Genomic DNA, 72,089 nt, shown 5'->3' with positions numbered 1-72,089 from the left:
GAGTTATAAATAACGGTTGATTGGCCTTAGTATCGTTTTTTAAACTCTTATTCCTCTGTTTAAATAACAATTCCTCTCGGGTAATGTTGTTGACCTCATCTAATGATTTTTTTTAGATCCGTAGGTGAGTAGCCCCTTTCTTGGAACCTGGTCAATAGTTCAAATGACTGTTTGTCAAAATTGTCATTGCTGGAACAAATCCTTTTTAATCTAATCAATTGCCCCTTCGGGATATTCCTAAAAAGGGATTTGGGATGGCAGCTGTCAGCTCTAAGAAAAGTGTTGCGTGAGTTAGGTTTTCTGAAAACATCTGAACTGATAAGCATATTAATGTCAATAAATAATAATACGTCCAAATAATGTATGTGGTGAAAATTATATGTGTGAGTAAAATGTAAATTTAAATTATTATTGTTAAGATGTTCTATAAATAATAAAAGTGAATCCACCCCCCCGTGCAAAATAAAAATAAGGTCATCTATGTAACGTTTATAAAAAGTGATAAAGTGTCGATAGGGTTTTTTATCACCTAACATGTGGTCTGCCTCCCACAAACCTAAAAATAGGTTTGCGTATGAGGGGGCAAAACTAGTGCCCATTGCAGTACCACGTGTTTGGAGATAGAACCCCCCATCAAACATAAAATAATCGTGAGTGAGTAAAAAGTGAATACAATCTAAAATAAAAGAAATTTGTACAAGTGATAATGTGGAGTGTTCTAGAAAATGTCTGCCATTCCTTGATGATGGTCTATAACTGTATATAGAGATGTTATGTCCAAAGTTACCCACATAAAGTTCTTTTGCCAAACTATGGAATCCAAATGTTCCAAGAGGTCGCTACTGTCCCTAATGTAAGATGGGAGTTCTCTTACAAAGCTCTGCAGGTAATGATCCACATATCTTGATACACCATCTCTCAAAGATCCAATACTAGAGACAATTGGCCTCCCAGGCGGGGAGACCAATGTCTTATGGATCTTTGGGAGATGGTGGAAAATGGGGACCGTGGGGTATGGTTGAAACAAAAATTCTAGCATTAGGGAACATATGAGACTAATAAGGAATGGTGATCTCACTCATCCAGTGGCACAACACTTCACCAATTGCAGATTGGGAAGTATTGATACATTTTCATATATGCGTATAGAGCAGTTGCCAGATCCAGTCAGAGGGGGCAATAGGATGGAACTCCTAGATAAACGAGAATTGTTTTGGATTTTCACACTCAAAACAAGAATAATAGATGGCCTCAACTCTGACTGGGATCTGGCGCCTTACTTACACTAATTAATGAATTGATTAATGTTTACAGTTAATGTTTAAATTTTGTACCACTGCTTAAACTCTTTATATCTTTAGAAAATATCTCTTATTATATATGTAGCATTCTTAGAGGGATTGTTCATGATTATGAATTATATTTATATTATTTTTAGGTTATCGTTTTGAACTCCCTACCATGCAAAATACTTCTGTTTTCACAAATATATATATATTTGTTGTGTGTTATTAATAATTAATATTTTGGATTCATTTGATTTTCAACTTTAAATAAATTTAATATTTTTAAGTTTATAGGGGATTTTCTCAATTAATAACGACCAATTAACAACTGAGAATGATTAATTAATTATTTATTAATTATCATTATAATGGTGTATATACATCTTCTATATTATATTATTATTTATATTAATGAATTAATTCAGTTTTCATTTCCCTGTTATACAGCTCATTATACAGTTTCTTTCTCTCAAGTGGATATTCATGCTTATTATTATGTTATAAAGGTTTACATATGTGTTTATAAACATTGCCACAAGATAACCCACTTGATAGATAATTCTTTCCTTTTACTAGAGACTATCATATATTTATGATGTTTCTTTTTAATTTGATATTTGTTTTCTTGTGATTTTCTAGTGCTGAAAGCGATATCTAGTGCTTATATGTCTGTTCTCATATGAACACCATGGTTTTAAGTTTGAATGTTTTTTGTCAATAACGTTGTGTTAGTTTGTACAAAACGTGCTGACGTCACTACGTATGCGTCGCGCCTGAGGTGTTTCAGGAAGTGAACTGCGAATGGACGACAGCACGTTTTAAGGGTATTTAAGCAGACTGGTGAGTACTTTAGTTAGTCACCATGATAAAGAGCTCATGCTCGAAACGCGTTGGTGGGGGTTCCTGTACCCCGTAATGTAGCTGTATTTTTCTTGCTGGTTCCATTAAATAATTTTTTTTAAGGGCAAACGCTCTCCTTGACTTTATTGAATTTTTTTGTTTTTCCTTGAGGAATAGTGCCTGCTATTTCTTTGTTTCACGCCAAAACAATAATAGGGCTCAAAATTCGTGAGACAATAATAAGGATCTATGACCTAGGGTAGGGATATAGCCCGCAGGATTAATTGGTTAGTGTAGGTCACAAAAATGGAGCGCTTGCCCTCAATAGTATCCCCGGCAAGCACTGCAGTAGGAAGTTAGTTACTTCAGCACTGAGACTCCACAACAAAGTTACTGTTCTCTGAGTGCTGCTGTCAAAAAGAAGACAGTCTGTGCGTGCATGTGGAGGGTTTGCTGACGCGCGCGTTTCTTGTGGAATGCTTCTTCAGGGCAAATAAGTCAAGGGGGGAGGATTAGCTGGCTACTGTTTTTATTTAGTGAAGTATGTTTTTTTGGATTTATGTTTTATTTTTGTGTGTCTGGTGCATTAATGTATTGTAATTAGGGTGCCCGTTGAGTGCTATAGAGGCTTATCCTGCCCATATTATTATTATATGGGTATGATGTACCACTATACTACTCAATGGGTACAGGGTGGGTATAGTCAGTCCGGGGTGGGTGCTTAGGCCTCCCGGGTGGGTGAAGGGAGTATTAGCCCTAAGAATGGGTGTCTACACCTTGCGGGTGGGTAGCGGTTGGGTTAACCCCTTTATTACCTTAGCGATATTAATCGCTAAGGTAATGAAGGGGGTAAGTCCTCCCGCAACTCCCCCGGAAGGCCTAAACAGCCAATAAGGGCCAAATTCCCCCTTCACCCACCCTCGCTAGCCACAGTAAGCCTGGCACGGGTGTTTAACCCCTTCATTGCCTTAGTGGTTAGCCGCTAAGTTAATGAAGTTGCTGTAAATTCATTTTTCCTACATCGGATGCATGCCGGGGGGCTCCGGTGCTGGTATTAATGACTATCAGCTCCGGAGACCCCCGGCATCAATCCGAGGCAGGAAAAGGGCCCGATTTTTTAAGTCCCCACTTATCGCACCTCATCGACGTATCTCCCCACCAATCTGCCAAAATTTTGAGGCGTATTGGATTGGGGAGAAGATTGTCTGTTAGGGCTGCGATAGGCTGCTATTGGTGCGATAGGCGTATCGCGGCTACTAGAATCGCGCGAGTTTATAATCATTCCGAAAATGGTCGATAAGTGGCTGATCGCCACTCAATCGGCGATTTTATTTTGGTCATAAGATTTTGCGGCGATACAGGCCATTATCGGCCACTTATCGAGGCTTACTGAATACGAGTAGGCATTTTGGCCGATAAGTGGTCGATAAGTGCCTTATCGACAAGTACAGAATGAGGCCCTAAGTGTCTTCAGAGACAGGTGACCTATATGTACTTTAGCAATATGATTTGTATACCAAGAGGATAATTTGTTTACCTATGGGAATTTTGTACCATTGGTCTTTAGTATGTGCGCTATATATACCATTTGCGTAGGAGATTATGTTTATATATTGTATATATAAATAATATTTTGTGAGTTGACCATTACACTCATGATCAGCATAGTCTGACCTCCTAGCCCCTTTCCCCATAATAGGAAATCTATCCTAAGTAGAATTATATACATCTGCTATATTCTACCTCTATGCTGTCTCTCCCACTGGGGATTTTAACCTTTCACTGTAAATAAATTTATTCACGTCTTTCGTCATTTACATAGTTATTAATACTTAAAAAAAAATATTTAACATTAGATTGTTATTAGTCCGTCTCTAGGTGGCCTTTGGACCTTTTCCTCCTTTGTCTTACAATTTCGACATAAGAGAATATTATATCAATACATATACCTATGGTGTTTTGACTTTGTGAGTGCAACTATAGGGCTCTAGTGACCCCTGGTGGTCATCTGTTTAAGTGTATTTCATTATTTGTTTCCCTTTTGCACCAAGTCTTATGTTTGTATTATTAGGTGAGTGGTTTGTCACTATGTTCATGTGATATAGTGTCAGGGGTACTTGGTATCCCTTTTCCTGACAAACCAGCTCACAGGGAGACTCCCTTTTACGTTTTTTGTATACATTACCAATGCTCAATTGTGGGACATATCTCTGTACTCCTGACTACTTTATCTATGTAAGATATATACCCTCTTAGTGACAGGTTTTCCTGAGTTTTTTAAATATGTCTGGGTTTTTGATATCCAAGCCTGATTTTGAAGTTTGGAAGGATGAAGCTACACACCTCTTTTCTATTCTGACACCCCCTAATCCAACTAATGTAACTCCAGATGACATTAAAAAATACTTTTCTGACTTAGAGAGAACCTATAGTTTGAGGATTAAAATTTGGTGGGAAGTGGTCAGTTTGGATAATTACGTAAAATCAGACTTGGGTACCTGGCCTACAATACGTCACCCGAGGACCAGAAAGACAAGGAGAGGGGCGGGGAGACTATCTCAGAGACAGAACAGTCTGGGCATACAAGGAACAGGGTATAAGGAGACCATACAGGAGGGGCCGAAGACCACGTCACATGTAAATATTTTGTCATTAAATATTCTTGATAACGACCATCTGACGGTTCTATCGAAAGGCCTTACTTTTTGTCCGACAAATAAACTCAATACTTTTGAATGCATCAAAGATCTCAATCTTTTCTCACGTAAGCTCTCCTTACATAAGTTCTTTAGGAGACGTCAAGTTATGAATAATTTGAATACTTCAATTGAAAATTTTGACCATAGAGATCATGCTTTTCTGGCCACTAAGAATAGCTTACTTCAAGAAAAGGAAAGACCACCTGGAGAGGGCCCCTACACGGACCTACGATGCAAATCAAAGTACACTCCACCTTTAGAGACATGCACTAATGTCGATATTTTTTCTAAACTAGTGACACAAGATATTATGAATCTTCCACCCAAACAAACTGATTACAATTTCAACTATAAGGAATATAAAGCCTTATTAGATCTTGAGAAAGACAACTCAATCGTCATTAAACCATCAGACAAAGTTGGGAATGTCGTAGTTTTGGAAAAAGATTCATATGTCACTGAGAGCCTTAGGCTCCTGTTTGATAAGAATTGTTATAAAGTTCTCCATTCTGATCCTACCAGTACTTTTCAAAATGAACTTCTTAAAATTCTCAAAGATGGTATCGACAACAAAATCATATCAAAAGACGAGTATAATTTTATTCTGGTAAAAAAAACACAATAGCTACATTTTACCATTTACCAAAAATCCATAAGGACAAGAATCCCCCGCCAGGTAGACGATCGTTTCTGGTATCGATAATATCACCTCCAATGCGAATGTCTATCTCAACCAATTTTTGAGACCATTTGTCAGCTCACTTCCTTGGTATCTTAAAGATACAAAGGATGTGCTTCTAAGAATTTGTAACGCGTAGCTCACCACAAATGAAGCGCGACCGCGGTGCTGAGGTAGGAAATTGGTTAATGTCAACCCAAAGCCATGCGTTGTTCAAGCCAGTTCAGGGTTATAGATTTGAGAGTAGTGTAAGTACTTGCCAGGTGTGGAGTGGAGAGAGGCAGATCGTCTGCATGCGTAGCCAAGTTCAGGATTGGAGAGTAGTGGATAGTCGGGGTACGTAGCCAGGTTGAAGATAAGAGAATATCGGATCGTTGGAGTACTTAGCCAAGGTCAGGACTGGAGAACGGAGAATGGTCGTTCATAGCCGGATCAGGAGAGGAGAGGTGCGGAATCCAAGAGACAAGCAGGGTCAGGCAACAAGAGGTTAATCAGCAAGGCAAGGTCACAGGAACTGGAATGCAGCAAGGCACGGCGTCACACTAGACTTTGATCAGCAAGGAATGAGAGCAGACTGAAGGTATATAAAGGCAGAGCCTCCAATAGCCAGCCAGGGCGGAACCAGGAAGTAAGCCCCGACAGGCTGCTGGTGCACACAGGTGTGCCCTATGATGGAGCCTAATCAGGGATGTGGGCGGAACTGCTCGCGCGCCGACCCGTGCGAGTCACGGAGGACAGGTGGTGGAGCCTGGAGCGAGCGTCACTCCCACGCCGATTCTGAATGTCCTTAGAGCAATAGGGGGTGGTAACAATCGCGCGCCGACCCGCGCATGTCACGGAGGTCAGGGGTTGGAGCCGAGAACGCACGTCACTCCCATGCCGGTCCTGTCCATCACCAGAGTGGGGGCGGGGCTTGGACCACGCATCAGCAGGGAGGCTGGATGAACGCACCCATTGTGCATCAGAGTGGGGGTGGGGACTAAATCCGCGGATGGGGAATCAGACCGCGCAAGATCTGCGCGTGCTTTCTGGGACCACGAGACAGCACATCCTGAGTGTCCATCACGGAAGGTTTGTTGAGGTGAGGAGACGGTCTGCGACTGCCAGGATGGCAAATCCTCACAGAATTGAAGACGTTACAGTAGACTCAGACACCCTGTTAGTAGGCATTGATGTTGAAAGCCTATATACAAGCATTCCCCACCAAGCAGGCATCAATGCAATAGAATTTTTCCAAAGGGTACGTGATGAGAATTCTCATGTACACAATAGTTTTATTCTTCAACTCCTTGACCTAGTCCTTACCAAAAACTATTTTCTCTTTGATCACAAACAATATCATCAAATACAGGGTACCGTCATGGGCACCACATGTGCACCCACCTACGTAAACCTCTATTTGGGATGGTGGGAGGAGGGTGTGGTGTTCATGGAGGACAACGACATATATACGGGCCACATTGACCTGTGGTCAAGATACATAGATGACATACTGCTACTATGGAGTGGGACACTAGAATTACTACAACAATTCATTCACAAACTAAATCAAAACAACCACAATTTGAAGCCTACGTACAAGGCACACAGAGAAAAAATGTATTTTTTCGATCTAACTATATCGAAGGGTGATAACGGTAGGTTGGAATCGACCATATATAGGAAAGCCACATCAACTAATAGTTTACTCATGGCAGATATCCATCATCTACCACACATGATAAATATTATTCCTACAGGACACATCCTCCGTCTCAGGAGGAATTGTTCCAATACTAACGAATATAAACCACAATCAGGTGATGTGGCTAATCGAGGGAAAAGGGGGAGAAGGATGCTCCACCGTTGAATAACTTCATCCAATGATAAATCAATCTTAAAGGGCCCCAAATAGACTATGACGGAGTGGGTATATATAAATGGCCTGTGAGTCACTCATGGGATCAATAATCATAAAGAAGCATACTTGAATAAACGATCCAGGTAGGAGTACTCAGCTATAAAGGTCATAAAGAAGAAGCTTCTTACCCACTCCTGTAGTCTCTGGTGGTCCACTGTGGCGTGCCAGCCATTGAGAGAGATCCAGAACAAGAGAAAACAAGAAGCAAACAGCGCACTGCCAGGGAGTCAGGTGGTGAAAAAAAGTGTAGATCCTATTTATTTCAGTACATCACCGATAAAAACATCACCCCAGGAGGGGAACAAAAAGCCTCCTACGTGTTTCGGACGGGTCGGTCCTTTATCAAGGAGTATTGCAAGATAACTTTGTGTCAATTTATTAAAAACGGTATTAACCATTTGTTAAAAAAACTTCTAAAAAAATTCCCTTTTTCATTGCTAGGATAAAAGGTGGACCTAGGTTTCAGCTTAGCATGTACAAATTCTTCATTAGCTCTATTTAGCGTCAATTTATTATCCGTTTCTATTACTGTATATCCCTTCTCTCTGATACTTGGTTCACAAAATGTCTTTGAATAGTTCATTTTCTTAAAAATGTATTTGCGTCAATGAATAATTTTAAATTATTTGGGCCTATAGTAGGAACAAATGTTAAACCTTTAGCTATAACATTTTGCTAAAATTCAGTAAGTGTAACCTTACTCAAATGTAATATATTGCTACTGTTTGTGTTACTATTTCTGTTTCCCTGTTTTAATAACTTCTTCCTTCTGCCTCGCTTCCCTCTAACCTTTTTTTTTTCTGACCAGCTGTGGATTCTATTTCTATTCCGTTTCAATAACATCTTCCCTCTGCCTCGCTTGTGTCTAGCCTTCTTTCTTTTGACCAGTATGTTACTGAAACATTCAGCGAAACGTGTAAAGTCCGGCATTTGGAAGCAGCACTTACAGAGCAGAGAAGAGGCAAGTGCTGGGAGGAGCGCGAGTGACGTCATCCGCATCATTGGGATTCCGGAAACCGGAAGCAGCCGAGGCATGGAGTGGGTGAGAACGCGACTCACCCAACTCCTAGGAATCACGGCGGCACTTTAAATTTCGTACATTGATCTTATTCACTGCCCTTATGCATGCATTCATAAGGAGGGGAGGGGGGGTTGCCTTTTTATAAACTTTTTATAGAGCCATCTGTATGATTTTCGGTCTCTCTTTTTGTTCTCTTGAGTTCTGCTGTACCAAGCCTATCACCACCCACGCTTGCCACAGTTTGGGATATGTCCTTTATTTTCCTGCCATTTTCCTGCCATTCATGAGTATAACCATTGGAGGTTATTGATTGACTGAAGTCTTACTGTGTTCTGCAATACTGCTCTATGTTGTTTTTGTTCTTTTCCTCTTTCTCCATTGGTGATACGTCCCCCGCTCCCCTGATTTTTTTTTAATGTTAATGCAGTTGATGTGGTCTACTTAGATTTTGAAAAGGCTTTTTATATAGTTCCACACAAGAGGTTCGTGTACAAAACAAAGCAAATAGGACTTGGTAAAAATATTTGCACCTGGATTGAAAACTGGTTGAAGGATAAACAGAGAGTTGTAATAAATGGAACTTTATCAGGTTGGGCTAAAGTTGTGAGTGGCGTACCTCAGGGATCGGTACTGGGACCCCTGCAGTTTAACTTGTTTATTAATGACCTTGAGGTTGCCATAGAGAGCAAAGTCTCAATCTTTGGTGATGACCCTAAATTGTTTAAGGTAGTAGAATCAGAGCAGGGTATAATTTCTCTCCAGAAGGACTTGCAGAATACTCCTCTGCAGTTTTTTAGTGAACACCCGAGCCGAATCTTTGCCAATCGATCACAGGAGAACAGATCGATTGGCAACTTAGCTAATAACTTATCATTGTATTGATGCATATATTAAAGGGAAAATAAATAAATAAATAAAAACGGCAACTTGGACTACTGCTTTAAGGTTTAGATATATTATCTCTTTTGGTGGTAAAGATCTATGCTTAGATTTAATTGAGTGTCCATTGTGCCACGGAACTCAAAATCTATGCTGCCATTTCATTCAGGCACATCCACATGAAATTTATTATGAAATCTAGAGATTTACAAGTGAGAAATAGAGTAGCTTAATATTAGAGAGATCCTTATTTAATAATCCCCTCAGAATAGGGCATTACTGACCAATAATGCCCTGTTCTGAGGGGATTATTACTATTATAGGCTAAATGTAGGTTTTTTCCCCCATAAATAATAGACACTTTTGTATAGTTATATAGATTTTTTAAATTAAAATAAAATGGTAAATACATTAAAGCTCCTCTATATAAGCGTACACTGCAGCTATCTATATCCACACACTGCCACCCCCTCTGTGTACACACACACACACACACCACACACACACACTGCAGACACACACACACACGCACACGCACACGCACACACACACACGCACACACACACACAGAGAAACTGCAGCTGCAAAGAAACTGCAGACAGTCACTTACTTTGCAGCTACACAAAAACTCTCTCCCTCAACTCAAAATGGAGCTGTGTTCAAGAGGGAGGGGGAGGAGTCACTGCCTGGCTGCTGCTTTCTGGCCAATCCCCTGCCCTGTCTGAGAGCTGTTCCTGTCTCCTGACCAATCCCCTGCCCTGTCTAAGAGCTATTCTGACAAAATGAAAAGCTGATTGTCTGGAAATAAACACATTGAAGCTGTCAAAAATTCTGGGCATTACTGAAGGAATAATGCCTGGAATTTTAACCAATCAGAGAGCAGGGATTCCAATATAGCCTGGAATTTACTGCTTTAGCCTATAATAGAAATGAAGGAATCGCAAAAACACAGTAAAATATTTATATGATTAAATCTTATTCAAATACTTATCAACTAAAATATCTTAAAAATTCATAGACAATTCATATAAAAAAAGTTTTTACATAAAGAAATCCAAATAGTGGGAGCAATAAAGTAGAGGCACTTAGGTGAGGAACGAGTTAAGGTTTTTTTTCCAAATTTAAACCCTGCTGACTAAGAGTCCCTAATTTAAAAATACAGTAAGTTTCTTGTTGGTATAAATCTTTTAGTCTATTTCCTCCCCTGCAATTTTTAGCAATAAAATCATGATTACCCATGCCTCGAGCTGGACCCCTCTTCTATTCCCAATGAACATGCTGTACAACTCCTTGGGAGAAATTAAATTAATTTCTTGGGAGAAATTAAATTAAAATTAAAAAATTTATTATTTTTTGGTTTTATTAGCATTTTAAGTCTGTTGTCTTAGAGTGATTAGACCCTTTATTGGTCCTAGTTATTATACTTATTTCCATCTCCTACTATGTACATATATGTATATGGTGACTTTGAGTGCTACTGTTAGGGCTTATAGTGACCCCTCGTGGTCACTTGTTCAAGTGTTGGTTATTGAGAAATTAACGGCCACAGTTTTGTTTATTACAACAGTTTTCAATAGATCTCATATTTATCCCCAACTAGATACCCAGCCAGATTGCTCCACACATGTACGGGAGCTCGAGGGATACCCTCAGCTCGTGCTCATCTAGCCATTCAGTACCTAAGTCTGAATGCACAAAGTCCCCATCAGAAGGTCACTACCACACCAACTGAGCCTAGTCTGGAAAGATACAACCTTCCACAAATTCCATTACCACCATTCTGGCCGCCCTAACCTTAAATGGTACCGCCTTCCCCAACTAAAATACTTCCGAGGTCTGAAACCTCCATTAATATATAGTTGAAACAGGTTTTCCCCCATCCTCTGGGAGATCTGCCTATTACCAGGTTCCGCCGTTGTTAGTGGGGATGACAGGACAAGCTTTTGGGGTGATGGCTGGTTCTCTCTCAGTGGTTATTCAGCGTCTCTATCTTTTGCAGGCTCCAGGAGTGCTGGAGGCAATCCCTACAGAAGAACTCACTTGCTACCCTCCTGATTAATTGCACTCCAGGGCAGGGTATATAAAAGAACTGGTTTATTCTCTAACAGCAGGGTATCAGCATACAACTGACAAAACTCAGAATACAGCCTTCCAACTGATTCAACTATCTTCCTCACTTCAGGATGGTCCTGGACTCAACCCTGGGGCTTGAGGCCTCTAGAGTCTATTCTGATTACCTCCCTCACCCCCCCGGTTGGATGAGGGGTGTAGTCCTCACTCCCACTCCCCTAAGGGAGGGGATGGAAGGTGGTCAGATCCCTTTACACACATTTCCTGGAACAGTCTCTCTCAGGGGAGAGAACAACTGACTAAATTTGGATGTGCAGCCCTTTACGTACCATGAGGGAGGGTCCCAGGTCTGAGCCTCTGATTGGGCAGAACACCTCTCTCCTGTCACTCAAGGAGCTGTTTACTGCAGGGGAAACCCGGGATTGGGCCTAACACTGCCTGCACTGATAGCAGGGCTTCAGGTCCGTCTTAATGAATGGGCACGCTGGGCAGCTGCCCAGGGGCCCCACAGCATAGGGGGGCCCCACGCACCCGGCCCATGCTTGCCCACCAATGCTTAAAGCTTTCCCCCCTGCCCGGCACCCGGCTCGCTCTTACTTCGGGTTGCCAGGTGTCTGGTATATGAGAGATAATACCGGACATGGGATAGAGCAGTGCTGCTTCTGCTAGGGGGCTGGGCAGCTTCTGATTGGTTGCTGCAGTGTAATTCAGCCAATCGGAAGGTGGCAGGAGCCTGGGGGGTGGGGCCAAAGAGCGGAGGAAAAAGCATGCAGCAGAGAGGTGAGGCTGTGTGTGTGTCTCAGTGTGTGTCTCAGTGTCCTGCCTGTGTGTCTCAGTGTGTCTGTCTATCTGTGTCCTGTCTGTGTGTGCCCTGTCTGTGTGTGTCTCAGTGTGTGTCTGTTTATCTGTGTCCTGTCTGTATATGTGAGTGTGTGTGTATCTGTGTGTGAGTGTATGTGGGTGTATCAGTGTGTGTCTGTGTGTGTGTGTGTGTGTGTGTGTGTGTGTGTGTGTGTGTGTGTCTGAGTGTGTGTGTGTATCTCAGTGGGTCTCAGTGTCCTGCCTGTGTGTGTGTCTAAGAGTGTGTCTGTCTATCTGGGTCCTGCCTGTATATATGTGTGTGTGTGTGTGTCTGTCTATCTGTGTGTGTATGTATGTGTTTATCTGTGTGTGTGTGTGTATGTGTGTGTCTCAGTGGGTCTGTCTTTCTGTCTGTGTCCTGTGTCCTGCCTATATATGTGTGTGCCTCAGTGTGTGTGTGTTTGAGTGAGTGTGTGTGATTGAATGTCTCCAGTGTGTGTGTGTGTGTGTATGTCTTAGTGTGTGTGTGTGTGTATATATATGTCACAGTGTGTGTGTATATATGTCTCAGTGTGTGTATATATGTCTCAGTGTGTGTGTGTGTCCTGTCTGTGTGTGTCTCAGTGTGCGTCTGTTTATCTGTGTCCTGTCTGTATATGTGAGTGTGTGTGTATCTGTGTGTGAGTGTATGTGGATGTCTCAGTGTGTGTCTGAGTGTGTGTGTGTGTGTCTGAGTGTGTATGTGTATCTCAGTGGGTCTCAGTGTCCTGCCTGTGTGTGTGTCTAAGTGTGTGTCTGTCTATCTGGGTCCGGCCTGTATATATGTGTGTGTGTCTGTCTATCTGTGTGTGTATGTGTGTGTATATCTGTGTGTGAGTGTATGTGTGTGTCTCAGTGTGTCTGTCTTTCTGTCTGCTCACTCACCCTTACTTTTCTTTTACTATACTAACAATCATCCCATTTTCAAGATCCATTAAAAATAACCACCATTGTAAATTCTCAGAAAGGCTCCATAACTCAGATCTCATCACTGCAGCATTGCAATCTCTGCAGCACCCTTCTTACTTACAGATCATCCCCAAGAAGGCAGAGCAGGTTACTTATTCAATGGCATGATTTAATATGCAAGTTAAAGCTGGATTTTGAAGTCTAAATTTGAAAGCTACTGTACTGATAATGACAGGTGGGGGGGGGGGGGGTGAGAGGATGAAGGGATGGGGGTAACAGAGGATGAAGGGCAGGGGTGAGAGAGGATGAAGGGAGGGGGGATGGGAGATGAGAGAGGATGAAGGGAGGGGGTGAGAGGACAAGAGGGGAGTGAGAGGACAAAGGGGGGGAGGGTGAGAGGACAAGGGGGGGGGGTGAGGACAAGGGTGGAGAGAGAGGATGAGGAGGGGGTGCAACAATCTTGGAATTTGTGGGAGGAGCAGTAAGATCAGTATTGCTTGCCATGTACAGTGTGACTGCAGGTCAGTTATATATTAATGATCTGACCATTACGTAATTTGTTCTAAATTTAACTCCAAGCATGTACCAATTTGCATCAATTTGCACTATTTCATATTCTATTTCCTAAAACAATCCTCGGAAGGGTGCTCCCTCCCAAGACTCCTCCCCAGATTTTTTACGAAATAGAATATAAATTTGTGCAAATTGGTGAATACTTGGAGTGAAATTTAGAACAAATGACATGTCAGGTCATTTATAAATAATATTCTTCCCCACCAACGATTCTCGCGTGCGTCGCACCTTTCTCCATTGTGTCCAGTATTTTTGGACAAGGCACCTGGCAACCCTACTCGCTCTCCCCCCACCCCGGCACCCCGGCTCCGCTCGCTCTCTGCCCGCCCGGCACCCGACTCGCGTCACAACCGCTCGCAGCCTAGCAGTGCAGCACTTCCGGTGCCTGCTGCTGCTAGTGAGCTCGTGGGAGGCTGGGAGCGACAGTGTAGGCAGAGCCCCGTGCACTGCTTTGCCCGGGGGGCCCTAATGTTGTTAAGATGGCCCTGCAGGGCTTACATGTTAGTCAGGGCAGATTAGTAGCCAAAAAGGATACCTGGCTACAGAGTTTTACACTTTTTTCCTATACGTATTTACTATGATATCATCCTTCATAGATTGCAAGGATTTATTGTCACTAGTTTGTTTAATGTCACTTATATACATGGACCACCGAGCAAAGGGAGCACCTACTGAACAACTTTTATGGAGTCCATTGTAACTCTGTAAAGAACTGCGTGCATTAGTGTCACTTTATAAATAAACATATACAGTACATTTAAACATACACATACAGTATCTATTTAATGTATCCCTTTGTCACACATCATAATTTGCTATTCACCAGAAACCACTTCCTAATGAGTCTTTGTGGAATTCTCCATAACATTCCAACTCCACAAAGACTCATTTCCCTATTGCGAGCAAGTATAAGAGGTCAGAGAAGCACCATAGTTTTAATACAGAGGCTCATAATGAGAGAGGCTGCACTGCAATTGATTAGAAAAACCATTTTACCTACAAACTTCTCTTCCTACATTCGTCTTTCAGTTCTGTAAGTTTGCTGCTGAGAAATATTATTTCCATGACTTAAAGCAAACTAAAACTCTCTTTGAAAGGGGAATAAAAGACATACAGTATAGTAAGTAAAGAAGACTTTTCTCTTTCAAAGCTGGGTGTTAAATACTCGCATCTACGAATGAGTAACAATGCTACTGTACATAGCTGGTTAACGGTTGATGGATCAGTCAGGTTCATCATTTTAATTAATAGTAATGCTTTTATTTTTGCATCTTTGTGAGTAGCACCGGATAAATATTACCGAGATTGCAAGATGCAGGAAATTTAGGATTGGTTGAATAATAGTATTCTATTGTGGGGTAGTCAAAATGGAGCGGTATTAATTTTTTCACCTTGTTTTGTAGCCGGAAATTATTCTCTTGGATATGAATTGCTTATCGGGGTTACAAAACTAGAGAAAAACTTGTGCAAAACTGCAACAGATTTGGCAAAGGAAAGATCCCATTGCGTTCTGAAGATTCCCAGTTTTGCAGCTGGGAAACTTTGTGATGCCCCCTTGTCACAAAGTATTTATCTAAATAATATTGAAGTACTTTAAGAACTAATCTCCGCAATAAAATGAATAAACCATCACATTAAATTGCAGCAGAAAAAAAGACAATGGAATAAAAAGTTCCAGTAAAAATGAATTTGAGCATAAGTAATGTTGTAGTCAGCTTTATAAAATGTTATTTAATTCAATGTTTTCTTCATACCAAAAGGTATCAATGCTTTAAGATTAAATAACCAAAAGTTTTTATCCAGCAAACGGTTATTAATGAGGATTATTGTGCTGTATTTTTTATACTGTTATTTTTAGCAGGCGATTGGAAAAATTATCCATAAAGATGGCAACGTATAATTACACTAAGAATTTTTTTTCCAGCACTGACATTTGTTCTGAGAGTTACAGATGTAGTACTGTACATGGCACTGATAACACAGAAAACACAACACATCTCTTTCTAATGCAAAATATCATAGTTTCCGTAGGATTCAGTGGCAGTGTTAAGGCAGAATAGTATTTAAAGAGTATATAAAATAGGAACATCTACAACAAAAGGGATTGTACACCTTGCAAAACCAAAAATGTAACTTACTTTACTTGTTAAAAACTAGGACTGTACAAAGTCCCGCCAATGCCTGTGTTACGTTATTCCATAGATTAGTGCATGCAGTTCATTTTTTTCATTGTCAGATTAGACCAAACTGGGTGGTAAACCCTTTTTCCATTTGGCTGCTACTGTACACTTGTAACCAGCCTCATTGTACTTAGTGATAACAATTTATTCTGAACAATACTCAGAATATTTGATAGTTTCATTAGTTTTCAGTGGCAGTGATTGAGCAGAATATCGCAACAAATCCAATATTTCCCACCAGTGGAAACAATGATATTGGTTATATCTTTAAAGCTGCAGTTAAAGCAATATCTTACATGTGTGTGTTTTTTTAATAAATCAGTTCTGTATTATGAGAAAATATTTGTAGCATTAAAAAAATTATTAAATAAACCATTTTAAAGACATTTTTAATGTATTCGACTTAAACAAGAATTTTTATTCCTATAGCAACCATTTACAAAGTCACATCCCATTCCCCTTCTGAAACAGTATCACCTTTTTGAGCCCTGCCCTCTCGAGCAGTGAACCAATTGAATATAGTGCCTGCCTGGTCACATGATCTTCCTCACAGAAGTTTGGCTGTCAGTGCAGCAGACGATTACCCAAGATGCATTTAGTGAACACCGAGCCAAATCTTCAGCGATTGATTGCAGGAGAACGAATCGATCAGAAACTTGTGCGTGGAATTAATTTTTTTTTAAACAACAGCTTGAACTGCAGCTTTAAATCTCACTGCAGTTATCACTTCTACTGTATGTTAATATAATGTTTAAGTTGAAACCTACATTATTTATATCGTTTGGACCCATTGACCAAAGGAAGTTTTACCTCAAGTACTTTTTCAATATATTTTATTATTTTCCTCCAAAATAATTTGATTATTGGACAGGGCCACTATACGTGCACGTGCATTACTTGTTTTACACTTGTCAGCACAGGGGAGAGAAGAAGGGAATATTTGGTGTACACAAAATAGGGCAATTACAGTACCACTAGAGCTTTATTTTATAACTATTTTCTTGAAGCGTTGTACAGATACAGACAGACTTACCATCCTCGGAGCCATGAGAAAAGGAAGGTGACAGCCGCAGGCAGTCTCAGTGAATCATTGTTTTCTTACTGGCTGTCCATAATGTTTCCCCCCATGACTAAGGATTGCTGCAGTCACTTCCCCCTGTCATTCTCTGGCCATGGGGACAGTTACCGGGTATTGAGCTGAAAATGATATTTCTCTAACCTCTGGACATTCTTCTTGTTGTCAGCATACTTCCCTTTCCAATTCCTTCATTATTTATTTTCTAAATCTGTGTAATCTGATGTTAGTTGCTGATAAAGAAGGGAAATCAGGAATTTTCCCCCATCCTCTGTGCAAAGTTTATCAAGGAGGAGATGGGTTGAGGTGGGAATCCTCCTGGAGGTGAATGTACTTTTTGTGTATTTGTCTTCAACACCAACATGTATGCAGATATACTATACTGTACTGGACATAATACAGGGAAAATACAAGTAGGGAAACAGTAAGTGTATAATAAATCAAAATGAAAATGAGGAGGATGAGTCTATGCTTCAAGAAGTTGACTCAATAATTATGACTCTTTACAGAAGAAATCTTGATATGCAAGTTATGGGTTATATTAATGCCCACTGGAAATTATTCAGTGTTAAGGTGACTGTTCAGACTGGTCTTGAAGTTGGATTCCTAACCATTTAGTTTACATTATCTCTAATCTTTTAAAGCAACATGTTTTCAGGTTTTGTTGTTCCTTAACCCCTGTCCCTAATTGTTTTTTTTTTAACCAATGAAATATATTTAATATAAAAATATATAACAATGCAATGAAAAATAGGGTACTTTATGTACAATGAATAGATATGGGGTTATTATGTCTCACATTTATTATTTCTCAATAAATTCTTTCTTCTTGCAGCACGAGAACTGATATTTATTATGAAGATCTGCTTTTCCTCTAACATCCAACAATGCTTCGGGAGAATCAGACCACAGTTACAGAATTCCTGCTTTTGGGATTCCCAGACATAAACTTCAAGAGCTTACTCTTTTTTGTCTTCCTTCTGTTTTACATTTTCACCTTAGCTGGAAATTTCCTGATCATTGTCTTAGTGTCAACCAGTCACCAGCTCCGTACCCCCATGTACTTCTTTCTCAGTCATCTGTCTCTTTCTGACATCTTGCTAACCACAGATATTGTGCCTAACATGCTATACGTAATAATGGCAGATGGGGCAGTTATCTCTCTTGTTGGCTGTATCTCTCAATATTTCTTCCTTTCTGTCTCAGCAAGTACTGAATCTTTCCTCCTTACAGTGATGTCCTATGACAGATACTTGGCCATCTGCAACTCACTGCGTTACTCTGCTATTATGGATCTCAAGCTTTGCTACCAAATGATTTTCTGGTGTTGGTTCTTTGGTTTTATAGGAACACTAAGTATGGTTATTTTAATTTGTGTATTTCAGTTATGTAACCCCAATGTCATTGATCATTTCTTCTGCGATTTTACTCCTATCCTAGAACATTCTTGCTCAGACAGATTCATTGTGGATACAGTAGTTTTTGTTCTAGGCGTCCCCATCATTATCTTCCCATTCGTTTTCATCATTGTGACTTATGTCTGTATCTTCCACAACATCCTCAGGATCTCCTCCACCATTGGGAGACAGAAAGCCTTCTCCACCTGCAGCTCCCACCTGGCCGTTGTGTGCACATATTATGGGACACTGATTGCTAAATATGTGGTTCCATCCAACGGACAGTCATTGACTGTAATGAAAATCACTTCTCTTCTGTACACAGTCATCACCCCATTATTCAATCCCATCATCTATACTCTAAGGAACAAGGATATCCAAGCAGCCCTGTGGAAATGTATCAGTATAAGGACACAAAACGTATTTTGAGGAGCATAAGATAAACATCAGTAGGTCAATTCTATCAGGCTGTGTTAAAAGCTGTAAATATAACATAATTCATGTATGATAGAATAGATGCAGTAAAAATTATTTTTTTAAACTTTAGTTTTGTGGTTACAGTATGTAGACATTAAGGAAAACATGCATCAACAGAGGTATTTCAATACTCTTATGCTCTTATAGCATTAGTTATAGTTTTGGACAGTGGTTATATGGAGACAAAGAACTGGAAGTATAACAAGAAGTATAAACATAATTAGAATTAGAAGATTACAAGTACAGCTTTAAGAAATTCAGAAAACTTTCTTGATTTAGAGAGCCATCCTCTATATTCAAAACATCACCTGAACTCTAATTGAAAGACCTTTGGTTACTGAAATATAACTCATTTTTAATTCTGTGTTTATATCAGGATTCTAATTTTATCAAACTTTTGTAATATTTGTTGGATTATAATTCCCGTTGCCACTTCCTCCACTCAACAACTCACTGCAGCCCGGTAATTTCTTATCCGCCTTCCACTCAACAAACTCTCTTCCTATTCAACAGTTCACCATGTCCAGGTAATGTTTTAGTACTGAGTCCTGATATCATTGTCAGTGGGTCTGCTCCTGGGTCTAATGTTGGTCTCAAACTTAGGTCGAGTCAGACCCCAATCTAATTAAACACAATCACCCCCAAGTCACCCAGCCTGATAGGCCTGCCAACACCCATGTGCGCACTGTTGGTGTTAAATTCAAACCCCATCCACCTCAAATCTGCAGGGAGATTTAACCGAGGCGGGGACACACTGAACCAGAACAATGGTCTTCAAACTATGGAGAAACTACAAATGACTTAAATTCCCTGCTGCTGGGGAAATCTGCAGGAAAGTGACTACGGCTTTGCCTGGCAGTGGAGGTTTAGTGTCGCTTGTGATCCAATCCGGAAGCACAATCTCAATTCATTGTTGCAGTGACGTGTACTTTCTCCAGAGCTGCAGCTTGTAATGAACATCTGCAAGTGCTATATTTAAGTGTGGAGTTATAGCTTGTGTTATTACATATGTTATGACATTTAGAACTAATATCACTGCTTCATTTCTGGGATATGTAAATGGCTACCATGAGTTTCCATTTGCTCATATATGGAGTAACAAAAATCGTGCCTCTGCTCCTTTCCACAGTTCAATGTTTAATCAAGTTAATCTGCTACCAGTGCTTATTGCTTATGTAGTAATTTTAGCCTTTAATCATCACGCAACTCTGCTATTGTCTGTTGTATTAATTAACCTTGTCCAATTCTGCTGTGTTATTAAAGCAGGTAGTGCAGTATACTGTAAATGTAAGCCGTTACAGTAGTTGGGATAGCTTGCGAGGAGCAGGCTTGTAATGCTTTCTTGAAGTGCCATATTTAGGAGTGGAGTTTTATCTGGATTTGAAACTACAAACTCTGCTCTCTTAACTCATTAACTTAACAGAAGAGATGGGTGAACCTGTCTTGAATCTGATCTGCGGGTTCTCCCAGGTTTTTTTTAGACTAAATCCAATCCGCGCGCCAAAATCAAAACGGTTTTAATCCGAATCTGCCGTTGGGGGGGGGGGGGGGGGAGAGAGACATTTTCAATGTAGTAGTGTTTCCAATTGTATATATATATCCCCTCAAAACTCCCACCAACTAAATTAGAGAAGAGATTCCTGTGCTGGAAAAAAAGCACACCTAAGGTACCCTGGAAGAAATACTAACGACTATGCAAATGTATATTTAAATGACATCCCACACATTCTAAAATTATTAAAATAACAACTATATAGTGTTGAAAAACCTAAGGCAGTAGGCACCACGTGACTGGAATGGTGAAATGGTGTACTGATAGACAGAAGAGGACTAGAACCCACAACCACTGCTTTTCTAGGCAGCAGTTCTAGAAGTGTGAGCTAAACCAGCTAATGGTTAGCAGTGCACCACCATCAACTATCATACTCCAATATGTTGTTGATTATAACCCTGAAAGGACTTTAAGCACAAGGTATTAATATGTACTGAGGGCTAAGTGTTTCTCAGGACAGGTGCGATTAAATAAATCACAGGTTTTCTGACACAGCAAATCAAGCAGATGCAGAGAAAGTATTATAACAAAGTGATCTGGTGACTTGTGTTAGTAATTCTAATCTTATAAAGGATAACGACAGTGGGTCATATTTACTAAGCAGTAATCTGCCATAAGGCACCTTCGGTGCTCAAATACATTACAGCCTATTAAAAAAATGGACTGTAACGTGTCCCAGAAGGTGTGTGATGTAGAAGACTTTTTGTTAGATATATTTCTCTTTCCCAGAAGAGGGTAATCTCCTTTGTACTGGTACTGCATGAGCACTGAATGAGAAGTAGAGCTCAAAAATAAGTATACTGTAACAGTGATGCTAGCCATCAGCTAGTTTAGCTCACATTACTAGAGCTGTTATGTGGGTTTAACTCCAGATGTTTTTCAGTCTGGCACCATACTCCATTCCTCATAATGTGCCTTAGGCTGAGTCCCCGCTGGCGCTGAGCGTGCTCATGCTTGGAGAGCACGAGCGCCGGGTGTCCTGGCATTTCCGTGCACGCGGGAGGGGGGGGGGGTGGAAGAGGCATTGAGCGTGCTTGATAGTTAGTTTTTTTGTTTACTTAAGCGCAGAGCGTGGGTGAGCGTGTGTGCCGACGCATGAGCCTGCGCACCGCATGAGCGGGGACTTACATATATCTTTAATGTAAATAACCGCGGCAAGCGGCGCGTGCTCAGCGCTAGTGGGGATGCAGCCTTAGATGTGTCAACCCAATAATATTTTGTATGCCGTTGGAAGCCAGCATAATTACTTCCTGCAGTTTGTAGAGTTGTGTTTATTTGCAATAAAGTATTTCAATTCAGTACGTGTCTGGCACTCTGGAAGATGGCAATGCAAATATTTTTGTCTCTGTTCTGTTACACCATTGCCACTTTTGTGCATATCTATCATGTAGCACCAAATGAGGGCTCAATCCTGCAGTAGCCCCCTGCCCCTGGCTTCCTTTAAATGCAGACCACTTCCACTTCCTTGTTGACAGTTTAATGTTCGTTGCGGGGTGCACCTGAGATACCTGTGAGATATGAGATACCTGGAAGATTCAAATTCAGTAAAAAAAAATTGCCCATCTCTAGTCATCAAAGCAACATTCGATACATCAATCAAAGTGACCACAACGCTAAACTACATTGCTGCTGTTGTAATGCCATCTCTACTAACTGAAAACTGTGGCCCTTATGCTGTAAACTCTGTTTCTGCAGATCTGGCACTATCAAAGCTAGTATAATTAAGAACCTTTATGCTTACATACAGTACCACAACTACCACACTTTCTTTCAAACTCCACCATTCTCCACTACATCATCATGCTTTCTCTCCTTTTCCTGTTCTCCACTACTTTCCTCTCAAAACTACAGTAGTTTGTTCCATCATCTCTCTCACCCTTCTCCTGTTATATATCCCATTTACTCCTTCTCTCTCCACTACTCTCCATTCACAACATTTTCCACTACCCGTACTCATCCTGCATTCAGCCTGTAGAAGAACTTGCACTTGCAAATGCTCGCTCCTCTCTCCTCTCCTCCAACCTCATCTATGTCTCCTTCCTCCTCTCTCTTTCTTCTGTGCTCTTTGGAATCTTCGCCCCCTCACAAGCTTCTGACTTTACATGATCTTTTATGCTCCCACTCTGCATATTTGTGATTTATCAGAAAACTGGCTTTCTCACTCTGATTGTTCTAGAGGCTGTTATTTCCTATGTTATTTCCTTTGCCCTGTTGATATTCTCAATGCCGGTAAAAACTCTCTAGTGGTGCATACCGTCCAACTTTCCTTCCCCCTGCCTCTGCAGATTGCATCATCTATCTACCAACTATCTGTACAATACATAAACCCCTTCAACTTTCTCTAACTTTGAATATGGGCTTTCCTTCCTGCTATCCTCTACACTCCCTCCATTCTCCTCGAGACATTAAGTGACACATAAATGATTCCTCGGTTTCCTGGGCTTTTTGCTTTCTCTCTCTAATATTTGGCTTCAGACAATTGACCACTTCCAGTACACCCAAGGGTGACCACTGTTTAGATCTTTTTTTTTACAAGAAGCTTTCTGCATTCAAGATCTCCCCCATTCTCCTCTTTGACCATCAGCTCATCACATTTCCTGTCCCTCATTTCCATTCCACTATTCCTCCTGCCTCCCACATTACACTCATAGCCTACATTTCTTCAACCTATCTTCCCTAAAATCCACCCTAATCTCCAATCTCTCCTCTTGCTCTACCTCTGATCCCGATAATCTTGTTGATGCATATAATTCTATCCTTGGAGGAACTGTCACACTCTTGCTGACTTCCTCTACTTGAAATGTCTCAGTTTCTGCTTCAAGTCTCATCCTCTCTTAGACTACACAACATTACTTTTCTAAAAATATTAATTATCACAAATCAATTCCACTTGGCCTTTTCTCTATCTTTGATTACCCCCGTGACCTCCTTTTACCCCTTTCTCTCTTTCAACTACTCCTCCAGTCACTATAGAGTATTTCAACACACATCTCTACCCTGGACTATACTGTGTGGCACAGAACTGGAGTTGTCTCTGCAGCTAAGCTGCACTTCTACCCCTACATGCAACCTTGACCAAATTCCCTCTCACCTCTTCAACACCTAATTCCCACTTTGTTCGATATACTTGCATATATTCTCCAAACTAATCTCGGGAACCTTTCCCTATGCAGTTCAAAGATGCAAAAGTGACACCTATTTTTACTGTCTCCACAAACTATCATCCTGTCAACCTCCTGATTTCTTACTCCAAGCTTCTCGAATGTCTAATCTATTCACACTCAATTTCCTCCACATTTATAATTTCTTAGAACCATTGAAATCTGGCTTCTGAACTGATCATTCCACTGAAACTGCCCTCACAAAAATGAGTTGAGAAGACTCACCTCCCTTTTTGGAATACTATATGTATAAAAAGGTTAGAGAAGCAGCACAGTTTTAATATAGAAGCTCGTACTGCTGCTGAGAAATATTATGTCCACGATTTAAAGCAAACTAAATTCTATCTGGAAATAAAATAAAATATCTATAATAAAAAGAGTAAACAATTCTCCTTCAGACCTTGGTGATAAGTACTCATATACGAATGAATAACATGTTTACATAGCTGGTTCATTGTGGATGTCGCAGATAAATGTAGCATTACAATTGATATTAATATTTTATTATAATTAATTAATATTACCCAAGCTTGTAAGATGTAGGGAACTTAGGATCGGCTGAATAGTAGTAGGGTAGTAAAAAATTGACAGTATATTTTTTTTTACACCAGTTTTCCTCCTTGTATTGCAGTCGGAAATTATTCTCTTGGACTAATATCCAATTGCATTCAGAAAATTACCTTTGTATACTGTATGCTTTATTTTTGCTAAACTTTTGCTGCTGGGAAACTTTGTGATGCCCCTTGTTAAAAATTATTTCTCCCAAAAATATTGTAGTGCAGTAAGCACTAACCTCAGCAATAAAACTAATACACCATCAAATTCAATTGTAGCAGAAAAAAAAGAACATGATTGAAAAGTCACATTAAGAATAAATTTGAGAATAAGTCGTGTATTTGGAGTCAGGTTTAAAAAATGTTCCCTAATAAATGTTTTCTTCATACCAAAAGGTATTGTTGCTTTACAATTAAACACCCAAAAGTCTTTTTCCAGTTAATAATGACCATTAGTGTATTGCATTTTAAGAATCACTGATCAAACTCCTTATTGAATTTAGGAGGGAGAAATTAGTTTGGAAATTGAAATTTAATCAATCCAATGCAAACTTACACCACATATAGAGAGTAAGAATTTCAAACACCTTGATGATCAAACAAACAATACCTTTGAACTACAATTTATTGAAAGAAAAAGGAATACATTATGGAGGGATACAGAGGATTATGCTACCGATCAAATTAGGAAATGCCCCCAATTTAGGGAGCAGCCCCCTCCTTATAATGTGATGGATACTAGTGATAGATCAAAATCAGACCATTCTCATGATTGGCTTCCCAATATATATCCAAGCAACAGGGAGGAAGGGAATATTCGGCTAGTACCAGTCATGGGTTAATTGGAGGCTATCTATCTAAAAATAGACTTGCACCTCTGGAAGTCGATCACTCCATTAATGATATACAGAATGAACCTGTGGATACTGTATGTTGGCTCGAGGGGGTGCAAGTTCCAAATATATCCCCCATAGCTCACCTACTAAGCCTTTGTCTTTTTTTAGACAAGCCCTACCCCCAGGAACTCCCCAGGTGATAAATAAATTATCCTCATATAAAAGCATATCGAAGAAAAAGAGGGTTAGAGGATATTAAATGATCAATAGTATTGCCTGAACCTAGTAACATCTTTAATCTCTCTTCTCATATACTTACTGTATGTGAGGATTCGCCATTCTGGCGGTTCTGTCCCCTTAACCCTTACCCGCTCATCTGGTTCCTGTGGCACTCAAGAAAGGCAGCTTAACGGTGGTGCTCATGTGCGGCGCGTGGGCAGTGCGCGGGTCCCATCGGTGTCCTCTATTCCTGCATCCAGGATACACTCACTTGCCACTGGCATTGACGCGCGACGCATGCGCGGTGCGCGGTCTCCCTGGCGGTCTGCGGTCCCTGCCTCTCATCCCCGCCCCCGTCCTGACATCAGAGCTATACGGCGCAACACTACCCCGCGCTCCTCCTCTGTCTCTGCGGGCCCCGCCTCCGGTCTCTGCCCCTGTACTGACGTGGGTGTCATAGCGCGCACTGATGGTGCACGACCGGGTCGCCAGCATAATGTGTGGGTTGCTCGTGGCGCACGCGCACTCTCTGGAAGCTCCACTTCGGTCTCAATCGGCTGTGTAATAGGACGCACCTGCGTGATCCAGCAGCCTATCAAAGAGGGTGGTTCCGCTTTCTGGATGCCGCCTATTGGTGGGAGGTCCTTTAAATATGCTGTCTGAACTCTCATTCCTCGCCGAGCATAACTTCTGTTTGTGACACTGAACCTAATCACTCCTAGCCTGTCTGCTTCTTACCTTGCTGCCTGACCCTGCCTTGTACCTTGGACTTCGTGATACTCTCCTGCACTGACCCTGGCTTTGGTTCTACGATGACTCTACTCTCCCCAATCCTGACTCCGGCTATGTACCCCAACAATCCGCTACTCTCCACTCCTAGACCCGGCAAGTACAACATTTATGCTGTCCTTTATAACCCTGATCCGGCTTGCAAGACTATCCTACACTCTAGACGTGCCCTCGCGGTTGTGGTCAGCGTTCTATACCAATCCCTACCTTAGCTCCGCGGTCACGCCTCGTTTGTGGTGAACTACGCGTTACAATGTACTATATCTCAAACCTCTTTGCTAAGCAAAAGCCTAACATGTTCTCCCAGTACAGGACCTAATTAGTTTGATCTATTTGTGGATCTTAATAGTATTACATGTAATAGCCAGAAAAGAAGTGATTGTAGTAGCGCCACTGATAAACCAGTGAACAATAAAAAACCTTTACAAAGTGCTATATTCAAAGATATAAAGCAATCCTATAGTGAGTGAATATTTAAAATTATTAATGACTAACTAAAAAAACACTCTATTACAGAAATATACAAATTATAAATATAATAAAATAATAAAATGTCCAATTGTAATAGTCCAAACCCCAAAATGAGTCCTGATGGGTTTGCAGGAATAGATACAGGATCCAGGGGTCCACGGCAGCTCTCACATGGAAGAACCACTTCCAAGGCAAATTCTATAGAGACAGAAAGAAAACAGAGAGTGCACGCCCCATAGTGTAATCCTGTACATTTAATGATAGGGAGGGATTGGTGGGGGGGGGATTAAAAACACTTACAAAGTATAAGTGATATACACGCAATTTGTGACAAAATTATCACCACCGATGCAGGAACCGTCCCGCGACGTGTTAAAATCCAACTGGAACCCTTGGGCAGTGCATCCAACAGTGTCCGTCCTTTCCGCGATCAAATGAAGTCCTCCACGCAATGTGTCATCAGAGTAGGCCTCAATACTACTCCTGCACACTCCGGCCGTAAAGCATGCAGACAACGTGATGACGTAATGTCGTAATTTACGTCCCTGACGCGTTTCGTCACAATAATGCAACTTTATCAAAGGATCCATAATTATTTACAATCTAGACATTGTTTGTATTTAATTACATCTAGGCTCGTTATTAGGGGCGTAAATATCACAAATTGATGTACCAATTGGATTGTAGACACTCCAGTATATATATCTAGCCATCACTGTTCATGAACAAATCCCTTTGATAAAGTTGCATTATTGTGACGAAACGCGTCAGGGACGTAAATTACGACATTACGTCATCACGTTGTCTGCATGCTTTACGGCCGGAGTGTGCAGGAGTAGTTTTGAGGCCTACTCTGATGACACATTGCGTGGAGGACTTCATTTGATCGCGGAAAGGACGGACACTGTTGGATGCACTGCCCAAGGGTTCCAGTTGGATTTTAACACGTCGCGGGACGGTTCCTGCATCGGTGGTGATAATTTTGTCACAAATTGCGTGTATATCACTTATACTTTGTAAGTGTTTTTAATCCCCCCCCACCAATCCCTCCCTATCATTAAATGTACAGGATTACACTATGGGGCGTGCACTCTCTGTTTTCTTTCTGTCTCTATAGTGTTACATGTAAGCTCACTCTCAGGAGATATTTAGTCAGGCTTTATCATCTCTTCTGGTGGAATTAACAGGGCCAGCATATAGATCTTTAAACACACTAAATAATTTTTATTAGTCCAATAGTTCTGAGTCATCGGGGGTTGAACCGAACACGTCTAGCCTGCCCAATATACAGTAGATTCTGATCCATCAGTTTTGAATGTTTCTATGGGTATCACACAGTGTCCTCTTAGACCAAGGTCTCTGTTCTTCTCACACCAACATAAGGGAGGTTTTGTGGAATTTTTTTATTCCCTGGTGCTCCAGAATTTTGAGAAACAATGTCAAAAACACCCCCCCCCCTCTCTCTACAAATCTTTGAATCTGTATTATTAAACAGGCAGATAAGAGGGTTGGTATTGTGCTACAGGGTAGGGAGGCATACATTGAGGAGGCTCATAGGTAACATACTTAATGTTATTTCATATAGGATTTTGGATTTTTATCCTATGTCTGAATTCCAGACTTCCTATCAAGAACATATACAAAGTGTAATTAGATTCTCGGGTTATCACTAAAGTGGAACATACATTTATTTTAATTACACACCCTAGAACTTCAATTCTTTACCATCTACTGAAGGTGCACAATTGTCTCTTTAACGTTTTAGGAAAGCCATTGTCTTGGGGTGGAGTTGATGACGTCCAGCCTGTCCCAATATGTTGATTTCTATTTTTACTCCTACCTCACTTTGGTCATACCTAAGGACATGCTGCACGTCATCGACTCCATCTCTGCGATTAAGTGGATAGACTCATATCTTTGGGCATCTGTTGATATAATCTCCCTATACACATGTATCACATGCCCAAGGGGCATTTCAGCTGTCAAATACTTTCTTGATGATTATAGTAATTTACCATTAACAAACAATTTATTTTACCAAGTATAGAATTTATACTCACCCATAATTATTTTTTGTATGAAGTTAAGTTTTAGCTACAGGAATGTGGTGTGGCCATGGGCATCTAGGGTAGTCCTGGGCCTGAATTCGTCCTAGGACTAGCATTTTCTCATTTTCTCAATGGACCAATGCCAAAATATCTTAACTAAATTATATCGGTTTAGACTTAAAAATTAAACAATTTAACTACTTTTCTGTTGAAAAAAAAACTACCACCAAACAAATTATTTCACTGTCTGCAGATTAAGATGTTTTATAACCACATTAAACCACATAACCCACTGACAGAATTTGAGGATTTTTATCTGGATTCAGAAGGCCAAAAAAGTGTGACATACTGACTATTCCTAGGCTTTTCTCTTCTTGAGGTTGATTCCCACAACTAGCTAAAACTAATAGCACTATGTGAATAGGATCTGAATGAAGAGCTTGATGGAGATGACTTGACCAACACAGTATATTTAATGCAATAGCCAGAAGCTCAATATCAAAGAGAACGTACACAAAGTTGGGTTAAAGTTGTACCCTTCCCCCTTACAATATCAAAATTCTGCCCAGGCTACTCCCCTTACGCTTAATTTCTGGTGGTCTTTCCCTAAAGTGTCTGACCTGTAGAACAGGGTCAGGGTGTGGGAACAACACATTTTCTCAACTGATATCCCAATGATCCCATGGGCATTTGTCTTGAGTAGACCCCTGCAAAAGATAACTTGACCAGAAAACACATTGTTTACACACATCAACACAGCTATGAGATGCGACATGGCTGCACTCTGGAAGCAAGGGAGACGTCCATCCAAATCTAATATCAAACATAGGATATGGTTTATCTGCTAGATGGAAAAAATGACCAGCTATCTTGATTATACATGTCTAAATTCTAGAAAGTTTACCAGCCCTGGCTCAATCATGAGGAGGGCCCAGCATTGAATCTAATCTTCCTTGGATCTCCCCGCTGCGGTTGTCTTCCGAAGTCGCACCCAGAGAAGTGTAGTTTTGTTAACACTGTCAATAAATACTATGTAATCTTGCTACAGTATAACCAGCTATAACCATAATATAATGGTGTCCTGACCCCCCTCCCAAGTTTACTTTCTGTACCTGCAAACACCCTTATTTCATTTTGAAAACTCCAGTAAAAATAAAGAAATTCAAATGTCATATAGGTTTTAATGATATTTTTTTTAATGACAGTTTATTTGTATTATTATTAGTGTTATTATGTTATTAAAGAAATGTCAGTAGTTTGTTTGTAATATTAATATTGTTTTAGCATTTATACTGTATGTTTATCACAGCATGTTGGTTTTGTAAGGACTTTTCAAAATTAGATTCACCTGAACTGGTTTCGCTGGAACTGATTTGAAAGCAAATTAGTCTGTTATAAAAAGGGAATGTGTTTGCAAGCTAACAGAACCCCAGAGGAAGCTGACTGAATGGCTAAATGCACATGGGTTTGATTCTGCAATTGGAACTGTGAACTTGTCGTACATTTGGTTGACAGCCACTTTCGAAGACTTTGCCGACACAGCTGAGCATTGGACCAGGAGGGACTATGAATTGGACACAAGCCAACCATGGAAAAAATAGAGCTATGGAATTGTTATGAAATGTATGCGTGTCCTTGTTTAAACAACACCCAACAAAACGTTGATACAATTGAAATCCTATTATTACACATACATCCCCAGGTCTTTTTTTTAATACAATTAAGTTTCAGATGATATCCTTGATAGAGAGGGTGGACCCCTCAGAAGCATTCAATTATGTTCTGAATTTCTGAGGTATCAGTCTGTTTACTAGGGAGTATTAGGGCTCTGTCTATGTAGTATAAAGAAAGTTGGACACATTTGTTCATTCTATACTTATTATCTTATAATTGTATCTATGTTTATACTTCTTCTTCTCAGTTCTGTCAGTATACTGTCCAAATCTAAAACTAATTCTAGAGGAGAATAAGAGTGTTGAAATACATTCATTGAGACATGTTTCCCTTAATGTCAACATATTGTAACTGCAAAACTACAGTTTATAAGAGGAATTTTTACTGCATCTATAGCATCTTACATGAATTATATAATTGTTACTGTTTTGAACACAGCACAATAGACGTGACCTACTTTATTTTATCTCATGCTACATAAAATATGTTTGTATCCTTATACTTTTACATTTCAACAGAGCTGCCTGGATATCCTTGTTCCTCAGAGTATAGATGATGGGATTGAATAATGGGGTGATGACTGTGTACAGAAGAGAAGTGATTTTCTTTGCAGTCAATGATTGTCCGTTGGATGGAACCACATATTTAGCAATCAGTGTCCCATAATATGAGCACACAATGGCCAGGTGAGAGCTGCAGGTGGAGAAGGCTTTCTGTCTCCCAGTGGTGGAGGAGATTCTGAGTATGGTCAATGAGATACAGGCATAAGTCACAATGATGAAGATGAAAGGGAAGATAAGGAAAGGGATTCCTAAAACAAACACTACTTTATCGACAATTATTCTTTCTGAGCAAGAATGTTCTAAGAGAGGGTTTAAATCACAGAAGAAATGGTCAATGACATTGGGGTTACATAACTGAAATGAACAAATCAAAATCACTATACTTAGTGTTCCCATAAAAGCTAAGAACCAAGACCAGAAAACCATTTGGTAGCAAAGCTTAAAGTCCATAATAGAAGAGTAACGCAATGGGTTGCAGATGGCCAGGTATCTATCATAAGACATCACTGTAAGGAGGAAACATTCAGCACTTGCTGAGGCAGAAAATAGGAAATATTGAGTCATACAGCCAACGAGAGAGATAACGGCCCCTTCAACCATTATTACGTATAGCATGTTAGGCACAATATCTGTTGTCATCAAGATGTCACAGAGAGACAGGTGCCTGAGAAAGAAGTACATGGGCGTACAGAGCTGGTGACTGGTTGACACCAAGACAATGATCAGGAAATTTCCAGCTGAGGTGAAAATGTAAAAAAGAAGGAAAACAAAAAAGAGTAAACTCCTGAAGTTGTGAATGTCTGGAAATCCCAGAAGAAGAAATTCTGTAACTTTGGTCTGATTCTCCCTGAGCATTGTGAGATGATGTGGAAAAGCAGATTTTCATATGAAATATCAGTGCTCGTGCTGGAAGAAGATAGAGTTAATTGAGGCTCATAATACAGTACATTTAAAGCATAAAAGCCACTGATATATTAACGGTACAGAAAGTACAGTGTGTATTATTGAATTTTTATAATATATATATATTTGGTAAAAATAACAGATTAAAGATAGCGTCAATAAAAAAGGGGAGAACATATTGCATATAGTAGTGACAAAGTAGATGAGGTTGGAAAAAGACATATATACATCAATTTCAACCTATGTTAAGTTTGGATGACAGATACTTATCCTATATATGTTTCTATTGTTCCAAATGAAGGTGAAAAAAAATGAATGAAATATTATCAAATGATGTCTCATAAGGAGAAAAAAGAAATTCCATCTTTACTCCAATAACGGCAATCAGATTTCTCCACCCTTTCTTGTCTTCTTTTTACCACGGCTCATGGAAGGGTAAATTTTGCTATATCTTTATAACGCGTTCAGAAAATGAGGCTTCAGTGGTAATTGCCCTATTTTGTGTATACCAAATATTATCTTGTTCTTTCCCCTGTGCTGAAAGAATTTTAGATCAACAAATGCACGCGCACATATGGTGCAACTGTCCAATGATCTAATTATTTTGAGGGGAAATAATAAATTAAATTGATAGGGTACTTGGGGTAAAACTTCTCTTTGGTCAATAGGTCCTTAATGCAAACCATCAAACTATATAAATAATGTAGGGTTCAACTTAAATTTAAAATAGAAATTGTAAATGCAACGAGATTTACAGATGTAGACAGCGCAATTGTTTCCTCCAGTGGGATATGGTGAGATAAATTGGGATGTGTTGGGATGGAGTTGGGATGTGTTGGGATGTGGTTTGAAAGTGGTTGGGATGTGTTGTGTTTGTTGGGATGTGTTGGTATGTGGTTTTGATGTGGTTTGGATGTGTTGGGATGTGGTTTGGATGTGGTTGGGATGTGTTGGGATATGTTGGGATATATTGGTGAATTGTGGGATATGTAGGGATATGTAGGGATATGTAGGGATACGGTGGGATATGTCGTTGGAAATATTGTATATTCTGAGTTATAACAGGACATGTATTTTCTCTAGGAAATGGAGGCTGGCTACATTTGCACAGTAGCAGCCAACTGGTAAAATTGATTACCACACGGTTTGGCCTGATCTGATGATTGAAAAATGAATTTAAACGAGAAATTATAATTGCAGTGAAATTTAAAGATGTATCCAAAGTCATTGTTTCCTCTGGTGGGATTATGTTTCGATATGTTGCGATATTCTGTTATGTCACTGCCACGGAATCCTATTGAAACTATGCAATATTATATATATATATATATATATATATATATATATATATTTTTTTTTTTTTAAAACCAACGTATTTTAAGTGACTTGATGGTTCCCTTTCATGTTGCACCCCCTCCCCCTTTTTTACTTTCTGTACCCTCCAAGTGAAAATTCTAATTTTTTTGTACAAAAAAAAGTGATTTCCACCCAGTTTGGTCATATTTGGTGATGGAAAAAATGTACTGCATGCACCAATCTATGAAATACTGTAATCCAACAAGGGTGTTGGCTGGTCTTTGTGCAGACCTAGTTTTTAACAAGTACATTAAGTTAAAATGTAGGTTTTGCAAGGTGCTCAATCCCTTTGGTTATAAATGTTTTACTTAAAACATGCCTATTTTTTTAATCTTAAAGCAATGATACTTTTGGTATGAAGAAAGCATTTAATTAGGGAATATTTTATAAAGCTAACTACAAATACACTACTTATGCTCAAATTGAATTTTACAATAACTTTTCAATTTTTCTTTTTTTCTGTTTCAATTTAATGTGATGGTTTATTAATTTTATTGCTGAGATTAGCTACAGGGTTACCATACTACAATTTTCTTATGATAAATAATTGTAAAAATTTGGCATTACAAAGTTTCCCAAGCGGCATGTCTGATTCTGTTTCATACAGTATAACAAGGGAATCTTCTGAACGTAATGGGATTTTTCCTTTGGATAAATTTGGTGCAGTTTTTGGCACAAGTTTTTCTCTAGTTTTGTAACACAGATAAGCAACAATCCAAGAGAATAATTTTCAAGTGCAACCCAAGGTGCAAAAATAAATAAAAATACCGCTCCATTTTGACAACCAAACAAAATAATCCTATTATTCAGCTGATCCTACGATTCCTACATCTTACAATCTTGGGTAATATTTCTCCCGTGCTACTCACATAGATGCAAAAAGAAAAGCATTACTATTAATTAAAATTATTAATCTGATTGAGCAATCAATAGTTAACCAGCTATGTAGCATTGTTAATCATATGTATATGAGTGCTTAACACCCAACTCTGAAAGAGAATAGTTTACTTTACTTACTGTAGGTCTTTTATTTCATTTCCAGGTAGAGTTCTTTCTTTTGCTCAAAATCATGGAACTAATTAGTTTTTCTACCCAATTCCAGTATGAGTTTCTGTATTAAAAGTGTGCTGCTTCTCTACCCTTTTATATACATTCACAAGAGAGAATTGAAAAAGAAAATTCCACATGGACTCATTAGGAAGTGGTTTCTGGTGAATAGCAAATTATGCCATATGACAATGGGATAAATTAAACAGATATGTTCAGTATGTGTTTATATGTATATGTTTATTTATATAGCAACACCAATGTGTTAGAATAGAGACAGAACTTGGAGATAATGTACAAAGTTACACAAGCTAAACAGAGAGTTAACAGAAAGTAATTAGGGAATTCCTGCCCCACAGAGCTTACAATCTAAATTACAAAATTATAGTTACAGGATACAATCAAAGCAAGTACAGTTGAGAACATAATTGAGGGGACAAGTCAGTGCATGAATATTGAGAGTAATCATCTGAGGCTTCATTTAATCAGGTTCTTTACTGAAGAGGTGAGATTTCAGGTGTGGCAAGAAAATGGGGGGGGGGAGGAGAAATGGATTGGTGAATGTTGGGAAGAGAGGGAATTCCATAATTAGGGAGCCAAAAGTGAAAAATGTTTCACATGTGACAGTAATTGAGCAGAGAGGAAAATGCCTTCTGGGGAACGAGAAACTGACGAGAAGGTGCATAGCTTCGAGATAAGAGCTGAGATGTAACGTGCGGTAGAAGTATATAGATAATTGATTAAGGAGAGAAGTAGGATTTTATAGTCAACTAGCCTTTGTACCCAGCTTCGCCTGGGGAATGTAATATTGAATACATGTCCCTCCCTCTCCCCCCTCTCCCCCTGCTGGTGACACATCTCCCCGGCCCTCCCTCCCCCCCACTGGTGGATGCAGCGTGTGTGTCTTCCCCTGCTGCTGGAACATGTCCCTGCCCCTCCTCCCCCCCCTGCTGGCACATCTCCCCCCCGCTGGCACATCTCCCCCCCGCTGGTACATCTCCCCTCCTGCCCTTCCTGCTGGCACATCTCCCCCTCTCCCCTCCCACTGACACATCTCCTCCCCCCCTGCTGGCACATCTCCCCCCTTCCCCCCCGCTGGCACATCTCCCCCCATTAGCACACACCCCCAGTGGCACATCTCCCCCCTCTCCCCCTGCTGCCACATCTCCCCCCCGGCACATCTCTCCCCCTTCTCCCCCGCTGGCACATCTCCCCTGCACATCTCACAGAGACACACACAGCTCCGATCCAGGCAAGGACACGCCCCCTCCCTTAGTAGCCATGCCCCCACCCCCTGCTCCAGCTCTAACATTAATGCTGGACAGCCGAGTGAAACTTAGAATGTCCATAATTTGGGAGGTGATTCACATTGGAAGATCAAAATAGTTGCGTTGACCTACGAATCCGCAGCAGAATGTACAGTGAAAGTTTCGTTTTGCTACTGTATGTGGTGCCGTTTCTGAGATTTCGATGCTTCTGACATACAAACAAATGGAAAACGGAATCCAATTTAGAATTATAGTATAGATATGGAGTGTAAATGGAATTCAAGTAATTCGGAAACCATGTTGTCTGTTAGAATTCATTTTATTTCCCCAGACTGTTCAGACTGAACAGGAAAGTATGTGTAATATAATAAAAATATATTTAAGGGAAATAATTGATTTGTAGGAACATTAGAACAAGCAACTACCAGATTTTTGGGAACACTTGTTAAAGGTACATTTCCTTACCTGTCGTGTGCGCAGTATGGAAACATCCATAAAGGCTCCTCTTTTACTCACCCACTAACTGGCCATCTATACCACATGAAACACTATACGAAGTGCAATACCAATTTTGTGGTATATTTAATTAAATGCCCTTGTAGCATGGCTTACGTTGGGGAAACAACAAGAAAAAGAAAAGAACAAGTGTGCCAGCATAAATCTACGATTAGATGTCAGGTACAGGATCAGTAGGTTTCTGCTCTCTTTTTACTGGCTGGGCACAGCATTAGAAAGACAAACAAGATAGGGGGAGCAAGGGATTAACACATTCGGGCTGAAAAAACTGATGGTGTGGAAAACCCAAAAGGAGGCACAGCCTTTAATTGAAGGGAAGGGAAAATGTGAAATAATAATATAATGATAATATAATACTTACACGGCCCAGTGTAAGTACAGATATTAAAATGGTATCTGTGGGGTATGTCTTAACCCATCCAGAACAATAGCCAGGTTTGGAACACAGGTATTTGCTCACGAGCAAAGTTACAATGGGGAATCCCCTCTTTGGTGCCCGTGGTCGACCCGATTCCTCCCCAATACGGCAGTAAGGGTAAGTGAGGCAAGGTGTCAGCATAAGGTTCAAAAAACATTTATTAGCATAGAAAATCCACAAAGCACTCACATAGAACAAATCCCAGGCCCACCAACGTAGCAAGGTGACGCGTCTCGTCGCAGATGGCCCTTTCTCCGCGTCCGGAGTGCAGGGAGATGGTAACACTCAGCACAGCTGTGACTGCTCACGCTGAATACGGAAGCCTCCGTGGGTCACAAACAGACAGGCAAAGAGCAACGCATTTCGCCGATCCAACGGCTTCCTCAGGCTCATAAAATACAGCTGGGGGGGTCCTATCAGATTATATAGACCCTGGGCAGACCATTAATACTAATTGAAAGAAGCTGTTCACACAACCATATCCTTTATGCTACTTAGCAAATCCCTATTCAATCTCTATACTCTTAATTCCATACAAAATAGGACTGCTTTAAACCCTGCTTTAAACCCTATTCGCAGCTCATGGCTAAGATGTTCACATTTAACAATCATGCTCCTCAAAAACATAAACAACTCAAGTTTAAAAGGAAGTTCAAAAGAAGTGAGAAAGAAGTGGACACCCCAACAGGCCCTGATTCCTGCATTTGAACTACGCTGGAAAGGAGGATATCATCTATACCAGACTGCATCATTACTGCTGTGATGCTGCCTTTACCATTTATATTTGCTGTGACTTCACTTCTTCTCAAATTATGCACTTCTTTTTATCAGCATCAGTATGTCTCTAACTCCATTCATATATCTCCATCTCTCCTTCCTTCACCACTTCTCTGTTCACATGAACTCCTTTTTTACCTGCGTCCTCTGACACCACACAGCTATATCCCCTGCACTAAAAAACATCCCTACAAATCATCCTCACACATCCTCTTTCTATCCATGCTTCTCCTCCTTGCTTCTGGGGATATCTCTCCCAATCCTGGTCCCTGTCTTATTCCTACATGCGCTCATCCTCGCCTGCCAATTGAAACCTCTACTCCTTCTGGTGTCAACCCCTCCAACCTCATACCCATCTCCTGCCACCCTCCCTCCTCTCTCCCTTTCTCCTGTGCCCTTTGGAATGCTCGCTCCCTTTCTAACAAGTTCCTCTCTGTACATGACTTTTTTCTCTCTCACTCTCTGCTCCTATTTGCTATAACTGAGACCCGGCTCACTCAGTCTGACTCTGCTCTGGAAGCTGCCCTCTCCTATGGTGGCCTTTCCTTCTCCCACACTCCGCGCACTGATGGCAGGGGTGGAGGCGTGGGGCTCCTGCTCTCCTCTCTCTGCCGTTACCGAACCCTTCTTATTCCTCCATCTCTTGCTTTTCCCTTCTTTGAGGCTCACACTGTCCAGATTTTCTCTCCTCTCCCTGTCCATGTGGCAGTCATCTATCGCCCACCTACCTCTACTCATCCCCCTTCTGCCTTTCTCTCTCACTTTGAATCCTGGCTCTCTTTCTTCCTCTCCTCAGACACCCCTGTTCTTCTCCTTGGGGACTTCAATTGCCACATTGATGACCCCTCTCTCCCTTGGGCTTCCCGCTTTCTTTCTCTAACCTCTTCTTTTGGCCTTCAACAGTGGACTGCAGCCAGCACCCACAAGGATGGCCACTACTTAGACCTGGTTTTCACTAAGGACTTCTCTCTCTCCGATTTCTCCATTTCCCCTTTTCCTCTCTCTGACCATCATCTCATCTCATTCTCTCTATCTTGCTTCTCTCCTTCTCCACCTCCATCTACCCCCCGGTTCTGCAGAAACCTGCGCTCTATTCACTTACCTGACTTTGAGTCCACTTTACGCTCCTCCCTCTCCTCTCTCAGCTGTGCTACAGACCCCGACAACCTGGTCAGGAATTACAACTCTGTCTTGTCCTCGTCTCTTGATCTACATGCCCCGCTTTCTCTCTGCCGCACTCGCCCTTCTATCCCTAGACCCTGGCTAAATTCCCACACACGCATGCTGCGTTCCTCCACTCGTTCCTCTGAACGCCTCTGGAGGAAGTCTCACACTCTCGCAGACTTCCTTCACTACAAATTTATGCTATCCTGTTTCAACTCTCCCCTCTCGCAAGCTAAACAAGCCTACTTTTCTGCACTAATCAACATGCACAAGTCTAACCCACGCCGACTGTTCTCTGTCTTTGATACTCTACTCAAACCACCCTCAGCTGCCTCTCCTTCCTCCATCTCCGCTCAGGACTTTGCTGACTATTTTAAGGAAAAGGTGGAATCCATACGGCAGAACATCCCCTCTGTTTCTTCCTCCCATCCTACACCTCTTCCTAGCTCTCCTCCTGCCTTCCTTGACTCTTTTTCCACTGTCTCAGAGGAGGATGTGTCGCTGTTGATCGCCTCTTCTCCCTCTACCACTTGCCCTCTTGACCCCATTCCCTCCCATCTCCTAAAACCTCTTGCTCCTACTATAATCCCTATGCTCACACACATTTTTAACTCCTCCCTCTGCTCTGGAACCTTTCCATCCTCCTTCAAACATGCAACAGTCATACCATTACTCAAAAACAGCAAGCTTGACCCTACCTGTCTTTCTAACTATCGACCTGTCTCCCTCTTCCCTTTTGCCTCTAAACTCCTTGAACGTCTTGTATTCTCTCGCTTTCTCCATTTTCTCAACACCTATTCTCTCCTAGACCTTCTACAATCTGGCTTCCGCACTGCTCACTCCACAGAAACAGCCCAAACTAAAATAACTGACGACCTCCATGCTGCCAAAGACAGAGGTCATTACATTCTGCTCATATTACTCGACCTCTCTGCAGCATTTGACACCATGGACCACCCTATTCTCCTTCATATTCTCCATACTCTTGGTATTCGGAACAAAGCTCTATCCTGGATCTCATCCTACCTCTCCCATCATACTTTCAGTGTCTCTTCTGCTAACACCTCCTCCTCCTCTATTGATCTCTCTGTGGGGGTTCCCCGGGGCTCTGTCCTGGGACCTCTTCTCTTTTCTCTGTACACACTCTCTCTAGGTGACCTAATAATATCATTTGGGTTTAAATATCATCTCTATGCTGACGACACACAAATGTACTTTTCAACACCCGACCTTACACCTGCTGTACAAACCAAAGTTTCTGAATGTCTCTCTGCTATATCATCCTGGATGGCCCTCCGCTGCCTTAAACTCAACATGGCTAAAACAGAGCTCCTCATACTTCCTCCCAAACCTGGCCCTACTACCTCCTTCCACATTACTGTTGGAACTACGATCATTCACCCAGTAGCCCAAGCACGCTGCCTAGGGGTCACACTCGACTCCTCTCTCACATTCGCCCCTCACATTCAAAACATTTCTAAAACTTGTCGCTTTTTCCTCCGCAATATAACAAAGATACGCCTTTTCCTCTGCTGCTCGACTGCTAAAACTCTGACTCAGGCCCTCATTCTCTACCGTCTTGATTACTGTAACCTCCTGCAGTCCGGCCTTCCTGCCTCTCATCTGTCTCCCCTACAATCTATCCTAAATGCTGCTGCCAGAATCACTCTACTCTTTCCTAGATCTGTCTCAGCATCTCCCCTCGTGAAATCCCTCTCCTGGCTTCCGATCAAATCCCGCATCTCACACCCCATTCTTCTCCTCACTTTTAAAGCTTTACACTCTTCTGCCCCTCCTTACATCTCAGCCCTAATTTCTCGTTATGCACCATCCAGACTCAAGGATGTCTTCATTCTACCCCCTTTGTATCTAAAGCCCTCTCCCGCCTTAAACCTTTTTCACTGACTGCCCCACACCTCTGGAATGCCCTTCCCCTCAGTACCCGACTAGCACCCTCTCTATCCACCTTTAAGACCCACCTTAAGACACACTTGCTTAAAGAAGCATATGAATAGCACTGTGAATATTCTGAACACATGATACATAAAGCTTGGCCCCCTGCAGACGCACTTACCAGAACTCCCTCCTACTGTCTCTGTACGTTCTCCCTACCTACCAATTAGACTGTAAGCTCCTCGGGGCAGGGACTCCTCTTCCTTAATGTTACGTTTATGTCTAAAGCACTTATTCCCATGATCTGTTATTTATATTATCTGTTATTTATTTGATTACAACATATATTACTACTGTGAAGCGCTATGTACATTAATGGCGCTATATAAATAAAGACATACAACACAATACAATACAATAAACATAAATCAAAATTTCTTATCATTACCCTTATAATAGTTTACCTAATACCATTCTTCAGTCCATTCCTAATTCTGCATGAAAAGTTCTACATAAAAACTGGCTCTAAAAAGAGTCCCTTGAAACAACAAATAATCCTTTATTTAAAAATCTAATAATCATTAATTTAAAAACACAAATAGTCATATATTTAAAAACATACATTTTTATACATTCATATTAAAAACCTAATAGTGAAGCTAGATGCACTATATAGGACATCCTCAAAAATCAGAGATTCACACAAATTCTATCATTCAAAATCAGAAATAGAAAATTAATAAAAGTCCTAGACTAAAATCACGAATCAACATCACAAATAAAGATCACAGATGAAAATATATATAAAAATAAAAATAAATAAATAACAAGAAAGACGAAGGGAGGAAAAAAGGGGAGAGAAGGGAAATTTAAAACATATATGGTAGTTGTAATAACATGAGACCTTATGCAGACAGTACCTGACGGTTGAGCACATTCATGAATATGTGCATAGGCATACCCAACAAGCCACACTGTTTCTAGGTATCTGTGAGTTGCTTTTATTCATCTGAGCATTTGTTCTACTCTATCCTAGTCTTTTATTGAAGATATCTATGGTATCTACCATCACAGTCTTCATGGGCAAGGAATTCCACATTTTAAATGCCCTTACTTTAAAGAACACTTTCTTTTATTGCAAAGGAAATTTCCTCTCCTCCAACCTTTATGGATGACCCTGTGCCGTTTGTACTGCCTTTGGGATGAATATTTCTTTTGAAAGCTCTTTCTATGGTCCCCGAATATATTTGTACATAGTTATTGTAAATTAACCGCTTTCCGCCTATTGAAGCGACCCTCTCCTTGGTTCAAGATTCTCCCGGGAAGAACACCCACGATCTATTGTGCTGTGCAGGAAACAACGGATCTGGAAGAAGTAATTAATTCGGACCACCAAGGTTCTTTCTCAGTTACTTCTTGTTTATTGTTTCAAGTGGATAAGCTTTTATAGGCATTTGTGACGTACCATGGAACACTCCAGTATGTATCACAAGTTTACATACGTCAATAGCATCTTATCTTATTGTTATGAGTCATTGTCACACATTGCTATTCAAGCAAAAACTATATGCCGAGGAGGTTAAAATGTTCTAGGAAAAGTGTCAACAGAAAGTCCTTGATACAAAAATACAGCGCAAGCAGTTTTTCTAATAGCAATAACAAGTTTTAGCTCTATAAGCAGTTTACTATAACAATAACAAGTTGTTTACGATTTTAGACTGTTACAGCAAAATTCATTAGGGTTATACTTGCAGACAAAATAGGTGATAAACAAAATGGAGACCTACCCCTTGTATATCCATTAACAATTTCTCCTTTTGTCATAACATGACAACTATTATTTTTGATACTGTTGATATACTTTGTCGTACTAAACTAATGGTGCAGGTTTTGCGGGGGTCAGAGAGAAATATATATATAAGATGAGCAAAAAAAAAATTCTCTTAAGAACCATGGAATAAAGCTACAGTTCTATTACTATTCAAGGCCCTTTGCTTCTTGGGAAAACAACTTCTTGGGATCATGCCTGGAAATTGTTAAGATAAAAAGGTGCAAGCTTCTGCTTTTTCCAAATGGCTGTATCTTATAAATTCACAAAATGGAGAACAGACTAGTAATTTTAACCCTTTCAATATCAACAAAATTACTATTCACACTGCTCTTCTATGACTAGCGCTAAGGGATTTCTGAGAATTGATGGGGGCTAATTTCTACTGGGAGCGACTGCACAAACATCCTCCTTGCACGCATCTTTCATACTGCATTTACTCAGAATGGCAAAACAGCAAAATGTCTGCTATGGTCAAAATGGATTACTTGTCCTTGTGGTTGGCTCACGCCCCTGGGTGACCTCCTACCTTCCTCATATTCTTATATCCAATCTTCTCAGTCCCCCCCATATCCTAAAGAGACAGTCTATTTAAAGAATAGTTAACCATTTCATTGTCCTGCTGGACCAAGAAGTTGTCCAATGGTGCATGAATTCATTTCTTTCTGGACATTATATCGGCCCAATTGATTTCTTCTTCGGTCTCTTCTTCTGAGTGACTGTCGACATCATCACCGAAAAGAGGCATAGCGTTGGTGGGGAATTGCAGCGCACTTCTGGACCAAAGATTTGCTGTACTTAACACATACATAGAGAGCAATGAGTAGGACAGACACACATACAAAAACATTCGCTAGCTTCGCTTCCAGAGAACAAATCCAACCACCAAGTCCCAATGAATCCCATCCCTCATCTCTACCTTTAAACACTCTTCCTAAATAACATAACCTGGTCTAATTGCAGGGTACATCTCTATCTATCCTTCTAACACAAAGTCAATAACTTCCCTAGGGCAAACTCGTATTTCTACACCCTTCGTAACCAATTTCTCATATATGGTTCTACAAGTGTCTTACAACATATTGTCCTTTTCCTAAGGGATTAAATGTAACTCGTGTTCTTGGTGTGCAACCTATTGGGTATAGATAGTACATTGGGTTACATTGCACATAAGATATGAGCTTTGTTTACCAGGAATCCATTATATTACAAAAAAAGTGTGCATATATACAGTGGCGGCCAGCATAAATCTAATGTGGCTGCCTCAGCGCAAGTAAAGCGCTCCCCGTTCAGACGCGGGCTTTTTTTTTTTGTTGGCGCCGCAGGCGCCTCCATTGTTCAGCGCCGCAGGCGCCTCCATTGTTCAGCGCATTAGCGCTGAATGGAGAAACGGGGTCGCGCGCGGCCGCAAGATGCGGCTGGCGCGCGGCCAATTCCGGTGACAAAATTTAAATAGCCGGGACAAATGCAGTCAAGCTTTAGATTAAGCTTGGCCACAGCAGTACTATACACAGAACAATAAAAACAAAATAAAAATTACTAAACAAAATATACCTGTTACTACCCTATCGTCTTTGTGTGTAAACCTCTTACAGAAACCTAATAGAATATACATTATAATTAAAATAATAAAACCTGTAAAGAAAAAAGATTATTAAAAAGTTCAAAGTTCATGTGTTGAGGCCCGGACTTTTGCCTGTGTCTTTCTCCTCCGTTGGTTATTGGCGGGGATTATTATGTAGCGACTGTGTCTTTAGGCCTTTCCACCTTGACTATGGTTGTGAGTAGTATTTGAAATGGCCTTTTCATCTGGGATGAAGAGCATGCTTGTGTAGGAATTGCTTGACCATTAACCCCGTCTCGAGTAGGTGCACTTTCAAATTTGACATACTGTATACCTAGAGAGACTCAAAAATATATTAGTTGTATGCAATAATTACTTAATTGTTTTACTAAGCAGTCATTGTGGTCATAAGACTTGGTGCCCCAGCTATTGCCAAACCAAAAGAAAATGGCTATAATGATTCTGTATAGAACTCCAAACTAATTACTTGTAATATATTTTCTTTGAAAAGGGCCAAGCACACTGCCAACTTTAAAAGACACTCAGCATTATTCAAAAAAAAATAATACTTTCAGATTTCGTTCATCCCAGGCACTAAAACATCTAATTCCTGGGCATACCGCCAAATGACCTTGAGCTAATCTCCCTCCTTTTGTTCACATCTGATTACATGTGAACAATATTATACAAAGGATAACGGCATTTAAAACATAACTAAATATAGTTGCTTTATCTGTAGCAAAACTAACCTGAAACCTTTGGGTATCAAATTTGCATTAAAAACCTCAAAACACTACTGAATATAAATATAATTTGCTATTGTCTTCTGACAGAAACCTTAAAAATCACAAAATAACATCTGGTTTGCTGAGAGAACAACCTGTAACATAAAAATTATAGACACAGATTTAAAAACTGTTTGTCTATCTCCAGGATTGCAACAAACTTGAGATAACTTTCGGGCATCCTGCCAAAACCTTGGAACAAAACAGATAATAAAAAAATAATAATATTAATTACTGGTTTAACATACACTGCAATACAATTTGGGACAGCTTAAAAATGAAACTCCTTACCCAGCCCGATACAGGATATAGAGTGACGTATTCAAACATTAAAACTGGATTTTTGTTAAACAGAAAATTATAGGCTTAACATATACAGCTCAACTCCATTATAGCGTGGTCCTCGGGGGCCACCCAATCCGACCGCGCTATAACTGGAATCGCGAGAAAAAAAATGGCCGCCGCAATCACTTACCCGGCATCTGTGGCATCTGTAGCTCTCTCTGTTTCCAGAGAGGAGGGGGAGGGGTGCATGCATCGCAGTGCAGGAGGGAAGCCTGTGGCCCCCATCTCTCCCCCCCCCAGAGAATGTCATTGTGGCAGGCTGTCCCGGCAGTGCAGGAGAGAAGCCTGTGAACTGCAGTGCCAGCCCCCCTCTCTCTCCTCCCCCAAGAGTGTCGTGTGGCAGTGCAGGAGGGAAGCCTGTGGCCCCCCTCTCCCCCCCATGCCCCAGAGAGTGTCAGTGTGCAGGCTGTCCCAGCATTGCAGGTGAAAAGTCTGTGAACTGCGGAACCAGCCCCCCTTTCTCTCCTCCCCCCGGCTGTGACAGTTTCAGTGTAGGAGTGCAGGAGAGAAGCCCGTGGTGAGTTGCAAGTAAATTTGCCTGTCATGTATATTCTGAGGTATATAAACATTCAATGTAGCCAAGACAGGGGAGGGACAGCAGAGTCACTGCTGAAAGTAACAGAATTATCTCTTGGCGTTCGCTCAGTAAAAGAGAAAGGAAGCAACCATACTGTACATTACTAGTCTATTGTAGTAAGCTGGTGACATTGCAAAGTGTTTGGCATGTGCTGTGTTGGTGGACAATTTTGAGGCGATACCATATTAGTGAGGGGCTGAGCAGAAGTATACAGTTTATGTATGTTCTTAAAGCTGCAATGCACTAACATTTTGAAGTAGCAGAGGCACTATAAGAATAAACACCCTGGCACCGACTAGGACCCAAAAGGTAATTTTGTTGTTTACACAGTGAAGGCATGCTTCCCTTTTGCTGCCCAACTACCAATTAGAGAAGCTAAGGAAGTATTATACAGCTCAACTCTGTTATAGTGCGGTCCTCGGGGGCCACCCGATATGACCGCGCTAAAACTGGAGTCGCGGTAATTTAAAAAAAATGGCCGCCGCGCGCCCGATTGGGAGGAGGAGGAAGGAGGAGGTGGAGTCATGTGCGGGCAGCTCTACATGGCCCCTAGCAGCCACTGTAGTTCTCCCAGCATTCCCCGCACACCCTCAGCAGCTCCGCACCAGACAACCACGGATCCCCGCAACTATCCTCCAGCCTCGCACCGATCGCCCCCCACCTATTTCCCCCCCCAGCCTCGCGCCGATCCCTGCACCGCCCCCCCCTTAGCCTTGTGCCGATCCCCGCACCGACCACCCAGCCTCGCGCTGATCCCCCAGCCTTGCACCATTCCTCCCCCCCAGCAGGCCCACGATGCCCCCAAAGGTGGTCTGACCCCAAAGGCAGGGGGTGCTGTGTGTGCTGTGAGTGTGCTGTGTGTATGCAGTGTGCAGTGAGTGTATGCAGTGTGCTGTGAGTGTGTGCAGTGTGCAGTGGGTGTATGCAGTGTGCAGTGAGTGTATGCAGTGTGCAGTGAGTGTATGCAGTGTGCAGTGAGTGTGTGCAGTGTGCAGTGAGTGTATGCAGTATGCTGTGAGAGTGTGCTGGTGCTGTGTGCTGTGAGTGTGTGCTGGTGCTGTGTGTGCTGTGAGTGTGTGTAGTGTGCTGTGAGTGTGTGCAGTGTGCTGTGAGTGTATGCAGTGTGCAGTGAGTGCATGCAGTGTGCTGTGAGTGTACTGTGTGTGTGCAGTGTGTGCTGGTGCTCTGAGTGTATGCAGTGTGCTGTGAGTGTGTGCAGTGTGCTTTCAGAGTGTACAGTGTGTATGCAGTGTGCAGTGAGTGTATGCTGTGTGTGGTGTGTGTGCTGTGTGCAGTGTGCAAAAAAAATTTTGGAAAAAAAAAATTTTGGAAAATTATTTTTTTTGTAAATGTTTTTTTTTTTTTTTAATTCGGGGTCCATGCTCAAACCGTATTATAAGCGGATCGCGCTATAACGGGGTTGAGCTGTACTTTAAACAGTTTATAGTTACTTGTTACACAGAAAAAGACTCTCTCTCTCTCTCTCTCTCTCTCTCTCTCTCTCTCTCTCTCTCTCTCTCTCTCGTTTTAAGAAATCTTCGTCTGGTCAGAACGAATAAATCCTTAAAATATACCAGTGATCGGGCTTAATTATAATAAATGGTAAAAATCAAAAGATTTTTCCACATTTGCCCATTCTTTGTCCTTCTCTCAATAACCAGTCAAACTCTCCCTTGCCCAGTGTTGATTACTTTGTGCTGTAGTGTGGGTGTACACCATTAAAAATTAAACTTCAACATAAACAATTAATTATTCTTATTTTTGTAAGACCTTGCAAGTTTTCTGGATGGTAGTTTGTATACATGTAATAAGGCGGCGTAACCATGATTCAACTCTTACACAGGGGATTTATTCAGGTAAAATTCATGAAACACACAGGGATTACTCAATCAAACAACTCTTTTTAACATATTATACCGTACAACCGAACAAAACATTTTTTTTGGGGGAAAAAAAACTAATTTTCCTACCTTGCTTGGTTTAGGCAAAAACAATCTGCTGAGAATAAATGGGAGAAGCGATGGACTGTAACCTTGGTTTCTCTGGTTCTCTATCTTAGGGGCTCCACTGCAATTACTGGCAAAATGTCCTGTCTCTTTTACAATTATAACACTTACTGTCCTTTCTTTTAACCCTATCATGTGACCCCTCTTGGGTCCTATATTTCTCTTCCAGAGCCTTTGCTTTCTTAGCTTCCCTGTAGCTTCCCTGCTCATTTGCTTTCTCTACCACAGCAGCAATTTCTGACAATCTTTTATGCTTCCAACCAATACACATCCTCTACTCTCGTCACAATTTCTGCATGTAAACCTTTCATAAAGGCCACCACTATAAGTGGTCTTGCGCTCGTCTCTACTTCCTAAATACCTCCATATGCCTATATTATTTCCAATAATGTATCGGCAAATTCACTTGCTCTTACCTCCTTATTCACTTGCTGTTTCTTCCTTATTTACTTACTGTTTCTTCCTTATTCACTTGCGTTATGTTAAAAGTAAATGCAGCAGTTATTAAATTGGAAAAATTATATTCTCTGCCTTTATCTCTCTCTGATTGACTTTCTAACATCTACTAATAACACTTTAACAAAAACAAAACCATCTCTGTCACTATTTTTATTCCTTAAATCAACATTCCACACTCGTTCTGTCAACATTCTCCTAGCTTTCCCATGTGTTGGTAGACGGACCTGCATATGCCTGTGCCACAGTGTCAATATCTGATTCTGATTTGTCCTCTGACTTTTCCCTATCCTGTGAATGGTCCCTGGCAGGGGTTAATTCCTGCCTGGAGTCCGTCTCCTCCCCATCCGTACCGATCTGCCTGGCAGGCATGTTAATAGGGAGTGGTCTAGGGACACTGTTTTTTCGGGTTCCCCATGAAGCATAAAGACTTCTTCACTGGAGAATACCACAGAGCCTGTGACATGGAAGGGTTAAGGGGCTCACTGGGGTAAATTGGGCTACTTATGGAGGTGGTAATTGTCCCGGTGCTGTAGGGGCAGAGGGCAAATATGCATTTTGAGAGTGGTGAAAAATTTAAGTTAGCAGCACTTCAAAGGTGCAATTTTGACACACGCTGCAGCACATTCCTTAACAGTTTTAACATATTTCTTATTGTTAGTCTTATACTTTATTTTGTCTGGCTTACTTCCAGACACCATTTTACTTGTTATTACCCATGATTAGCTTATAAAGGAAACTTATCTTAATACACTATAACCTTATCTAAATATCCGTGATATAGGGTCCCAATAGACAGCCCAGTATACAGACAGGACTTTATACTTTAACCCCCTGTTTTACTGTCGGGACTTTCCCATTATACAGACAGGACTCTTTACCTTCTGTTGTTTTTTTTTTTTTTTTTTAAATATATATTTCAATATTTTAGATTGAAAGCAATGAAATTTAGATTTCAAAATTTGACAGCAGACAGGAATCACTTGGCCAGCTTTGTCTGCCCATTTTCCTTTTTTTTTTTTTTTTTTAAATTTGTCGGGATTTTTAACCCGCTTTTTTATTTCTACTAAAATGTGACCCTATATCTTAACAATTTTTAACAAGCGGCACAGCGTTATTTACATGCAATTGATACAAGCCTTATGCACTTTAAGACACACAAATATAGTTTCCTCAGACACACAAGATCGTTTTTTTTTTTTGTTTTTTTTTTTTATTTATTCCCTATTATATTTCAGTTAGTGACTCTAACCCGGACTCACTATATGAGACTTCAAACTCATATAAGCCTCTATATTATTTCAGTCGGGGACTCTCTCTAACCCTGACTCACTATATGAGACTTCTTACTCATATAAGTTTTACCTTAACTCTCGACCAGGAGGTATGACTAAATTTGGGTAGTTTTGGATTCAGGGACACCAGGAGTTTATACGGACAAAATAATATCACGTACTTACCCCAATGGCACTGAATCCCACTTCTGACACCATATGTAAATTAACCGCTTTCCGCCTTATGATGGCGACCCTCTCCTTGGTTCAAGATTCTCCCGGAAGGAACACCCACGATCTATTGTGATGTGCTGGAAACACACACACACACACAACTCTGCTCATTTATGCTGTGTCCAATAACCCTGTCCCCTCCCGACTGTGTTATTAAAGCAGACAATGCAGTATAAATGTAATCGGTCAGTTGGGAAAGCTTGCGAGATGCAGGCATGTAATTTTCTTCAAGTGCCATATTTATGAGTGAATTTATATCTCGAGTTTGATCTGGATGTAGAATAGATTTGTAACTACAATATCTGCTCTCTCATCTCATCAGTCTACATCATCTAATGCAAGAAAGCAACATTCAGTACATCTTTACCTCAATCACAGTGACCACAATTCTGTACTACAGTACAAGTACATATCAACACTTATACTACCTTCTCTACTAACAGAATACTGTGCCCCTTATGCTTTAAACTCTAATGCTGCAGGGACAGAAGAAGCAGCACTGAGAAGCATGCTCCCAGACCAACCCCTCTCAGGCTGCCCAGATCTGCCCCCCCCAGGCTGCCCAGATCTGCCCCCCCCCAGGCTGCCCTGACCCTCCCTTCTCGCACTGCCCTGACCCTCCCTTCTCGCACTGCCCTGACCCTCCCTTCTCGCTCTGCCCTGACCCTCCCTTCTCGCTCTGCCCTGACCCTCCCTTCTCCTGCTGCCCTGACCCTCCCTTCTCGTGCTGCCCTGACCCTCCCCTCTTGCACTGCCCTGACCCTCCCCTCTTGCGCTGCCCTGACCCTCCCCTCTTGCGCTGCCCTGACCCTCCCCTCTCGTGCTGCCCAGACCACCCCCACCACAGCTGCACCAAGCCTGCCCACACCGGCACCCACCCTGCCCCCCACTGCTGCTGCAGAGTTACCCCCTCTCGTAGCCACAGTTCCCCTGCCCAAGCCCCGTGTTACGCACCCTCCTATGCGCCCTACGCATAGGATGGGGGGGATGGTGCTTGATGATGAAGGGGACTGCTGAAAGGGACTGAGTGAGATCAAAGGTGCTGGGGGGGAGATGATGATGATGAGGGGGTTAAATGAGATGGTGATGAGGGGGGCTTAAATGAGATGGTGATGAGGGGGGGTTAAATGAGATGATGATGGGGTGAGGTGATGATGATGAGGGTAGTGGTGGTGGCATGAGAGGAGGATGAAGAGGGTGGTGAGTGGAGGAGGGGGACAAGGGGGGTGAGAGGATGAGTGGGGTTGCGGTCGGAGAATTTATAAACTTGTTCAAACAGTGTGTGGTTTTTAAAATTTTCGCATGTGCAACATAATACCTCAATTTTTACATGGTGTGGCTATTTTCACTTCTAATTCGCCACACCTGTGGCTACATTGAAAAATAGGTTGCCCACCCCTGGTCTAGATCAAGGGATAATTTCCAATCCATGCATCTGCGCGCCCGGGTGTGGACACACCCAGCAGGTACCATTATCCCTACACATGCACCAACTATACACCTCATCTTAGTGGGCAGCGCTGTTCCACACTTGGGTGGGGGACTCTGGGTACACCGTGTTGGGGGAGAAAAAGGTGTGGGGTAAAGGCCCTGCAAGGCGACCGGGAAGTTGCACTATTAGTGTTACAGGTGTGACATTAGTGTTGGGGATTTTATTGTTGTTATGTTCTTTATCTGCATACAGTAAACTATTTTACCTATATACTGTGTATATGGTTACTGTGTATGTGCGTCCTTTGTCAGGGGTTATTCTACACTTAGAATCCTGCACAGGAAGGATTGTGAAGATCGTTCCAGGATACACTTCAGGTTCCCATCAGCGGAGGCAGGGATACATGTGTTACAGTTAGATTAACTTTTGCACATTCAGTATTTCTAAAGACGCTGTGGTTATGTTTAAAAGATGAGTCTGTACGTAAAGCAAGATGCTATGACCGCATGATACAGTATGCAGATATGTTTCAGGAAATGTGATAACAACAGAACAAATATATTTCATGCAAAATTATGCAAGTATAGTGTGGGAGGCAGGAGGAATAGTGGAAATGAAATAAGAGATAGAAAAGTCAAAGGGCTCATACACTAAACTTCAATAAGTGGCTTAATGCACGTTTAATGCCCTTAAAGCACGTTGACCACTATGGTAATGAAACAGTTAAATAGCAGGCACTGCTCTGTTGTTGGTGCAGTGGATGGGTGAAGGTAGTAGTTGTCCCAGGGTTGGGGGTTTAGGCCTTGCCTGAGGTTGTCAGTTGAAGTGAATCCCTTCAAAACCCTAGCACAGGCCTGCACAACATACGGCCCGCGGGCCGCATGCGACCTGCCTGGCCTCTCTGTGCGGCCCGCAATGACTCCGGCCGGGCGCCAGTTAATTAAATAAATAAATAAAAAAAATTAAAAAGTTTTAAAAAAAAGTTTTAAAAAATGGCGGTGATTCATCCACCCAGCCCCCCCCCTCCCTCTCCGCCCCGGGTTTTGCAGTGCGCTGGGGCAGCAGCAGCATGAGGAGGATGCGGCAGCCGTGAGTATTTTTTTTTTCAATAGCAGCAGAGCATGCCTGGGGTGGGGATTAGTACCGGGGAGAGAGGATGTGCTGATCTAAGAGAGGTGTGTGTGTGTGTGTGTGTGTGTGTGTGTGTGTGTGTGTGTGTGTGTGTGTGTGTGTGTGTGTGTGTGTGTGTGTGTGTGTGTGTGTGTGTGTGTGTGTGTAAAACGGGCTGGTGGGGGTTGGGTGTGTAAAATGGGCTGGTGGGGGGGGTGAGTGTGAAAATTGGACTTGTGAAAAACGGGCTTGTGAAAAACGGGCTGGTGGGGGGTGGGTGTGAAAAACAGGCTGGTGGTGGGGGGGGGGTGAAAAACGGGCTGGTGGGGTTTGGGTGTGAAAAATGGGCTGGTGGGGGGTGGGTTGCTGACATGTGAGGGGGGGCTGGCCTGCTGACATGTGAGGGGGGGTGGGCTGCAGACATGTGAGGGGAGGGTGGGCTGCTGACATGTGAGGGGGGGGGCTGCTGACATGTGAGGGGGGGCTGCTGACATGTGAGGGGGTTGGGCTGCTGTCATGTGAGGGGCAGGGGGGAAGTGATGTGAGGGGAGAGAGTGTCATATTGAGGGGAGGAGGAGAGTGTGTCATATTGAGGGGAGGGGGAGAGTGTGTCATATTGAGGGGAGGGGAAGAGTGTGTCATATTGAGGGGAGGGGGAAAGAGTTTCATATTGAGGGGAGGGGGTATCATTTAGGGGAGGGGGAGAGAGTGTCATATTGAGGGAAGAGAGACATGGGGGTGATGTTGACTTGTGGGGGGGGGATGCTGACTTGGGGGGTGAAGACATGGAATGGGCTGGGGGGATGTGGAGGGGGTATTGTGTGTTTGATGTGGAGGGGGGTATTGTGTGTTTGATGTGGAGGGGGGTATTGTGTGTTTGACGTGGAGGGCGCTATTGTGTGGGTGAGGGGAAGAGATGGGGGATAGATGGGGTGAGGGGGATAGATGGGGAGTATCGTAAAGAATAACTTCATGACAGAACGCTCGCCAGATATTTGCTGATGGAGGATAGCCGGTGCAAGAGGGAGAGTACTGCTGAGCAAGTAAATGAGAAGACACAGAGAGTCTTCCACAGATCCCTTCTATCACTGCACAGCCAGGCTATAATGAATTAGGAAGGAGGTCTTTATTATTTTGCCCATAAGGCTTTTATTGACAACCGCTCACCCTCCCATTTGGGTGCAGTTGCTTTCTGTATCCCTTACAGTTTCTGTGAGTATAGTAAAGGTTGATAGTGAGGGTTCTGGGGAGATATGAGGATGATAATGATGATGAGAGGTGCTGGAGGAGAGATGATGATGATGATGATGATGATGATGATGATGATGATGATGATGATGATGATGATGATGATGATGATGGTGGTGATGATGATGATGATGATGATGATGATGATGATGATGATGATGATGATGATGATGATGATGATGATGATTTAACCCGTGCGGCCCAAAAATGTTTTCCTTGGCGCAGTTCGGCCCTTCTCACTTTACGAGTTGGGCAGGGCTGCCCTAGCAGGTACAACTGTTAAGGTAATGAAGAGGTTAACCCCTCCCGCTACCCAACCGCAATGCCTAAACACCACCCTGGGGTAACTACTACCTTCATCCACCCCTTGTACCAACAACAGGAATGGGTAAAAGTGCTATTAACCAAAGATGGCTAGTAGTGCTTTTCCCCATTCAAAAATAACATTACAGTACAATACATTAAAATAAATTCCACCCCCTTTCCCCCCTAACACATTCAGTACTGTAATAGGAAAAATTACTGTTATCCAGATATGGATAATAGTGCATTTTCCCATTCAAAATAAAACCAGCAAGCATAAAGTAAATAAAAGTTCTAATTACCCATGCCAGGAAGAAGACCCTCCTCATCTTCCTCCCTGTACTATTAATAGTATTACAAGCTTCGGCTTTGGAGAAAGTACAATCCACTGTAACAATGAGGGAGGTTCGTGCCTGTGGATCCGACCCCGCCCAACATTAATCCTCTACTTTACTGCAGCTTTTCACAGCAGGAAATAGAAATCTGGCTTCATGTGTGGTTTCCCCATAGTTCTAAATCCATACTGGTTGTACTGGTTGAGTCTTTGATCAACTGCTAACCTCCTGGGTTATATACCCCTCCAGATTTGGGATGACTGTGGTTTGAGTTTAACACTCCCTATGTGTATGTAACGCTTAGCTCACCACAAACGAGATGCGACCACGGGACTGAGGTAGGGATTGGTATAGAACGCCGACCACAACCGCGAGGTGTAGAGGTGTCTGCAGGCTTATTATGGGGGAGCTTGGATTTAATGATATCAAGGTCTGGTTCGACCTAAATTGAAGACCAGCATTAAACATAGGAATACAAGATGACCGCAGCCCAGGACTACAAACGTTAACAGAGTTTGGTGAAATGTTGACAGGGGAGGGAGTTTGTTAAGTGGAGAGGGAGGTAAGAAAAGCCATGGCCATTTCCCCAGCAGGTTGTTGAGTGGAGACAGAGAGTGGGAGTTGAAAGGCCTATGACTCACCCATTGCCTGAGTTGTTGAGTGGAGAAGGTGGAATGGGGAATTACAACCCTGCAAACATTATAAACAAAACAATGATACCATTGGAATCCTATTATTACACATACACCCACAGGTCTTTATTAGTATAATTTGGTTTCAGATGATGTTCTTGATAGACCCCTCAGAGACATTGAACTATATTCTGATTTTCTGATTCAGTATGTCTGTGTACTAAGGAGTATTAGGGCTCTGTCGGGGTAGTATTAAGAAAGTTTGATAAATGTTTTCATGCAATACTTGTTATCTCCTAATTGTATTTTTGTTTATAATTCTTGTTATAATTTCAGTTCCATGGATCCATATAATCACAGTCCACATCTATAACTAATGCTAGAGGAGAATAAGAGTGTTGAAATAAATTAATTGAGACATGTTTCCCTTAATGTAAATGTACTGTAACTGCAAAATTACAGTTTAAAAGAGGAATCTTTACTGCATCTACTGTATCTTGCATTAAATATGTTATTGTTACCGTTTTTAACACAGCCCAATTGAAGTGACCTATTATATTTTATCTCATGCTACTTAAAATATGTTTGTAGCCTTATACTGATACATTTCCACAGGGCTCCTTGAATCTCCTTGTTCCTCAGTGTATAGATGATGGGATTGAATAATGGGGTGACGACTGTGTACAGAAGTGAAGTAATTTTCTTTACAGTAAATGACTGTCCTTTGGATGGAACCACATATTTAGCAATTAGTGTCCAATAATATATACACACAATGGCCAGATGAGAGCTGCAGGTGGAGAAGGCTTTCTGTCTCCCAGTGGTGGAGGAGATCCTGAGTATGGTCAAGGAGATACTGACATAAGTCACAATGATGAAGATGAATGGGAAGATAAGGAAAGGGATTCCTAGAACAAACACTACTTTTTCCACAATGAATTTTTCTGAGCAAGAATGTTCTAAGAGAGGGGCCATGTCACAGAAGAAATGGTCAATAACATTGGGGTTACATAACTGAAATGAACAAATCAATAAAACTATACTTAGTGTTGCCATAAAAGCTAAGAACCAAGACCAGAAAACCATTTGGTAGCAGAGATTGAAGTCCATAATAGAAGAGTAACGCAAGGGGTTGCAGATGGCCAGGTATCTATCATAAGACATCACTGTAAGTAGGAAGCATTCAGCACCTACTGAAGCACCAAATAGGAAATATTGAGTGATGCAGCCAACGACAGAGATAACACCCCCTTCTGCCATTATTACGTATAGCATATTAGGCACAACATCTGTAATTAGCAAGATGTCAGACAGGGACAGGTGACTGAGAAAGAAGTACATGGGCGTACGGAGCTGGTGACTGGTTAACACCAAGACAATTATGAGGAAATTTCCAGCTAAGGTGAAAATGTATAACAGAAGGATGACACAGAAGAGTAAACTCCTGAAGTTGTGAATGGCTGGAAATCCCAGAAGCAGAAATTCTGTAACTATGGTCTGATTCTCCCGCAGCATTGTTGGATGATGTGCAAACGAAGATTTTCATATTAAATATCAGTGCTCATGCTGGAAGAAGAAAGCGTTAATTGAGACTCATAATACAGTACATTTAAGAAATAAAGCCACTGATATATTAATGGTACAGAAAGTACAGTGTGTATTATTTAATTTTTATATTTTAATATATATATAATATATTAATATAATATATATAAAAAACTGATTAAAATAACAGATTAAAGATACAGATACAGCCTTTTGCTTCTATCAGCCTCGATGGATGCTCTATTAGTGCGCTATGTAGCAAGTAGTGCAGGTCTGCGGCATGCTGTATCTGTTTTGTCTGGATTTATTTAGTGGTCAGACGGAATTATTATTTGTGTTGTTGCAGTTTAGTGCATGTCCAGCAGATGGCAGACTGAATATATTTGCCTATGGGACTCTGAATGACTGTACAGTGCAGTTCAATGTCTGAAGCAGGCATCTAAATGCCTAGATAAAATGTATGTATGTTTCTTTTTTTAATGACCTTGTATTGTCAATACTGTATCTACTGTTGGTGTTTCAATTTTATTCAAAATCTTTGTATTTAACATTAACTTAATTTCTGAGTGTTGCATGGGACATGCCATAATGGCAACTCCCTTTAGCAGAAGACCAGATTGCAGTAATGCATATATGATATACTCCGCAATTGAATTCGGGACAGATAAGAAGGCAACTCTATCTGAGATCTATGAGTATATTATTAACAAGTACAAATACTTAATAAATTCACCAAACCAGCAAGGGTGGAAGAATTCTATAAGACACAACTTAAGTTTGAATGATTGCTTTATTAGAACACCTCTGTATCTCAGCATGAAAGGGGGTTGCTGGTCACTGCACCCATCATGGGCGGGTATGTTCGATCGTGGCAACTTCCGAAGGAGAAAGATATCGAACCGGACAAAGACAACTTCCTGAGCCTGTCCCCCCAATTTGCCACCACCCGCTTATCTGCTCCAGCCTGAGTGCCTGCCTCAATACCAATACATTACAAGTACGGACCAACCAACAATGAAAACAGATGAACCTACATTCCAGCTACCTGCTCCAACCTGAATACCTGCCTCAACCTGATTGTATGTCTCCATCTGTCTACCTGTCCCAATATCATTATAAGCAAGGACCAAACATGAACCTGCATCCCAACTACATGATTGACTCGGTCACCTACGCACAGAGTACCCCTGGCACCAACAGTTGGTCACTGCCACCCAATTGGCAAGGTTTATAATCAAGGCAAATATACTGTAACTGTCATTCCCACTACCGTATGCGTGCCATAGGTCATAGATATTTAACACAATATTATTTAAAAATTATATTACAGAAATTAAAGTGTCAAATCGACAGCCAGAAGAGGATGTTGTTGGAAGTCTAAAACCATTACCATGAAGACACTTTTATACTACAGTATATCATGCTATATTTGTTACAGGTACAGTACTTTCATTTTTTACTTTTATACTACTAGCTTTTGTAGAGAATTCATATATAAATAACACGAAGGCATATACTGTACATTATTCACGCACTTAAAACTACCAGGGGGGAATTCACTAAATGAAAGGGTGCCAATTAACACTGCATTGCAAATGCCACTGTATGTTTTCACCCCCCCCCCCACCTTTCTTCAACTCCCCCAGGCCACCAAATTCCTCTCTCCAAACATGCTGGCTTTGGCTCACAGAATTAGAAAAACTGAGCTCTGCCTGCCTTCTCTTAAATTTAATTTACTGTTGAATGACACACATAGCCATTGGGTTCCATACCCACGCATGTACACCGAGAGAAAGCACGCAAGCCCTGCATTTAGCATTTCAATTATTTGATGTATAATGCGACAAACGTTAAAAAAAATTAAGGGGAGAGAGTCATTTTGGGCCCATAGATTAGTCATATACTGGATAACTTAAACAAAGACATATCATTTTTGCCATTGACATTGGCAGAGGGTGATTAGGACACGCTGTTGACTGGCAATTTCCAAACAGTACAATAGGCAAAGCCTTCTCACCCGTCCCCCACTTTGCAAGATGGATTCCTGTGAATGTCAATTTAAGGAACATGGGGGCTTAAAAAAAAGTGTAAGAAGCCAAAGTGTTAGGAGTTTTGCAACACTTCCAATGAAACTTTGAAATTTAATGACGTGTATGCATTTCAACCAGGTCCCATAGCGACACGCATGTGCCGCATATTACTGAATGTGTGATTATTAATACGTATTAATACTTAAAATTCACTCTTTACTGTACAAGAGTCAGTCAGGTCAAAGAAGATGAAGATGAATAAAAGAAAAACATTGTAAATTTGGACGAGCGTAGGCCTTTGTATTATTGCATTATTCATTTAACCTTTGTTAGCATTAGCAACTAAAAAATGTCCCTCTAAAACTACTTTTTGGTGTTTCCAGATGTTTACTTTAACATTTAATTTCAATACCATTACATACATATCAATACATATATTTTGCCTCTGTGTTTACCATGGAGGAATCAATTGCAATAGTAGTGCCGCAGGAGGATGCCACAACCTCTTTATTAATGAACAATTGGTTAAGTGAGGAAGACGTTCCTAGACAGCTTAATAATATTAAAGTAAATAAGGCACCTGGACCCAATGCATTCATCCAATTGTTCTTAAGGTGTTAAGTTTAGTGATAGCCAAACATTACATTTAATATTCAAAGACTAAATTTCCACAGGTTCAGTACCACAAGATTGACATAAAGCAGATGTGGTGCATATATATTTAAAAAGGAATGGGAATTCCAGACCTGTACGCCTGACATCAATAGTGAGGAAGCTAATTGAAGGTTTAATACAGGATAATATTCAGGAATACATAATGGAAAAATGTTTAATTAGTAATCATCAGCATGGATTTATGATGGATAGATCAAACCAAACTAACCTTATTAGTTTCTTTGAGGAGGTAAGTAGGAATTTAGACCAGGCTAATGTAGTTGATGTGATCTACTTAGACGTTGCAAGACTTTTTATATGGTTCCACACAAGAGGTTAATGGGGGAAAAAAGCAAATTGGCTGGAGCTGATAAGCTGGGGGTGTCAAATTGTAAACATATATGCACCTACTGTAGATTGAAAACAGATTCTTAGATAATATATGAGCTTTGGTGTGGGGTGGGGTAGGTTGTGGGAGTGTAGGGGTATAGTAGTTATAGATAATTTTTTTCCATTGATTATTGTATTTATATTGTTTAATGTCAATCAAACGTAATAAAAAGATTAAAAAAAATAAAAATAATGCAAACTGGACTCTAAAATTTTTAAAATATTTGCACCTGGATTGAAAACTAATTGAAGGAGAGACAACAGAGAGTTTTCATAAATGAAACTTTTTAAGGTTGGGCTACAGTTGTGAGTCGAGTGCCTCAGGAATCGGTACCGGGACAAGAGAAAGGGATGGGGGAGCACTGGTGGAATATTAGAGTAAGGTACAATTTGGTTCAGGTGTGTGGGACTCTGAAACACTCAAAGTGGATTTCTTAAATCTAAAATAGTTTTAAACACTCACACGGCCTTGTGCAAATGCTTGCGCATCAAGGTATCTTTTACGTCCTCACTTCTGGATTCGATCTCTGCTTCTCGTCTGGGCTCTTCCTTTCTTCCTTCTTTAATGTGATGTCACCTTCTTTGTCTTGTGGGTTCAAACTCCGCCTCTCGTCTGTGCTTTTCCTCTCCTTCTTCCTTGGTATGAGATCACCCTCGGAATAAAAGCATATATATATGAACGAAAATATGAACACAAAATAGGTGTAAGGGAACAATAATAACCAGAGGTTGAAGACTTAAAACCTTAAAATTTAAAGTTTAAAAAACTCACACGGGCATGTGTGGGTGCACTCAGAGGGGTGGTGTTTTTGGACTTCCAGGCGCAGTCCCACTGCTCCAAGAATATTGAGTGACAAGTGATAAGGGAAAAGCAAAAATTCTATCGAAGAAATTACTCACACGGCCAAGTGTGAGTGCACACTTGGAATGGTATCTTTGAAAGGTTCCTTCTATCCTCCCCAGATAGCGAATGGTGGCAGCCTCAGATGTAGCTTTCTCTCTCCCAGAATGATCAAAAAAGTAATAAGTCCATGAAGTCAAAGCTAAACGACTTTATTGGGAAATAAATAAATAAAAGTGGACAACAAACACGCCGCTTACTCAACTAGTGAGCTGCGGTGTGTGGTTAGACTAACTACGGGACACGGGAAGTACAGAGCTCTATCTATTTTGTAACTATGTAACTATGTAAAACCATTACATACAGCGTGGCACTGTGGGTTATCGGACTGTGAGAAACTGAATGGAAATAAGTGACGGGATACATTGCGTTTTGATTTTTAAGACACAATATTGCCTACTTGCGTTTCTGACGGAATTGCAAACAATGCTGAAAACCATGTTCAGCCCTCTCTCACATTGCGTGCAAACGTGTGCAAACATTGAATCCGTGCAGTTCAGGGGAGGGGCCAGCAAGAGCACCGCGAGGGCATAGCGACCGACCATAGCACTATATTGGTAGGGACAATAAAACGGAGAACATAGTAGATGAGGTTGAAAAAAGACAAACAGTATGTACATTAAATTCAACCTATGATAAGTTTAGACGACAGATATTTATCCTATATTTATTTTTACAGTATATTGTTCCAAATGAAGGTGAACAACCCTCCTCCTCCCCCCATGAAACATTATCAAATGATGTCTCATAAAGGGAAAAATAAATGTCATCCTTACTTCAATAACTGCAATCAGATTTCTGTGAGTGTGCATCTAATGATAAGTAAACAAAAGAAAAGTTTATTATTTTAACTTTTACAGGTTTTTTTGATCTTTTATTCATGTTTTTTTCCCCATATAATGCCCCTGAATTGATCTATGTCCCTATGGATATACATACATTCAGGGACACTGAATGGGTGTATTCTATGTGAGTTTTTTGATGGAAATGCATTGTTTTGTATGCTCTTGTATTGCCCCTGTATGTTATGTTTATATATATGGACAGACATACAGGGATAATAATTGATTGATTTGCTAATGTTGATGTTTATTTTATGTATTTCAAATGTATTTAGCTGCTTTATTTCTACATTGTTGTGTGTGTAATGTAATTTGTATTTAGTTCAATGTCATTTTTATTGCTCTTTGCAGGAGTATATTTCAGGGTCTTGCTTTTGAATAATGGCTTATTTCTGGTAGTTAGATTTGAATGATGGTGGTTACTTTGAGTTAGAATTATTTTCTCATGTGTTTGTATTTAGGAATTGAATAGTGAATTGTATAATTGATTCGGATTGTATTGTAATTGATGTAGGAAATTGATTGACCGTAGCGGTATTAACCGCTAAGGTAATGAAAGGTTAAGTCCACATGCGACCCCCCCGCAAGCCCTAAACAACCACCGAGGGCCAAATACCCCCTTCACCCACCCCCGCTACCCACAATAAACCTGGCACGGCTGGTTAACCCCTTCATTGCCTTAGCGGTTAGCCGCTAAGGTAATGAAGTGGGCTTTAAATGCATTTTTCCTGCCTCGGATGCATGCCGGGGGGCTCCGGTGCTGGTGTTAATGGGTATCAGCTCCGGAGACCCCCGGCATCAATCCCAGGCAGGAAAAAGGCCTGATTTTTTGTAAGTGCCGTTCCGCCGCTCATCCGCAGCCTCTCCCCAGTAACTTGCCAACTTTTTGGGCCGAGATGGATTGCCGTGAAAATCTCAATTCTAGAGCGGCGAGTAGCGGCGCAAAGCTACTCGCCACTACTAGAATTGAGCGGGTTTCAAAACATGGCTAGTTGCAGCGCATAGTGCCTTTTCGCCGCGCCGATGGCAGAAAAAAAAAACACCAACAAACTTGGCGTTTTTTTTGCTTTTCGCCAAGTTTTCGGGGCTTACTGAATCGTGCTATGCATTTTTGGCGCAAAACGGGCAAAAAGTGACTTTGCGCCGCTTACTGCATGAGGCCCTTTGAGTGTTTAATCTTAAGCAATGATACTTTTTGTATGAAGAAAGCATTTAATTAGGGAACAATTTATAAACCTGACTCCAAACACACCCACTTATGCTCAAATTGATTTTTACTGTAACTTTTCATTTATGTTCTTTTTTTCTGCTACAATTAAATTTGATGGTTTTTCGTTTTATTGCTGATTAGCTACAGTATTGCCTCACTACAATTTTTCTTTAGATAAATAATTTGTAACAATGGGGCATTACAATGTTTCCCAAGCTGCAAAACTGGTTCTGTTATGCAATGGGATATATCATTTGCCAAATCTGGTGCAGTTTTTGCACAAGTTTTATAACCCCGATAAACAATATACCAAGAGAATAATTTCCAGCTGCAACACAAGGTGCAAAAAAAAAAAATCTATTTCCCTTTTGACTACCCCACAATAAAATACTATTATTCAACCGATCCTAAGTTTCCTACATCTAACTATCTTGGGTAATATTTCTCCCATGCTATTCACATAGATGCAAATAGAAAAGCATTACTATTCATAAAAATGATTAAGCGGACTGAGCCATCAACAGTTAACCATCTATGTAGCATTGTTACTCATTTGTATATGAGTACTTAACACCCAACTCTGAAATAGAACAGTTTACTTACTATAGTATTGTTATTTCATTTCCAGTTCTTTCTTTTGCTCAAAATAATAGAAATAATATTTCTCAGTAGTAAACTTTTAAAACTCAAAAACGTGTGTTCGTAGGAAGAGAAATGTGCAGATAATATGAGTTTTCTACCCAATTGAAGTGCAGCCTTTTCCGGTATGAGTTTCTGTATTAAAAGTGTGCTGCTTCTCTGACCTTTTATACACGTTCACAAGAGAGAATTGAGAAATGAAAATTCCACATGGACTCATTAGGAAGTGGTTTCTAGTGAATAGCAAATTATGACGTATAACAACGGGATAAATTAAACAGATATGTACAGTATGTGTTTATATGTATATGTTTATTTACATAGCAACACCAATGTGTTAGACTAGGGACAGAATTTGGAGATAATTTACAAAGTTACACAAGAGTGCTAAACAGAGAGTTAGCTGAAAGGAATTAGGGAATAGCTGCCCCACAGAGCTAACAATCTACATTTAAAAATTATAAAGTTACAGGATACAATCAAAGCAAGTGCAGTTGAGAACATAATTGAGGGGACAAATCAGTGTATGAGAAGTGAGAGTAATCATCTGAGGCTTCAATTAACCAGGTTCTTTATTGAGGAGATGAGATTTCAGGTGTGGCAAGAAAATGGGGGGAAGGGAAACGGATTTGTTAATGTTGGGACGAGAGGGAATTCCATAATTAGGGTGCTAAAACTGAAAAATGTTTGAGATGTGAGAGAAATGTAGAGACAAATGGAGCAAAGAGGAGACATCCTTCAGCAATGTAAGGGATGAGTAGGTGCATAGCTGGAGATTAGAGTGGGGATGTAATATGTAGTACAAGAATATAGATAATTAAAGAAGAGAAGTAAAATGTTATAGTCAATATGGAGTCTAAATGGAATTCAAGTGATTCGGAATTCATGTCGTCTCTTAGAATCCATTTTTTCCCCCCCAGACTATTCAGGCTGAACTAAGAAAGAATGTGTAATATAAGAAAAATACATTTAAGGGTAATAATTGATTTTTAGGATATTTGGAATACCGGTAAGTGAAATGTTTTTAGTACATTTTGGATACAAGATGAAGTCTGTCCAAGGCTAAGTAAGATAAGAGCAAGATAAGCTTTGTGCCCAGACTTTTCCACGGATTGTTTAATTGTATTATTGTGTCAAGAGTTAGCCTTCGACTGCAGTGGATCCCATTGGCAGGAAAACAGGGGGCGTGGTATGGGTCAGAGGCAGGCGGCAGATAGCGTAGTCAGGGTCACAAGCAGAGGTCAGCAACGAGAAGACAGGAACAGGACAATAGCAATAGCACAGCAGTAAACACAAGAACTTAGCAAGAGCTGAGGAACCAGTATTAACAGGCACTGACAGACAGGAAGAGGAAGTTTATATAGGCAGGCTGAGAGTAGAGCACAGGTGCAGAGGTGTCAGGTTACAGGGTCTGGAATGTTCCTTAGCAGAGCAGCAGCAATCCCGGTGGCAAGTATAGGCACTGCAGGCTAGTACAAGATATTGAGAGTGTGGCAGCAATGTATGTTTTAATTTAGCCTGTAACTGTAGATGAATCTCATTGTTATTTTGCTTTACGATAAATAAATAAACTGTCAAGATATCTGTTTTTGGATATTTAATTTGATATTGGATAAGAGGAAATGCACGATTACAACGAAAGGAATTTTCTTCTTCACAATGATATCATCATCTTTGATAAATCTTTCATAATATTATTTTCATGGAGTTTGATGGGGATCCATTGAAGGAATTTCAGGAAGAGAGAGGCAGAGACCAATCTAGTAGAAAGAAATATAGAGGATGGCACTCTCTGGGTCATTTGGATTTCACCTTGATTTCTTTGGTATCAGTGCTCTGTCTCTGTAAAAAGGAATAGTAGTGCTCTATCTGTTCACTATTAAGGACATTTGCATCATTTGTCAAGCTACACCTCCTAAATATCTTGATTGATGCATATTTTTCTTATTACTTATATACTTTAACTGTAAGTAAAGTTCATAAAATGATGTTTTTACTGCATCTGCTGTATTTTATAGTACATGTATATTAATTGTGTTATTGTTACAGCTTTTAACACCGTCCTACATAATGGAGCTATTTTACTTCATGTTACTCAAAATATGTTTGTATCCTTATACTGATACATTTCCAGAGTGCTGTCCGGATCTCCTTGTTCCTCAGAGTATAAATGATGGGATTGAATAATGGGGTGATGACATATACAGATAGTAGTGATTTTCATTACATTCAATGACTGTCCTTTGTATTGAGCAACATAAAGAGTGTCCCATAATATTATTTGCATACAACAGCCAAGTGTGAGCTGCAGGTGGGGAAGGCTTTCTGTTTCCCTGTGGTGGTAGGTATCCTGAAGAGGCTGAGAAAGATACAGGAATAAGTCACAATGATGAAGACGAATGGGAACTTAGTTAGGGGGATGGTTAGAACAAAAATTACTGATTCTACAATTAATGCGTCAGAACAACAATGTTCTAGGAGAGGGGTAATATAACAGAAAAAATTATCAATGACATTGGCGTTACATAGCCGAAATGAACAAATCAAAATAACCATACTTGTGTTCTTATCAAACCTATGAACCTAAGAACCAAGACCAGAAAACCAATTGGTAGCAGAGTAAAGCAATGAGTTACAAATGGCCAGGTATCTATCATACGACATCACTGTAAGGAGGAAAGATTCAGCAGCTGCTGAGATAGCACAGATTAAATATTGAGTCATGCAGCCAACAAGTGAGATGACGGTCCCTTCTTCCATTATTACATATACAGTAGCATGTTAGGCACAATATCTGTGGTTAGCAAGATGTCAGACAGAGATAGGTGACTGAGAAAGAAGTACATGGGCGTACTGAGCTTTTGAATGGTTGACATAAAGACAATGATCAGGACATTTCCATGTAAAACAGAAGGAGGACAAAGAAGAGCAAACTCTTGAAGTTGTCAATGGATGGAAATCCTAGAAGCAGAAATTCTTTAACTGTTGTCTGATTCTCCCGGAGCATTGTCATCATTATGAATGGCGTGGGTGTCCTGGTTTAAAAAAACACCCAATATTTGTCTGATTTGACATCTTTTAAGTGCTATTTATTTACTATATATGCATGATTATCAGTAAACAGTTTACACTTTGTCTATTTTTCTTTATAATCTCATACATAAGTGACATTGGTGATATTAACATCGTTCTGGAAAGATCGGTACAGTTGGATAGTGTGAATAATACAATCTCCATAATACACCACTATATTTAAGCACATTTTAAAAATGTCCCTAATGGTGTATCCAGCACTGTAACGTTAACATAGCGAAGTATTGTTATTGAGCCTAAGAGAGGGTTCCAGTTAAAGCAGGAAAGGAGACATTTGTAGTAGAAATCAGCGAGAGAGTGAGATTTCCTCCAAAGGAGTTCAGAGAGTAAGTACATGAGTACATGAGTAAGATGTGTGTAAATGTATTGAGCCAAATTTTAGGGTGTAACGCTTGCGCTGCCCATGAGCAATTCAGGACCCCAGTACTGAGGTGGGAAGTATTGAACCAAGCACCTACAGCAGCGGAAGCATGCCTGGCAGGCGGATTATTAACGTAGCCGGGTCTGGGTTGGAGAGAGTGGGTTAGTCCAGATATTTGCTGTGGTCTTGGGTTGGAGAGATTAGCATGGTCAACGTCTGTATAGCCGTGATCTGGGGTTGGAGAGATCAGAATAGTAGTAGTCTATGTAGCCGGGGTCAGGGTTTGAGAAATCAGCAGAGACGAGGGTAAGCTGGGGTCAGTATCCACAAGAGTATCCAAGTACAAGCTGGGTCGGTACTTGAAGGGTTAACTGTAGAGAGAAGCACAAGACAGGGAGCAAGGCACAACAGACGTGGGAGCACAAGGCTACAACTAGTTATGCTCAGCAACGTAAGACTGGAACTGCAGGATATTTAAAGCACACAGGAACAAGTCACAAGAGGGGCGGAGTGGAGGCACGGCCTCCGCGGAGGCAAGGATTGGCTGCAGGAGACAAGTAGGCTGTAAGTACTTGCCATGCAGCTGGGGAGCGGTGCACGATCTCACGTGTGCGCCCCGCATGCAAGAGAAGCGCGACGCGTCCGAGGGGGTGGAGCTAAGCTCCGTGGCACTCTAGAAGAGCTGCGCGTGCACGTGTGCTCTGTAAGAGAGCGTGGGTGCACGCACGCACTGGTGCCAGAGTAGAGGACTGCAAGACAACAGGTAAGGAGGGAACACGTCGCAGAGGACGTGTTCCCCGATTCCTGACACTACCCCCCATTGAGGATTGGCCTCAGGACGATTCCCATAAGGCTTGTGCAGGAACCTGGTGTTGAACCGCCTTAACAAGCCGGGAGCATGGATCTGAATGAGAGGTACCCAAGAGCGTTCCTCAGGTCCGAAGCCTTTCCAGTGTATGAGAAATTGAACTCCTCCTCTGAAGTATCTGGAATCGATTAAAGATTGAATTTCGAATTCTTCTTGGCCTTGTACTATGACAGGTGGAGGTTTAGGTGAGACATCAGTAAATCTGGAATTTTGAACCACCGATTTTAACAATGTGACATGGAAGACTGCCGGGATTCTCTTAGATTGAGGCAGTTGCAAGCGGTATGCCACAGAATTGTCCTGTTTGAAAACTGTGAATGGGCCCAGGAATCTTGGGGCCAGTTGCAGTGTAGGTGTCTTCAGTCTTATGTTCTTAGATGAAAGCCACACTTTGTCTCCTGGCCTAAACTTGGATGCTTCACGGCGATGGCGATCCGCCTGTGTCTTTTGTCTGAGTTCTGCTTCTTGCAGGGTCTTTTGAATCTTCCTCCAAGAATCTTGGAGAAGTTTACTCTGGAATCTGCTGCTGGAACCCCAAAAGGACTGGAGGAGATAGGAAGGCGAGTTGGATGGTATCCATAATTTATAAAAAAATTGTGATTCTTGCGTTGACTCATTTCTGAGTGAGTTATGAGCGAATTCTGCCCATGGAAGTAGCTCCACCCAGTTGTCCTGTGCGTCGGAAATAAAGCAACGCAGATATTGCTCTAAAGACTGATTCATTCTCTCGGTTTGACCATTGGGTTGGGGTTGATACCTAGAAGAAAAAAGAAGAGTGATCTCCAACCTTTGGGCAAAAGCACGCCAAAATTTTGAGACGTACTGTGACCTCCGATCGGAGACTATAGAGAGTGGAACTCCATGAATATGAAATATTTCTTTAATATAAACATCTGCTAGGGTGGAAGAATTAGGAAGGCCCTTGAGGTGAATAAAATGGGCATGCACGGAAAATCTATCCACAATGATGAGTATTCATCCCACAAGAAACAGGAAGCTCAACAATAAAGTCCATTGAGAGGTGGGTCCACGGTCAGTCCGGAATGGAGAGAGGATGGAGCAGACCAGACGGCTTATTGCGGGCGGACTTATTTCGAGCACAGGTGGAACATGAATTGATGAATTCGGTGATATCCTTAAGCATATTAGGCCACCAAAAAGTGCGTCTGATCAGATCAGAAGTTCTTTTAGTACCCGGGTGACCGGCTGACTTAGAGGAATGACCCCACTCCATGATTTTCTGCTGAAATTGAGGTGCAGCATACAAACAACCCTCCGGCATCTTGTCTAGTACATCAAAAGAGTTCGCCGAGATGACATATTTGGTGGGAAGAATAGTCTCAGGAATGTCTTCAGATCTGTCTTCACTGACAAATTGACGGGATAGGGCGTCGACTTTTAGATTCTTAGTACCTGGAATATAGGAAATGATATAATTGAATCTGGAAAAGAACAATGCCCAGCAAGCTTGACAGGAACTGAGTTGATGAACACCCTTGATATATAACAGATTTCTATGGTCCGTGAGGATCGAAGTTGGCTCTTCGGTACCCTCCAGGAGGTGTCTCCACTCTTGTAAAGCAAGTTTGATGGCCAAGAGTTCCCTGTTGCCAACATCATAGTTTTGTTCTGTGGAGGAGAATTTCTTTGGAAAAAAAAATGCAGGGATGTAGCGTATCCTGAAGGGATTGTCTCTGTGAGAGTACGGCTCCTGCTCCAATATCCGAGGCGTCTACTTCCAAAGTGAAAGGAAGTTTAGGCTCCGGATGGTGTAACATGGGAGCAGAGATGAACGCCTTCTTAAGAGTTTCAAAGGCGTGGCATGCTTTAGGAGACCAAGAAGAAGTGTCCGCATCTTTCTTCGTTAGGGCAGTGATGGGAGCCACTGTGGCGGAGAAATTACGGATACATTTATGATAATAATTGGTGAAGCCAAGAAACCGCTGAATCGCCTTGAGAGAAGTGGGTTGGGGCCAATTTACCACTGCCTTGAGTTTATCAGGATCCATGGGAAACCTTTGTCAGAGATAATGTATCCCAAGAAAGAAGTAGACGTTTGGTGGAAAATACATTTTCCATCTTGGCATAGAGATGGTTCTCATGAGACGGGAGAGGACTAACTTGGTGTGCTGAATATTCTCGGGAATAGATTTGTAAAAAATAAGAATATCATCGAGATAGACAATTACAAACATGTTGAGAACATCTCGAAAAATATCATTCACAAATTCTTGAAAAACGGCTGGGGCGTTACAGAGCCCGAACGGCATGACCAGATATTCATAATGGCCGTCTCTCATATTGAAGGCCACTTTCCATTCTTCCCCTTGTTGAATACGTATAAGATTGTAAGCCCCACGAAGATCAAGTTTAGAAAAAATGGAAGAACCTTGTAGACGATCAAACAATTCTGAAATGAGTGGCAAGGGGTAACGATTCTTCAGGGTTATTTTGTTATGGCCCATATAGTCTATGCATGGACGGAGCGAACCATCCTTCTACTTAAAAAAAAAAAAAGAAGCCAGCCCCGGCTGTGGAGGAAGAAGCTCTAATGAACCCTCTCTTTAAATTCTCCTGAATATACTCAGACATAGCCTTAGTCTCAGGAAGCGACAAAGGATAAGATCTACCCTTAAGAAGAATGGCACTGGGCAGAAGATCAATGGGGAAGTCATAAGAACGGTGAGGAGGAAGCATTTCAGAACGATACTTATCAAAAACATCGATGAAATCTGCATATACTTCAGGAAGCGTGGGTTTGGCAGGAGTACTGGTCTCTACTCCAGCGATAATTTGTACCGAGGATGCCGGAGCAACTTCTGAAGTAATTTCCCATTGTATAGGTCTCTTGTCTGTCCAGTCTATAAGTGTATTGTGTTGTTGGAGCCAAGGAAGGCCCAGAATTGCCTGTACAGAAGGTGAATGGATAACATCCAGTGAGATCTGCTCCTTGTGACCGTCGGTAGTGGAAAGAGTAAGCGTAGGAGTCTCTAATGAAATGAAGGCTAGCTACAGGGGATGTCCGTCGATCGCATCTAAACAAACCAGTATTGATTTCTTGATCATAGGAATCTTGTGTTTGGTAGCGAAATCTTGATCCACAAAATGTCCCCCAGAGTCGATGAAGGCAGAAGCAGGAACAAGGAAGCCAGAACCCTCAAGGCAGATAGACAGCAAAACCCTGGTAGGCAGACCTCTCTTAATAGAAGGGGAAGAGGAAATAGTACCCAATGAGACCCCCTTGTACCGTATTGGGTGTTGGCGTTTCCTGGCTTCATGGGGCAATGAAGACCCAGATGACCTGACAGGCCGCAGTACAGGCATAATTCTCCAATTCTCCGACATTGTTTTTCTGAAGGGGATAGTTGGTGACTTCATAACTGCATTGGTTCCGGAGCATCAAGAGCTGGGAAAATGGGAAGAGATAGACTGGGGATAAGAGCAGCTGGTGTAAAAGAATGTGAGTGATGGCGTTCAAGCCTCCTTACTAGAAGGCGTTGATCCACCCGAATAAATACGGCAATAAGATCTTCTAGCATCGTGGGTCTTTCCTGAGTGGCTAATTCATTCTTTAATGTCTCGGAGAGACCTTGCCAGAAAGCTGCAGATAACGCCATATCGTTTCAGCCCGTCTCTGCTGCGATGGTCCGAAAATCCAGTGCGTATCTCACAATCGATCTGTGACCCTGTGAAATGTGGAAAATGAAGAAGCAGCAGTAATCCTACGGCCAGGGGTATCGAAGACCTGCTTAAATTCCTTCTTGAATTGTGGGAAATCCTGGACAAGCTCCCATCTCTGCTCCCAGATGGGGGATGCCCGTGCCAATGCGTCTCCGGTTAATAAAGCAATAATATACGCCACTTTAGATCTATCAGAAGAGAAGCGAGAAGGGGTTAACTCGAACTGTATGTCACATTGCTTGAGGAAACCTCGGCATCCGTGGGTATCTCCTGCATACCGATTGGGAGTGGGGAGCCGTGGCTCGAGAGAGAGAGAGAGAGAGAGGCTTCAGTGGAAGAGACTGACAGAGTAGCAGGCCTAACAATTCTGGATTTAGATTGGTTGAGAGAACCCGATCCAGACTTTGAGTCAGGGAACAATCTGGTTGTCTAAATATTGAAAATGCTCAGACATAGAAGATAGGGCTTGACCCACCTCAGGAGGGTCCATGTTCGTTGGGCTGAGCATAATGTAACTCTTGCACTGCCCACGAGCAAGACAGGAACCCGGTACTGAGGTGGGAAAGTATTGAACCATGCACCCACAGCAGCGGAAGCGTGCCTGACAGGCGGATTGTCAACATAACTGGGTCTGGGCTGAAGAGAGTGGGTTAATCCAGATACTTGCCGAGGTCTTGGGATGGAGAGATTAGAATGGTCAAAGTCCGCATAGCTGTGGTCTGGGGTTGGAGAGATCAGAATAGTAGTAGTCTGTGTAGCCGTGGTCAGGGTTGGAGAAATCAGCAGAGTCGAGGGTAAGCCGGGGTCAGTATCCACAGGAGTATCCAAGTACAAGCCGGTTTGGTACATGAAGGGTTAACTGTACAGAGAAGCACAAGACAGGGAGCAAGGCACAACAGATGTGGAAGCACAATGCTACAACTAGTTATGCTCAGCAACATAAGAGAGGAACTGCAGGATATTTAAAGCACACAGGAACAAGTCACAAGAGGGGCGGTGTGGAGGCGCGGCCTCCACGGAGACAAGGATTGGCTGCAGGAGACAAGTGGGCTGTAAGTACTTGCCACGCAGCTGGGGAGCGGCACGCTATGTCACTTTAGCGCACACGCGCAAGTGAAGCGTGGCGCGTCCGAGGGGGCAGAGCTAAGCTCAGTTGCACTCTAGAAGAGTGTGTGTGCGCTCTCTTTTAGCAGAGCGGGGGTGTGCACACACACTGGTGCCAGAGTAGAGGACTGCGAGACAATAGGTAAGGAGGGAACACGTCACAGAGGATGTGTTCCCCGATTCCTGACAGTTCCCCCCTTTGAGGATCGGCCTCAGGACGATTCCCATAAGGCTTGTGCGGGAACCTGGCATTGAACCGCCTTAACAAGCCGGGAGCATGGATCTGACGGAGAGGTACCCAAGAGCGTTCCTCCGGTCCGAAGCCTTTCCAGTGTATGAGAAATTGAACTCCTCCTCTGAAGTATCTGGAATCGATTAAAGATTGAATTCCTGGGGGGCGTGTCGATGACGTCATTCAGGACAGTCGGGTAAAGGAAGAGCTCCGGAGACCCTTCTGAATAAACCCTAATTTTAGTGAACTTCTGCCCGACCAAAAACACATAAAAAGCCCCTAACAGGTCCCTAAACCCGGAGGGATGGCTAACAAGGGGGAAATCCCCCGATCCAGGGAGTTGGCAACTTCTTTACCCCCGCGAAGCGGCCCACTG

General features: G+C 41.5%; 3 protein-coding genes across 3 annotated transcripts; 1 reads left to right on the top strand and 2 right to left on the bottom strand.

The window, feature by feature from the left end:
• Window positions 1–17,838: 17,838 nt before the first annotated feature.
• On the top strand, window positions 17,839–18,777 carry LOC142470922 (olfactory receptor 5V1-like). Its single transcript, XM_075577730.1, has one exon. The coding sequence runs from the start codon at window positions 17,839–17,841 to the stop codon at window positions 18,775–18,777; it is 939 nt and encodes a 312-aa protein (XP_075433845.1).
• Window positions 18,778–30,602: 11,825 nt separating this feature from the next.
• On the bottom strand, window positions 30,603–31,543 carry LOC142470921 (olfactory receptor 10A7-like). Its single transcript, XM_075577729.1, has one exon. The coding sequence runs from the start codon at window positions 31,371–31,373 to the stop codon at window positions 30,603–30,605; it is 771 nt and encodes a 256-aa protein (XP_075433844.1). The 5' UTR covers window positions 31,374–31,543.
• A 22,760-nt stretch (window positions 31,544–54,303) lies between these two features.
• Window positions 54,304–55,702, bottom strand: LOC142471356 (olfactory receptor 1J4-like). The gene has a single exon (XM_075578171.1). The coding sequence runs from the start codon at window positions 55,676–55,678 to the stop codon at window positions 54,734–54,736; it is 945 nt and encodes a 314-aa protein (XP_075434286.1). The 5' UTR covers window positions 55,679–55,702; the 3' UTR covers window positions 54,304–54,733.
• Between the last annotated feature and the right edge of the window lie 16,387 nt (window positions 55,703–72,089).

The sequence above is a fragment of the Ascaphus truei genome, chromosome 20 (assembly GCF_040206685.1).
Source record: "Ascaphus truei isolate aAscTru1 chromosome 20, aAscTru1.hap1, whole genome shotgun sequence".
Taxonomy (NCBI): domain Eukaryota; kingdom Metazoa; phylum Chordata; class Amphibia; order Anura; family Ascaphidae; genus Ascaphus; species Ascaphus truei.
The sequence above is the reverse complement of the archived record's forward strand: the minus strand, read 5'-3'. Positions and strand labels throughout refer to the sequence as shown.

Coding starts and splice junctions, on each gene's coding strand:
- LOC142471356 (XM_075578171.1), bottom strand. CDS start 55,678: ATGCTGCGGGAGAATCAGACCATAGTTACAGAATTTCTGCTTCTGGGA.
- LOC142470922 (XM_075577730.1), top strand. CDS start 17,839: ATGCTTCGGGAGAATCAGACCACAGTTACAGAATTCCTGCTTTTGGGA.
- LOC142470921 (XM_075577729.1), bottom strand. CDS start 31,373: ATGTACTTCTTTCTCAGGCACCTGTCTCTCTGTGACATCTTGATGACA.